This window comes from Kogia breviceps, chromosome 3 (genome assembly GCF_026419965.1).
Source record: "Kogia breviceps isolate mKogBre1 chromosome 3, mKogBre1 haplotype 1, whole genome shotgun sequence".
NCBI lineage: Eukaryota > Metazoa > Chordata > Mammalia > Artiodactyla > Physeteridae > Kogia > Kogia breviceps.
Window position 1 is genome coordinate 31,885,008 of NC_081312.1, and position 62,139 is coordinate 31,947,146.

General features: G+C 39.1%; 1 protein-coding gene across 3 annotated transcripts; it reads left to right on the forward strand.

The window, feature by feature from the left end:
• The first annotated feature begins 293 nt into the window (after positions 1-293).
• Positions 294-32,437, forward strand: COX16 (cytochrome c oxidase assembly factor COX16). Of its 3 annotated transcripts, none has more exons than XM_059056344.2 (4): positions 294-514; positions 7,537-7,608; positions 28,578-28,640; positions 31,851-32,437. In XM_059056344.2, the coding sequence occupies exons 1-4, from the start codon at positions 446-448 to the stop codon at positions 31,965-31,967; spliced, it is 321 nt and encodes a 106-aa protein (XP_058912327.1). In that variant the 5' UTR covers positions 294-445; the 3' UTR covers positions 31,968-32,437. The 3 variants fall into 3 exon arrangements, with proteins under 3 accessions (XP_058912327.1, XP_066884361.1, XP_066884362.1); XM_067028260.1 differs by having other exon boundaries at positions 347-523; XM_067028261.1 differs by lacking the exon at positions 28,578-28,640 and having other exon boundaries at positions 347-523.
• The last annotated feature ends 29,702 nt before the right edge of the window (positions 32,438-62,139 follow it).

Genomic DNA, 62,139 nt, shown 5'->3' on the forward strand with positions numbered 1-62,139 from the left:
GTGTCCCCTGCATCGGCAGGCGGATTCTCAACCACTGCGCCACCAGGGAAGCCCCCAAAGTAACTTTTTTAAAACAGATTTTATTGAGCTAATTTTATGTGCCAGGGAGTGTTCTAAGAAGAGACCCAGAACACAGGAGGTACAGGTTTGTATATCCTTTGACGATTACTACCAACACGACTTCAGTCCCTAAGTCCCGATTGCAAACCAGCTTGCCGGACCAAACCTCTGACGCTCGAATTTCCGGGGGGAAGCGTGAGTATGTTACTACGGATCGATTGCTTTTGCCTGGCGGAGACCTATCTGGAAGGGCACTGCACTGTGAGGCAAAGGAATGGAGGTTAGTAAGGGACGTACTCCGGGGGAGAGACCCTGAGCCACTTAGATTCGGAAGGCCACGCTGGCCTGTTTGGGTGGGCTCCCAAGCGGGTCGGAGAGTTCAGTCATGTTCGCCCACGCGGTGATGCGCGCCCTGCGCAAGAATAAGACCCTTCGCTACGGAGTTCCCATGTTGGTGAGCGCGGTGAGAAAAAAGTGGGGGAGGGATTCCGGAAGGGGTGGGACCACAAGTCTGGCTGGAAGGAGAGTTCTGTGAAACTGTAACGCGTGCGACCCGGAGCGGCAGTCTGGGCTAGGAAGGGGCTGGCGTTTAGGCAGTCCTAGTCTCCTAGTCTCTCACCGCGCTGGTAGTGGGATCTCGAGTCCCCCTCTTACCTCGTTGGTAGCTACCTGGATGTGCTTCTGAGAGTGATGTCAGAACCAGATTTTAACCCAAGTCTGGATGATTACTAAACTTCCATCCTCCTCCGCTCCGCGCCCGCCCCGCCCCCAGCTACAGCTTGAAAATACTCTGCATCATTGGAACTAGTTGTATTTACTTAATTTAACTATACATTTTCGGGCATCTTCAGGTTTCAGCTTCTTAGTTTGTGAACTGGCGTAATTCTTCCAGGGTTGTTATGAGTTAAATAAATCCTTGTGAGTTGAATGTAGCACATTGTAGCAGCCCTCAAAAGATGGTCACTGAATTATAGTTGATATATTTGAAGCACGTTGAAAGTAGTTTTGGTGTCTATTTCTTTGCATCCACTCCTACACTGAGTTCCCAGAAGGTCGCATTCGTCTTGAAAATTTAGATAGATGTTGGCTTAACACAACACCAACCTGAGTTGGAATCCAGCGAGTCCACTCATTTTCTTTTCAGTTTGACCTTGGCAAGTTACTTTGTTTCAGCAAGCCTTGATGTCATAGTAAGTGAAACAATTTAAATATAAAGCATGTGAACAAAGTCCACTTTCTTTTAAATAGTTTATTACTTTGGTATGGATTTGGTACAGGTGAAGTTACCAGCTTTTGCATTTAAGCAGGACTAAACGAAATAAGGGCCTTAGAAAAGTAATGAGTTTTTTACTCATCTTTGATGAATGTGGATTTCTTTCTAAACTTTGGAAACTCCTTTTTATCTATCTTTTTTAAAGTTTAAAGAAAACTGTTTATAAGACAGTGCAGTAATTATATTTGTGTAGCTGACGGGGAATGTGTAAAAACTATCCTCCCTGTAGATTCCCCTGCCACGAAATGGAGATCCATTCAGAAATACTGTGATTGTAGTCACTACCTTGAGGTCACCTGCATGTCCCACTGGAAGACAGTTTGATTTTGTTTCTTATCTTTCAAAATCATCAAAGCTAAACTCTTAAAACCAGTAGTATTAAAGTACCTTCTAAAGTTTACCTCATTTGTTTTATTTCATGGAATGGAGACTACCACAGTAGACTTCTTCCCAAGTATATTTCTCTATACTGGTCTCTGTGTCTGTATTGGACCTGTACTATACTGGACCTAGGTCTGTACTGTTTCAAAATATGGGTCCTAGACATATAACTACTTTTGTAGAGGAAAATGTTGAATTCAGTACTCTAAAATCCAACACTACTAGAAAGAACTCAAAGGATACATCGTCTTCATCATGTATCAGTCAAATATTCCATAATTACTCTAGTATACTACTATACTTCAAGTTGAAATTATTTCCTCTCTTAGATAAATGTTAATGCTTGCTTCATAAGAATCTTTATTCAGCAACCTAGAGAAGAGGACTTAGAGTACCATGTATAGGCCAATAATACTCTCCTTCCCTGCTCTCCCAAACCACTTGAAAAAGAGAATATATTTGTTGTCTCCCAAACCACTTGAAAAAGAGTATATTTGTTGTTTCAGTTTCCACACTGCGCATTTAGTCCCCAGAATTTACCTTTCTAATCTGAGCGGTGACTACTAGTTTCTACATTCTAAAAAATTAGCCCATTTAATGTTTTCTGTTCAGTTGTTTTTAGTTTATTCAGTGTTATGCAACTATCACCACAGTCTAATTTTAGAATATTTTCATCACCCTGAGAGAAACACCATACTCACTAGTAGCCACTTCCTGTTGTCCCCTACCCTTCTCCCATCCTAGTTAACCACTAATCTACTTTTGTCTATAGATTTCATAGACTAATACAACTTATGGTCTTTTGTGACTGACCTTGTTCACTTAGCATAATGTTTTCAAGGTTCATTCATGTAACATGTATCAAAACCTCATTCCTTTTAATGGCCAAATAATATTCCATCTGTTGGAATATTTATTTTTCATTGATGAACATTTAGGAGGTTGTTTTAATTTCTTGGCTATTATGAATAATGCTGCTATGAACATTCATGTACAGATTTTTGTATGGATGTGTTTTCATTTCTCTTGAGTAAATACCTAGTAGTAGAATTGCTGGGTCATATGGTAACTCCATGTTTAACATTTTGAGGAACTGTGAAGCTGTTTCCCCAAAACTACATCATTTTACATTCCCAGCAGCAATATATGAGGCTTCTGATTTCTCCATTCTTGCCAACAGTTGTCATTGTCCACTATAAAAAAAAAAAAAAAACCCTTACTAGTGGGTGTGAAGTGGTATCTCGCCGTGGTGTTGATTTGCATTTCCCTAATGACTAATAATGCAGGACATTTGTTCATACAATGGATTATTGGTTATCTGTATGTCTTCTTTGGGGAAATGTCTATTCAAGTCCTTTGCCCGTTTTTAAATGGGGCTGTTTTTCTTTTTATTGGGCAGAGGTTTTCTTAAACACCTGGAGCCTGTAAGTTTCCCAGTGTTTGTCAAGGGGCTCTGTGTGTTTGGGTATGCCTTCAGTACTCAGGCAGGTTACAAACTCTGCTTTAAGCTGTTACTTCTTGCTTGCTCAGAGCCTCAAGGTTAGCCATAGGTGAGTGTTTAGGGCCTTCTCAGATCTCTCCTGAGCTTACACACTCCTCTGGGCATGTGGACAGTTCTGCTCATGTGCATGTCCTTCCAGAGTGTCAGGAATATGTTTGAGCTTTTCAGAGTCCTCTATGGACACCTCATGCCTCATGTTTTCCTTTTGAGCTTTTTGGTTAGGCTATTCCTTGCCCTGTTATCTACCATCTCAGGCAGTATGATGTTAAATAATGGCCTCTGAATTTTTTGAGCAAATACTTCCAGGGAGAAGTCTGTTTGCACTAGTTGAGCTGCAAGTCAGGAAAACTAAAGACAGCCTTGCGAGTGGGTCTTCCAGGGAACCACCAGACTGGTCAAATAATGAAACTTCTCAGGGAATAAGACTTCAAGGAGGTCCACCCCATTATGCCCCTTCCAGTGGTTACTGCTTTATATCCTGATTTTAGACTGTTGGTTTTCATGTTTACCAAGGAGCTGGGGTTGAGACATGGGAATAGGTAGGCTAAAAATGCCACCAAGCTTTCTGCTTTAACCGAGATTCAGTCATTCTTCTTATGTAAATGTTCCCAACATTACTGCAGGCCTTTTTTAATTTCCAAAGTTCTGAAAAAGTAGATTTGACAACTTTTGCCAGTGTTCTCATTGCTTTAACGAAGAAGGTTTTGGAGATTCTTACTCTGCCATTTCACTGATGTCACTTATTTTTGTTTTTGTGGGGGCTTTGGTGAGATTTTTCTAAATTTTCATTTGTTTATTGCTCTTTGAGGCACTTTTATGATGGTTCCTTTAAAATCTTTGCTAATGTCACTTGATAGTCTTTCCTAATTCAAGCTGCTGTTTCTTGATTCTTCTTATGACAAGTGAAGTTTTATTTTATCTTGGACATTCTGTATAGTATGTTAGGAAACTGTATATTCTCTTTAGTTCTTCTACTTTAGCAGCAGTCACCATGCCAGCGTTAAGCTTGTGGGTAGAAGTTAATGTAGGTAGAGAAGACCAAACACTGTGCCCTGGGGGTACTCCCAAGTTCAGAGGGTTGGTGTGTACAGGAGGGACCAATACAGGAGACTAAGAAGGGTTCTCAGTGAGGTAAAAGGAAAACCAGGTTTAAGGGAAGAGAAGGAAAAAGTGATCAATGGTGTCAAATTTTGCTCATGAAATAAGATGAGAACAGAGAGTTAAACATTGCATTTAGTAACATGGATGTCAGTGATGGTTGGAATGGGTCTAAGAGAAAGTGGAAAGAGCAGCAAGCGTAGACAACTTGTTTGAGAAATTTTACTGTAGGTAAGAACAAAGAAATGGGATAATGACTGATGGGGAAGTAAGGTCTAGAGAAATTCGTTAATAAGATGGGAGAAATAATAGCATTTTTAATGATGAATCATGCAGTGTGGTGAGCAAGATTTTTGATGAATCACTGCCCTTCAGTATAAAAGATGATTGGGATCTAGTGCAGAAATGAAGATATTTAGCTAGGAGTGTAGATACCATGGTAATGAGTGGTCGGTAGTACAGTGCCATTTTGACACTAACTGTAGCATTAGTGCAGACTTCATAGATTAAGTGCACAATTCTCCATAAAACTCCCCTTATCAGACACCAGCTGAAAGCTCTTTGATATTAGGCCACCTGTGCTTCTCATCACCTGGTTACAAATTCAGTGGTTCCTGATAGCCCCTCAGGTTCAATAATTCAGTAGAATCACTCACAGAACTCAGGAAATCACTATACTTAGGATTAGTGTTTTATCATAAACGTTATGAATTAGGAACAGCTGAAAGAAGAGGCCCTCAGGGCAAGGTCTGGGGAGGGTCCCAAAGGCAGAGTTTCCCTGTTTTCTCCCTGTGGAATCAGGGTATGCCACCATCCCAGCACATTGATATGTTCACCAACCAGGAAGCTCATCAAGAGTTTTTTATTGGGATTCTCATCATCTATGGTTGATTGGATCATTGGCTGTGTGACTGAACTCAATCTCCAGCCCCCCCCTTTCCTCCTTGGAGGTCAGGAGGTCAGGTGGCTATCACCTGGCTCAAGGCCCCCACCCTCTAGTCACACAATTGATCATCCCAGCATGACCAGCCTCTATGCTGTGACTATCTAGGGACCCACGATGAGTCATCTCATTATCATAAACTCAGTTGTGGTCCCAATAAGAAAGATGCTCCTGTCACTCAGGAAATTCCAAGTGAGTAGCTCCCTCCCAAGAACCCAGGACCAAGACCAGACAAATTCTTTATTATGTTACATGTGGGCATTGTGATAGCAGTGGTCCAGAAGAGAGATGACGGTGGCCTGGACTAGAATATTAGAAGAAGATATAGTCAGAAATTGTCAGATTCAAGAAATACATTGACAGAACTCGGGGATGGATTAGACGTGAGATAGGAATTAGAGGAGCTAAAGATGACTCCAGAGAAGCTGGCTTCAGTAATTGGATGAAAGTATTGACCTTAATTGGGCTGTGGAAGATTGATGAGCAGCAGATTGGGGCAGAAAGAGTGTTGGGGTAAAAAATCAAGAATTTTTTTCATGTTAATTCATATATACCTGTTAAACTTTCAAGTGGAGATGTCAGGTAGGAGGGCAGGTCTTCACTTCGGTGGGATGTTTCCCACTGAAAATATACATTTGGAAGTTGTTAGGTTATAGGGGCTATTTAAATCCATGGAACTGGATGGCATCACCTAGGGACTCTTTTGGTTGTGAATAGGTAAAAAAGGTGTGAAGACTGAGCCTTTTGAGATATTCCAACAATTTGAGATGGGAAGGTGAGGAAGAGTGAATAAAGGGAGACTGAGAGGAGTTAGGAAAATCACAGGTGTGTCTTTTTGTTACCAACCGGGGTTCTTGGCCTTCCTTAATCAATACATATTGATAAGAGGCCAGACAAGAAATTCAGGCAAGACTTTACTAGCAGGGAGAGCGAAAACAGGTAACAGGTTCCCTCGCTCGCTGGAACCCCTAGAGTGGGGGCCAGCTGATTCCTTATATGGGGAGAGCGTATGGATGCGTCCATGGGTGGGGCTATAGGGGTGGCTTACGTGGTCTGCCCAACCCCTTTGTGGTGCTGAGCACGTGCAGTACCCTGCTTTTACTCCTGACACCCTGTTTTTGCTCCCGGCTCTTCAGAAGTGGCAGTTGGGTTTTTGGTCTTTTTGTAACTTGTTGTGCATAATTTGCCCCAACTGTGCATGCTTGCAGTAATTTTTAGTCCCTTATACTTTCTTTGCATTTTGTTGCTGGAGGAGAATTTTGTCCAGGTGTAAGCACTGCAGCAAAGGGTCCCAGGTCCCAGCGTGTCTCATTTTCATTGAGACCAAGAGACAAAATTTACTTTACTTATACAAAGACTGATTACATATTGACATTGGAAGTATTAGCTGGTTATATATAACAGATATTTTTCCTGGTTTGTTGTCTTTTGATTTGATGTCATTTTTATTTCATTTGTTTGCAGGTAAGAGACTAAATTTTTATGTGGTCAGATTTATTGGGTTTTTTAATTCATAGCCTCAAGGTTTTGTCGGTATTCCAACTTCAAAATTATAGAATTTTATATTTTACAGTGTTTTTATCTGTATTACTTTAATTGGTAATATTAATATATTGATGGTAGGGATCAAACTTAATTTTTTTCCAGATTTCTAGACTTTTACAGCTTTAGGATGAGAGTAAAGCCCATTAGACTATCGTAGGGGATGCTAAAGCAGCAATGGCAGTTCATGGGCTCTTTTAAGGTACACCACATACTGAGAAGGGGAACACATTTCATGAGATTGTTTTATCGCTTGGATAGAAAATGGAGAAAAATGCTCTCTAGTTGGCCTATTTTGCAAAATCATAAAATTGAAAGAATTCTAGTCTTGAAGAAGCAAGGCCAGGATTTTATTCCTGGATTTACCCATTGCAGTCATGGGCAAGTCATTTAGTTGGCTGTGCTTTTATTTCCTCATCTATTAAGTGTTTTTTTTCCCCTTAGCTCATAGGTCTTTGGTAAGAATCAACTAATATAATGCTTGTGATGGTGATATTTAAATCATAAGGTCAAGTACAGGTAGGGGGTAATGATTTTGGTATTTGCTCATGTGCTAAAATGTTTCCCAGTGATAGTGTGTACTATATCTACTGTGAAAAGATGAATGGTAACTCACCAGGGAAAATAATCTATAGGATTTTATATAATCTGCCACTGTTGGTGTTCAGATAAGTAAAGTATAGATAGACTGAATTCTGCCCTTCTATTTTGTTTAATTGTTTCCCTGTCTTGTTTCAGCTGCTGATTGTTGGAGGTTCTGTTGGTCTTCGTGAGTTTTCACAAATCCGTTATGATGCTGTAAAGATTAAAGTAAGAATTGTCGTTGGAGTTTGACGTGTGTACATGTATGTTCTGGTTTATGAGACACGAATATTCAGTAAACTAAGCTGTCTTGAGTTTTATCTTGCTTCTTATGACTGATACATGGGGACTTCACTGGCGGTCCAGTGGTTAAGACTCTGCGCTTCCAACGCAGGGGGCATGGGTTCGATCCCTGGTCAGGGAACTAAGATCCCACATGCTTCCCGGTGATGCCAAAAAATAAAATAACTAACTAAATAAATAAAATAAAAATAATACAAACAGCTGTTAAAAAAAAGACTGATATATGATCTTTGGACTCTTAAGAAAATTTTTTATACGATTTCTAAAGGTTACTTTCCATTTAGTTATTACAAAATATTGGCTATATTCCCCATGTCGTACATTATATCCTTAAGCCTGTCTTACACCCAACAGTGTGTACTGCCCACACCCTCACCCCTGTTGCCCCTCCCTGCTCCCCACTGGTAACCTCTAGTTTGTTTTTTATATTTGTGAATCTGCTTCTTTTTTTGTTGTATTTACTAGTTTGTGATATTTTTTAGAATTCACATATACGTGATATCATACAGTATTTATCTTTCTCTGTCTGATTTATTTCACTTAGCATAATGCCCTCCAAGTGCATCCATGTTACTGCAAATGGCAAAATGTCATTCTTTTTTTATCGCTAAGTCAAACATGTGTATATGTATATATATATATATATATATATATATATATATATATATATATATATATATATATATATACACATACACACAGAGACACACCACGTCTTTTTTTTGTTTTGCAAATTATGTTTGTTTTTTTTAACATTTTTATTGGAGTATAATTGCTTTACAATGGTGTGTTAGTTTCTGCTTTATAACAAAGTGAATCAGTTATACATATACCTATGTTCCCATATCTCTTCCCTATTGCTTCTCCCTCCCTCCCACCCTTCCTATCCCACCCCTCTAGGTGGTCACAGACCACCTAGCTGATCTCCCTGTGCTATGCGGCTGTTTCCCACTAGCTATCTATTTTACGTTTGGTAGTGTATATATGTCCATGCCACTCTCTCACTTTGTCACAGCTTACCCTTCCCCCTTCCCATATCTTCAAGTCCATGCTCTAGTAGGTCTGACACACATCTTCTTTATCCATTCATCTGTTGATGGACACTTAGGTTGCTCCCATATCTTGGCAATTGTAAATGATGCTGCTATGAACATTGTGGTGCATGTATCTTTTTGAATCAGTGTTTTTGGTGGTTTTTTTTTTGATATATACACAGGAGTGGAATTTCTGGGTCATATTGTAGTTCTATTCTTAGGTTTTTGAGAAACTTCCATACTGTTTTCCACAGTGGCTGCACCAATTTTCATTCCCACCAACAGTGTAGGAGGGTTCCGTTTTCTCCAAATCCTCACCAACATTTGTAATTTGTGTTCTTTTGATGATAGCCGTCCTGACAGGTGTGAGATGATACCATGTATACTCAATATACTAAGCAGTCTGAGTTTTATCTTATTTTTCAAGGCTGATATATGATCTTTGGGCTGTTTCTTACTCTTTAAAATAACATTAATGATCACATGGAAGTGAATCATGAAATGTAAAGAATTCAGTTATCTTTCTCCTCATTCACTAGAAACTTTTCAGTACTGTTAGCTTTTTCCCACAAAATATGCTCTGGTGTAGCCATTTTTAGTATCTAGAAGGGACTAAAGAACATGGGACAATAATTTCACTCCATTTTATTATTCTAATTGTAAATTAGCTATTTTGTATTAATACCAGTAAATTATAAGTTACTTTGATGTGTATCTTTAGTAACTAATACTAAAAGAAAGAAAAATTATCTTTCATTATAGTGATACCTGTCTTTTCATAGCGATCCTTTTTACAGGTATGCATCTGTGCTAGGACTCTGCTGGTTCCTGCATAAATATATTACTGTCTTTATTTTTACAGGTGAGGAATCTGAGGCTCAGAGCTTAAGTAACTTGCTTAAGGTCATGTGGCTATTTAGGGGTAGAACTAGGATTCCCACCTCTGTGATTACACAATTACTGTCAAATTCAGGTCTGTTGTTACAGAACAATTCTGGTTAATTCATTCAGAAGTATGTAGCTTTTGTTTGTGGCACACATCTGATATTTGAGAGTTTTTTCCCAAGTACAGGTGACCCTTGAACAACAGGGGTTTGAACTGTGCTGGTCCACTGATACCCAGAGTTTTTCAATAAATACTACAGTACTACACGATCTGCAGTTGTTTGAATCCATGGATGCAGAGCTCGCACATATGGCAGGCCAACTGTTATTTATTGAGGAAAATCCTTGTATAAGTGGACCCTCAAGGTTCGAACTCTTGTTTTCAAGGGTCAGCTGTATTTCGTTAGCAGACCTCAGTAATGTTGGTGGGAGAGTATTAAAGGCCTATTCAACTTTTTCAGTTAATTTTATGGTTTAAGAGAAATACCAACGCTAGCTAGTCTTAAACACAGTAGGTATTAGAAAAAATAGTAAATTTAAAAGGAATATATACTTTCTATGAGGTAATAGAGCAATTATAACTGAGTTTTAAAGTTTCTGTTAGCATTCCAATTATTTTATTAAGGAATTTTTTCCCTTTTGCTTTAAGATGAAAGCTATAATAATCTGACTTTTGGAAATGGGATGTCATGTACATATTTGAAGAATAATTGAATATTTGTCATGTGTTTATCATGTGTTAGATCCTATAGATAAAGATTGAAGAAACTGGTTCTTATAAAGCTTATCTCATCATCAAGGCTGGGAGACATCTAATATGAAAATGTATCCAAACACACAATATAACAATGCCCAGTGAAATGCTATATTGGAACTCTGTGTAAAACATTACTAGAACTTCAAGGAGAGGTATACGGTTTAGACTTGGGAAAGGGGTATCAGAGAAGGACTGCTGGAGGTATCAACCTTTGAATTAAGGTTAAGAATGAGTAAGAGTTAGCTAAATGATGGAACTGATTAGTATTATATAACACAGAGTGGCTAACATGGAAGGGAGATTGGGGGAGCAAGATAGGAGGGAAGAGGTTGTTTCAAGTGGAGATGCAGAGACCTGTTAAGACACTTTGGCAGTAGTATAGATGAACAATAATGGAATCTGAAATAAAACATTTGCAATGAAGATAGAAATGAACGGGTTCCAGAAAAATTTTTAGCAGCAAATTGATAGTGACATATATGATATTAAAACCTCAATAAATATCAGAGGACTTGAGGCTTTGGTTTTGAGGACTGGGTAAATTTTTGTAGCAAGAGAGAGTGAGGGAGATAGCAGTAACAGAAGAGGTCTAGACGAGGGGGTCGAAGTAAAGAGAATAAAGTTGGGAGAAGTGAGGTTGATTGAAGTTAAGAGTATGAGATTGGTCAAGGTCTATGGAAGGAAGCTGAGAGGACAAAGTTGAGGTGAGAAGGATCAGAGAACAAGCCCTACTGAGATTGAGATGTGCAGGTTGGTTGATGTTGAGAAGTCAGACTCAGGTGAAGTCAAGAGTCAGTGTTTAGGTGAGGTTGAGTTCAAATAAGGTTGAGAGGGTAAGGTGGATTAAATTTGAGAGGAATTGAGAAGGTAAGATTGGTTGAGGCTGACAGTTGGTACAAGGGTTGAGAGGTTGAGATTAAGGAGGAGTCGAGGGAAAGATTGCTGAGGTCAAGGGCTGGGGGTTAAGACTGTGGTTGAGAGGACAAATTCATTTAAGAAAGATCAAGGATAAGTACAGCTGAGAAGTTTTGAGGAGGTTAGAAAAAGACGGTATTGATTCAGAGTGACCGGCGGTTTTAGGTTGCCTGGAGCTGTCCTGATTTTAGGACTGAAAATCCAGTGTCCCAGGATGTAAAAATTCCTGCTTTTCAGTCAAGGGTATGGAAGGTTGAAAGGAAAGTACAGAACTCATGAGGTGGGCTTAAACAAATAAGCTGAAAGCAATAGCTTTCAATTTCTAGTGTGAAATAGATATGACATGGCTCATCTGCCTTCGTTATGGCTGTTGCTCTTTTTTTCTCCTGACTCCTAATGCTAACAACTGTGGATCCACCGTAGTAGATTATCTGCTTTTGCATCACTCCAAGTAATATGATTTAAGTGTACAATTAAGTGCATTGTAATCCTTGACTGTTGTAGTTTGTAAAGAAATAGTGCTTGTTTAATTTTTAACATTGTAAATATCATGACCTTGTTTTTTAGGATTCAGATAATGAAAATCAGAATAATTACAGTACCAACCACCAGTCTGTTCTTGTATATTTTTCTTGCTGCATGTGTGCAAAAAAGTAATTGCTGGATTATCACCTTTATTTGATAATCTCCAAACTGTTTTTCAGAGTGATTGAATCAATTGTAGGGGAGAAATAATTTTCCCTTTACCCTTCTACATTCTTGGCTGAGATCCTTCTGTAATAAAATACAGATTAATAAGAGAAAAACAAATAGAAGTTTAATAACATGTATACCTCTTGTATACGTGGGAGATAACCAGGAAACGTGAGTAAAGCTTTCCCCACTATCACCTTAAATACTATCTTAAGACAGAAGAAGGATGTTGGAGGGGGAGGGCAGTTATGAGAGGTTACTGGGAAAAACACAGCAAAAGGGTAAGGTTGTTACACAGATTTAAGTGGGTGCCTTCTCGATTGGTAGAAGTTTCTTGTGATTTAGAATCATCCTTCTCTTCCTGGTACTAAAAGGGAGACACTTATAAATGGGGATTTCCTTTATAAATGTATGTGTCCCTCACAAAAGGGAAACCTGTACTGGTTTTCAGAGCTTGCGTGTCTGGTGTTTCCTAAAGACAAGCAGCTCAAGATAATCCTTATGCCAAAGAGACATATTTTGGAGTGTCATATTCTGCTTCCCTTCACATTCTACACTGCTGCTTTAAAACAAAGAATGTCGTCCTCCATCCAGTTCCGTCGGTGATCTTGGGTGGCCCTGGATTGCAGTGGCTTGCACCAGGATTTCGGTTCCCCTGGCCAGAGACTGAACTCAGGCTGTGGCAGTGAGAGTGGTGAATCCTAGCCACTAGGCCAGTGGCCGGTCGGCTTTGTACAAGTGAATTTCCACAAAGAGATGGAAAGTAGTGAAACAAATAAAGTGTTTATTAGGAGGAAAAAGAGTATGTGTGAAAAAGCTTAACACAGGTGGACTCAGAGAAAGAGTCGCGCCCTTGTGGTAGTTTGAATCACTTACGTGGGGCATTTCTTCTGGGTTTCCTCTGGCCAGTCATCTTGCCGTTGCCTGGCTCTTAGTCCATATTTGTCTATCTCAGGTTCCTCCCCTGTGTGCACGCGCATCTCTTAGCCAAGATGGATTCTAGCATAGAGGGCTATGGGTAGGTTGACATCACTTACTATGGGGTGATGCCCCCTCCCTTTTTGACCCCTGAGGAGCGTTTCTGTGCATGCATAGTCGGGAAGGTCTCCTTGACCTCGAGAATGAGAAATATGTGGTCTCTTTATCTTTTATCTGGGCAGGGCTCAGCTCCTCCTTGCTTCTGTCCCCCAATGGGACAGTCTCAAGCTGCTCATCCTGGGGCCCATCTGTCTCCTGCCTCCTAGGGATCAAGTCATTAGCCACTACAATCACTGACTTTACAATACACCCTGAAAGGAATTCAGGACAAAGAACAGGATGAGACACTCTGCTTTGGCAAAACAGGCAAAACACGCCCTTAGTTAGATATATTTTGGAAAAAATTTTTTATGAACCTGGATTCTTGCATCTTCCCATACTCAGAGGAGCATTAAAATCATTAACTGAGATGTCTCTTCCTTATGACTAGCAATAACCTTCTACTGAGATGTATGCTTGATTGCACATATTCCTTAGCCATATATATACTATATATATATATACTAGCCTCTTCCCCTACCTCTTCAGAGCGGTTGTTCAGATCTATCTGGGAGGTTGTCTCCTGGGCTGTAGTCCTCAATGGGACACTGGATACTCAACCAAGAGCTCTTGTATTGTGCGTTTTTCTTTCAGTCAACAGTGCCAACAGTTGTTTGTTCCCCAGGCTCCAAATACTTGCTATTATAGGTTACGGTATTTTTCCTCATTTTGTTTTTTAAAGCTATTTTGGTGAGTGTGTTATGAATTGTAACCTAATTATGTGGTGAATTTGAATTTTTCGTGATGATGAAACTGAGTCCCCCTAAAAGTTCCTGTATTGAGTTTGATTAATCTCTCTATCCAGAACTCTATTCCCTTTCTTGTCCCATCTGACCTCAATCTTGAACTAACTGAACACTAATCAACCAGAGTCAGATGACTAAAAAATTGCTGTTGTTAGTAACATCATTAATGTACTAAAATTGCTATTATAGATATCATTATTAATGTAGAAACTCAGGTTGTTTCTCTAGGGCAAGATTAGCTCACAGACCCCTGAGCCATGGACTGCCTGAGCAGAGAATCATAAACCAAAGACATCCTGACTGTCGAAACTGCGATTAAGAAGATGATTAATTCCATCTTCTTTTGTCATATATGCTTGTAATGTGATGAATTTCCTTTTAAGCATGGCCATGGCTATGTCATGAAAGTTTTAATATGTAATATGTTCATAATCAATCAAATTAAATTGGTTTTTATTTATCCATGAGCTATTTAGGAGTGTTTTTCCTTAACTTATAAACATAGGGAATTTTCTAGTTTCTATGTTTTATTGATTTCTAACTTGAGTGTGTTGTAATCAAAGAAAATTTTCATTGAGTTCTTTCTTTTGATATTTGTTGAGACTGGCTTTATGACCTAACACATGATCAGTTTGTGTGAATGATGTATGCTTGTTGGGTACATACTTAATGTATGTTGTTGGGTACATACTAAAAGTTTATACATCCATTTGGTCAGGTTTGTTATTTGTGTTTTTTCAAATTTCTGTGTTTTTGACTTTTTATATCTGTTATCTTACCAAGAGAATTGTGTTAACATCTCTCATTATGACTGTTTGCCTATTTCACCGTGATATTAGGTACATATAATTTCAGAATTATTATGTCTTCTTGGTGAATTGAATTTTCATTGTAATGAAACTTTGTGTGGTAGTAATGCTTTTTCCCCTTACAGCCTATTTTGTTGGATATTAATATGGCTTCACCAGCTTTCTTTTTAATCTCAACCTTTCTGTAAACTTAAGTTTTAGATATATCTCTTATAAACAGAAAATATGTTTTAATAGTTTTTAATTGGCTCATTTTAATGTAATTTAAAAATATATTTGGGTTTAAATATGCCTTCTTTTTATGTGCTATTGTTATAATTATTTCTGTCCTGTTGTGTTCTCTTTTGGATTAATAACATTTTATTACTTTGCTGTTGTTCCATTAGTTTGGGAGCTGTAGTCTTACTCTTCCACTAGATGTTGCACTAGAGACTCTTGTGGTCTACAGATTTTTTTTTTTCCTTCTACTGTTTTGGTCTTGATGGGGAGCAGAATACACCCCAAAATGTGCCATTTTGGCATGTGGATTGTTTTAAGCTGAAGGCACTTATGGCCCAACAGACTCAGGAAAAGCTTTTTATCTCTTCCTTAACTGCCCAAAAGGATTGGTAGGAAGCCTATACCAGGAAGATAGCTATTATGAGAGAGAACTTTTTATATCAGAAGGACTTATCTTCATGGCATGGAAACATCTGTTTACCAAACATTTGGTCTTCTCATCTTCCTGTGGATTATCTGCTTCCTCTTTGAAGCCCCAGACCCCTACCCCCTTAGCTCAGGATGGCATATAAGTCTAAGTTGACTGCCTGTGAGTCTCATGTGTTTGTGGGGCTCCCATACATACATAATTAAACGTTTTTCTTCTGTTAAATCTGTTTTATATCAATTTAATTATTAAACTAGCCAACGACCCTAGAAGGGAAGAAGGGAAAATTGTTCCTCCCCAACAGTATGGTTTTGATATTGGAATAATGTTGACTTCATAACATGAGTTGGGAAGTGTTTCCTCTTTTTTATTTTCTGGAAGTGATTATGTAGAATTGGTGTTACTTCTTCCTTAAATATTTTATAGAATTTGCCAGTGAAACCATCTGGGCATCTTGTTTTCTTTTTCAAAATGTTTTTAGCTATGAATTTAATTTTCTAAATAGATGAGACTATTCTGGCTATGTATTCTTCTTTCTCTTACATTTTCTAATTGGTTTTTATTTGCATAAAGAAACTATATTGATTTTGTATGTGGATCCATAGCCTTTGACTTTTGGGTGTTGATCTAACTACCTTGTTGAATTCTCTTTAACAAGCAGTAATCATAGTAAGTATTCTTAATAGAGAAACATTAAGAGCATTCCTGTTAAAGCTAGGAACAATAAAGGAATATCCGTAACTGTAGCTATGTTTTAAGTAATATTTTGCATATCATAGCGTATAAAATTGGACAGCAAAATGAACTACATGTGTTTTTTTTAATTTTTATTTTATATTGGACTGTAGTTGATTAGCATTGTTGTGTTAGTTTCAAGTGTACAGCAAAGTGATTCAGTTATACATATACATGTATCTATTCTTTTTCAAATTCTTTTCCCTTTTAGGTTGTTATATAATATTGTGCTAAGTTCCCTGTGCTATACAGTAGGTCCTTGTTGGTTATCCATTTTACGTATAGCAGTGTGTACATGTCAGTCTCAAACTCCCTAACTATCCCTTCCACCACCCAGCCTTACCCCCACCCCCTGGTAGCCATAAATTCATTCTCTAAGTCTGTGAGTCTGTTTCTGTTTTGTAGATAAGTTCATTTGTATCATTTTTTTAAGATTCTGCATGTAAGCAGTATCATACAATATTTGTCTTCCTCTGTCTGACTTACTTCACTCAATATGATGATCTCTAGGTCCAACCCTGTTGTTGCAAATGGCATTATTTCATTCTTTTTAATGGCAGAGTAATATTCCATTGTATATATGTACCACATCTTCTTTATCCATTCATCTGTTGTTGGAGATTTAGGTTTCTTCCATGTTTTGGTTATTGTAAACAGTGCTGCAGTGAACATTGGGGTGCGTGTATCCTTTGGACCGTGTTTTTCTCCAGATATATACCCAGAAGTGGGATTGCAGGATCATATGGTAGCTCTATTTTTAGTCTTTTAAGGAATCTCCATACTGTTCTCCACAGTGGCTGTACCAATTTACATTCCAACAAACAGTGTAGGAGGGTTCCCTTCTCTCCACACCCTCTCTAGCATTTGTTGTTTGTGGGTTTTTTTTTTTTTTTTGCGGTATGCGGGCCTCTCACTGTTGTGGCCTCTCCCATTGCGGAGCACAGGCTCCGGACGCGCAGGCCTAGCGGCCATGGCTCACGGGCTTAGTTGCTCCGCGGCATGTGGGATCTTCCCGGACCAGGGCACGAACCCGTGTCTCCTGCATCGGCAGGCGGACTCCCAACCACTGCGCCACCAGGGAAGCCCCACTGTAGTTTTGATTTGCATTTGTCTAATAATCAGTGATGCTGAACATCTTTTCATGTGCCTCTTGCCATTTGTATGTCTTCTTTGGAGAAATGTCTATTTAGGTCTTCTGCCTATTTTTTGATTGGATTATTTGTGTTTATGATATTAAGCTGCATGTGATGTTCATATATTTTGGAGGCTAATTCTTTGTTGTTGCATTGTTTGCAAATATTTGCACCCATTCTATGGGTTGTCCATTTGTTTTGTTTATGGTTTCCTTTGCTGTGCAAAAGCTTTTAAATTTCATTAGGTCCCATTTGTTTATTTTTGTTTTTTTTTCCATTACTCTGGGAGATGAATTGAAAAGGATATTGCTGTGATTTAAGTCAGAGAGTGTTCTGCCTGTGTTTTCCTCTAATACGTTGATAGTGTCCAGTCTTATATTTAGGTCTTTAATCCATTTTGAGTTTATTTTTGTGTATGGTGTTAAAAAAACATTCTAATTTCATTTTTTTACAGGTAGCTGTCCAGTTTTCCCAGCACCATATCTTGAAGAGACTGTCTTTCCTTGATTGTATAGTCTTACCTCCTTTGTCATAGATTAATTGACCATAGGTGCGTGGGTTTATTTCTGGGCTTTCTATCCTGTTCCATTGATCTATATTTCTATTTTTGTACCAGTACCATACTGTTTTGATGACTGTCACTTTGTAGTTTAGTCTGAAGTCAGGGAGCCTGAATTTTCCAGCTCCAGTTTTCTTTCTCAAGATTGTTTTTACTATTCAGGGTCTTTTGTGTCTCCATACAAATTTTAAGATTTTTTGTTCTAGTTCTGTGAAAAATGCCATTGGTAATTTGATAGGGTTTGCACTGAATCTAGATTGCCTTGTTTAATATACTTATTTTGGCAACATTGATTCTTCCAATCCAAGTATATGGTATATCTTTCCCTCTATTGTGTCATTTTTGATTTCTTTCATCAGCGTCTTATAGTTTTCAGAGTACAGGTGTCTTGTCTCCTTAGGTAGGTTTATTCCTAGGTATTTTATTCTTCTTGATGTGGTGTTAAATGAGATTTTTTCTTTAATTTCTCTTTCTGATCTTTCGTTGTTAGTGTATAGAAATGCAACAGATTTTTGTTTATTAATTTTGTAACCTGCAACCTTACCAAGTTCATTGATGAGCTGTAGTAGTTTTCTGGTAGCGTTTTTAGGTTTTTCTATGTACAGTATCATGTCATCTGCTAACAGTGACAGTTTACTTGTTTTCTAATTTGTATTCCCTTTATTTATTTTTATTCTCTGATTGCCACAGCTAGGACTTCCAAATCCGTGTTGAATGAAAGTGGTGAGAGTGGACATCCTTGTCTTCTTCCTGATCTTAGACGAAATACTTTCAGCTCTTTTTGAAATATTTATTTATTTTTTAATTATTATTTTGGCTGCGCTGGGTCTTAGTTGCATCACGCGGGCTCTGCATTGCGGCATGCGGATTCTTAGTTGTGGCATGCATGCAGGATCTAGTTCCCTGACCAGGGATTGAACCCGGGCCCCCTGCATTGGGAGCGTGGAGTTTTACCCACTGGACCACCAAGGAAGTCCCTGCTTTTAGCTTTTGAACACTGAATATTATATTAGCTGTAGGTTAGTTGTATATGGCCTTTATTATGTTGAGGTATGGTTCCCTCTGTGCCCACTTTCTGGAGAGTTTTTTTTATAAATCGGTGCTGAATTTTGTCAAAAGCTTTTTCTGCATCTATGATGCAGAAAAAAAACCATATGATGATCATATGGTTTTTATTCTTCAATTTGTTGATGTGGTGTATCACACTGATTGATTTGTGAATACTGAAAAATCCTTCCATCCCTGTGATAAATCCCACTTGATCATGGTGTATGATCCTTTATGTATTTTTGGATTCAGCTTGCTAGTAGTTTGTTGAGGATTTTGTGTCTATGTTCATAAGTGATATTGGCCTGTAATTTTCTTTTTTTGTGGTATCTTTGTCTGCTTTTGGTATTAGGGTGATGGTGGACTCATAGAGTGAGTTTGGGAGTTTTCCTTCCTCTGCAACTTTTTTGGAGCAGTTTCAGAAGGATAGATTTTTAACTCTTCTCTAAATGTTTGATAGAATTCTCCTGTGAAGCCATCTGGTCCTGAGCTTTTGTTTGTTGGGAGTTTTTAAATCACAGTTTCAATTTCAGTACAGTAAGTCCCCTACACATGAACGGGTTTTGTTCCAAGAGTGCATCTGTAAGTTCAATTTGTTCGTTAAGTCCAACAAAGTTAGCCTAGGTACCCAACTAACACAGTCGGCTAAATAGTACGGTAGTGTAACAGGTTTATAATACTTTTCACACAAATGATACATAAAAAACAACACAAAAAATAAGACATTTTTAATCTTACAGTGCAGTACCTTGAAAAGTACAGTAGTACAGTACAACAGCTGATATTCAGGGGCTGGCATTGAGTGAACAGGCAAGAAGAGTTACTGACTGGAGGAGGGAGAGGAGGCGGGAGATGGTAGAGCAATAGGAGGAAGGATCGTCAGCAGTAGGAGATGGAGGGCAAGGTGCAGTTTCACTCACGCCTGATGTTGATGGCACAGGTTCTGGTTCCTTGCTGGATTCAGTTCTATCCACCCTCTTGAAAAAACGATCCATTGCTGTCTGGGTAGTAGTTCTTTTTTTCTCGTCATAGATGATATGGTAGCACTGGACTGAATTCTTTGAACGTCTGCTGCAACCTTTGTGCACCATTCTATGTTTGGGTCCTGTGCCTCAAAACCTAACAGTGCCTCTTCAAATAAAGAAAATCCCCTTGCTATTTCCTTTGTCATGAATCTCTTCATTTCTTCTGTTACTTCTTCCTCTTGTCTATCTTTGTCCTTTCTCTGGGCCTCCAATTCCATCAGGTCTTCATTAGTACTGTAACCTCCTTGTGTTGCACAGCAAGGAATTCAATGAAGCTGTCCTGTTGCAGATCTAGCTTCAGCTTCTTGCTTAGGGTCACTAAGTTGCTGAAGACCTCTTTGGGCTCCTCATCCACCTTCTGAAATCCACAAAAATCGTGAACTGCAGGCAAACGTTCTTCCAAACCCTATTCATGGTGATGGCCGTAAGCTCACGCCATGCAAAGTCAATGTTTTTATGGACTTGTTGATGTTATAGTCCTCCAAAATTTTCTCAGGATTGTTCCTGATTCCTGTCACTTGCCTTTACTGGCTGACAAATGTGTGATGTAAATAATATTTCTTGAAAGTCACTATAACTCCCTGGTCCATAGGTTGGATGAGCGATATAGTATTTGGTGACAGGTGCACTACTTTGGCATTGGGATGAAAGTCATCCATGAATGGGGGTGGCCCAAGCATTGTCAAACAGCAAAGGAATGTTGAATGGAATGTCTTTGTCCAAGCAATATTTCTCTACCTCCGGGACAAAGTGGTCAAAAAAACCAGTGCTGGAAAATTGCCTGTGTAAACCAGGGTTTGGGGTTACTCTTCCACACAACAGGAAGAGAACCTTTGGCATTGTTTTTAAGGGCTCTTGGGTTCTCTGAATGATAAACTAAGAGTCTTCGGCTTCATATTGCGGGAAGCACTGCCACCAAACAACAGAGTTAGTCTGCCCTTTGCTGCTTTATAGCCTGGCATTAACTTTTCCTCCTTACTGATGTAACTTTGGTTTGCCATCCTCTTCCAGTACAGTCCTATCTCATCCACATTAAAAACCTGCTCTGTTAAATACACACCTTCATCAGTAATTTCTCAAAGAGTTTCAGGAAATTTCCTGGGCAGCTACCGTATCTGCACTCACTGCCTTGCCATTTACTTTTACGTTGTGAAGTTTGGCTGTAAACTTGAACCAGTGAAACCAGCCATTGCTGACATTAAAAGATGTGCCTTCTGATTCTTTGCCGTGTTTCTTCTTCAAGTCTTTGTAAAGGCTTTTAGCTTTGTCTTGAATCAGCATAAAGCTGAGTGGGACTCAACACTGTTGCTGATCCTGCATCCATACACTGAGAAGTTTCTCCACCTCTTCATCATTCTTCTACAGTTCTTTGATATTGTCGACATCATCGGCACAGCACACTTCTCATATTCCATGATCTTGTCTTTGTTCTTTAGAATTGTGCCGATGGTTGAATGATTCATGTTATAAGAACAAGTGACGTCTACCATCTTTTCTCCTCCCTTCACTCTCAATTTTTTTCACTTTTGTTTCCATTGTTATCTCTTGGCATTTCTTAGCAGTGCCAGCTACATCACCCACTCCTTTTACACTTGCTTCCAGACATCCTGGGCTTGAAATAAAGATACTGTACTACTGTACTCTATACAGTACTGTATAGTAAGGTACACAAAAGCACAACCACTTGTAGAGGATGCATGCATGTAACAGTGTACACCAGACACGTGAAGTAACTTATGTGATTAGACGTGTGAACGTAAGTTTGCATCTTTGAAAGTTGGCAACTTGAAGGCTCATATGTAGAGTACTTACTGTACTTGTGATTGGGCTGTTCATGTTTCCTGTTTCTTTCTGGTTCAGTCTTGGAAGCTTGTACCTTTCTAAGAATTTATCTCTTTCTTCCAGGTTGTCCATTTTATTGTCATATAGTTGCTTGTAGTAGTCTCTTATGATCCTTATATTTCTGTGGTGTCCATCTTAACTTCTCCTTTTTCATTTCTAATTTTACTGATTGGAGTCCTCTCCATTTTTTTCTTGATGAGTGGCTAAAGTTTTATCAATTTTGTAATCTTGTCAAAGAACCAGTTTTTAGTTTCATTGATCTTTGTTATTGTTTTTTCATCTCTATTTCATTTATTTCTGCTCTGATGTTTATGATTTCTTTCCTTCTACTAACTTTAGGTTTTGTTTGTTCTTCTTTCTCTAGTTGCTCTAGCTGTAAGGTTAAGTTGTTTGAAATTTTTTTGTTTCCTGAGGTAAGATTATATTGCTCTAAACTGTCTAGGAGGCTTGTGCAGGCTTCCTGATGGGAGGGGCCAGTTCCCGTCCAGTAGTGGGTGGAGCTGGGTCTTGTCCTTCTGGTGGGCAGGGCTGTGCTCAGGGAGACTTTAAGCCACTTGGGTGCTGATGGGCGGGGCTGTGTTCCCACCCCGTTGGTTATTAGACTGCTATTGCTGCATCCCATAGGTTTTGATTCATTGTGCTTTTGTTTTCATTTGTTGCTAGGTATTATTTGATTTTCTCTTTCATTTCTTCAGTGATCCATTGGTGGTTTAGTAGCATATTGTTTAGCCTCCACGTGTTTGTGTTTTTTACAGTTTTTTTTCTTGTAGTTGATTTCTAATCTCATAGCGTTGTGGTTGGAAAAGATGCTTGATATGATTTCAGTTTTCTTAAATTTACCAAGGCTCGCTTTGTGGCCCAGCATGTGGTCAATCCTGGAGAATGTTCCATGTGCACATGAAAATAATGTGTATTCTGCTGCTTTTGAATGGAATTATCAATTAAGTCCATATGGTGTAATGTGTCATTTGAGGCCTGTGTTTTTTTTATTTTCTGTCTGGATGATCTGTCCATTGATATAAGTGGGGTGTTATAGTCCCCCACTATTGTGTTACTGTCAATTTCTCCCTTTATGGCTGTTAGTATTTGCCTTATGTATTGAGGTGCTCCTATCTTGGGTGCATATGTATTTACAGTTGTTATATCTTCTCGGATTGATCCCTTGATCATTATGTAGTGTCCTTTGTCTCTTGTAACAGTCTTTATTTTAAAGTCTATTTTGCCTTATATGAGTATTGCTACTTCAGCTTTCTTTCTTTTTTTTCAGCTTTCTTTTGATTTCCATTTGCATGGAATACCTTTTTGCATCCCCTCACTTTCAGTATGTATGTGTCCCTAGGTCTGAAGTGGGTTTCTTGTAAGCAGCATATATACAAGTCTTGTTTTTGTATCCATTCAGCCAGTGTATGTCTTTTGGTTGGAGCATTTAATCCGTTTACATTTAAGGTAATTATTGATATGTAAATTGCTATTGCCATTTTCTTAATTGTTTGGGGTTTGTTTTTGTAGGTCTTTTTTCTTCCCTTCCTCTTTTGTTCTTTTGTGATTTGATGGCCATCTTTATTGTTCTGTTTGGGTTGCTTTTTCTTTTTTGTGTGTGTATCTATTATAGTTTTGGGGTTTGCTGTTTCCATGAGGTTTTTTTTGTTTTTTTCTTTAATTAATTAATTAATTTTTGGCTGCATTGGTTCTTTTTTTTTTTTTTTTTTTTTTTTTTTGGTGGTATGCAGGCCTCTCACTGTTGTGGCCTCTCCCGTTGCGGAGCACAGGCTCTAGACGCACAGGCCTGGCGGTCATGGCTCACGGGCCCAGCCGCTCCGTGGCATGTGGGATCTTCCCGAACCGGGGCACGAACCCGTGTCCCCTGCATCCGCAGGCGGATTCTCAACCACTGTGCCACCAGGGAAGCCCTGGCTGCATTGGTTCTTTGCTGCTGTGCACAGGCTTTGTCTAGTTGTGGCCAGCGGGGGCTACTCTTCGTTGTGGTGTACAGGCTTTTCATTGCAGTGGCTTCTCTTGTTGCAGAGCACAAGCTCTAGGTGCACAGGCTTCAGTAGTTGTGGCTCATGGGCTCTAGAGCACAGGCTCAGTAATTGTGGCACATGGGCTTAGTTGCTCTGTGGCATGTAGGATCTTCCCAGACCGGGGTTTAAACCCATGTCCTCTGCATTGGCCGGTGGATTTTTAATCACTCTGCCACCAGGGCAATCCCTCCTGTGAGGTTTTGATATTAGCAGTCTATATAGGTACAAGGTTGTTTTAACTTTCTGGTTTCTTTCCTGTCTAGAGAAGTTCCTTTAGCATTTCTTGCAGAGCTGGTCTGGTGGTGCTGAATTCTCTTAGCTTTTGCTTGTCTGTAAAGTTTTTTTTTTTTTTAATTGGGATATAGTTGTTTTACAGTGTTGTGTTTCTTCTCTACAGCAAAGTGGAGTTTCCTGTGCTATACAACAGGTTCTCATTAGTTATCTATTTTATACATATTAGTGTATATATGTTAGTCCCAATCTTCCAATTCATCCACCTGCCCTTTCCCCTCTTGATGTCCATATGTTTGTTCTCTACCTCTGTGTCTCTATTTCTGCCTTGCAAACTGGTTCATCTGTAACATTTTTGTAGATTCCACAAATATGCATTAATTTACAATATTTGTTTTTCTCCTTCTGACTTACTTCACTCTGTATGACAGTGTCTAGGTCCATCCACGTCTCTACAGATGACCCAATTCCATTCATTTTTATGGCTGAGTAATATTCCATTGTATATATGTACCACATCTTCTTTATCCATTCATCTGTCAATGAATTGTAAATAGTGCTGCAGTGAACATTGGGGTGTGTAAAGCCTTTGATTTCTCCATCAAATCTGAATGAGAGGCTTGCTGGGTAGAGTATTCTTGGTCATAGGTTCTTCCCTTTCATCACTCTAAATACAGTATATTGTGCTACTCCCTTCTGGCCTGCAGAGTTTCTGCTGAGAAATCAGCTGATAACCTTATGGGAGTTCCCTTGTATGTTATTTTTTGTTTTTCTCTTGTTACTTTTAATATTTTTTCTTTGTCTTTAGTATTTGTCAGTTTGATTACTAGGAGCCTTGGCGTGTTCCTCCTTGTGTTTATGTGCCTGGGACTCAGGACTCTTTGTGCTTCCTGGACTTGGATGACTGTGTGAAGTTTTCAGCTATTATCTCTTCAAATATTTTCTCAGGTCCTTTCTCTCTTCTCCTTCTGGGACCCCTATAATGGGAATGTTGGTGCATTTAAAAGGTCTCTTAGACTGTCTACATTTCTTTTCATCCTATTTTCTTTATTCTGTTCCATGGCAATGATTTCCACCATTCTGTTTTCAGGTCACTTATCTGTTCTTCTGACTCACTTATTGTGCTATTGATTCCTTCTAATGTATTTTTCATTTCAGTTATCATATTGTTCATCTCTGTTTGTTCTTAATTCTTCTAGGTCTTTGTTAAACATTTCTTGCACCTTCTTAATCCTTGCCTCTATTCTTTTTCCAAGATCTTGGATCGTCTTCACTGTCATTATTCCAAATTCTTTTTCTAGTAGGTTGGCTATTTCCACTCCACTTAATTTTTCTTCTGGGGTTTCATTTTGTTTCTTCATCTGGAACATATTCCTCTGCCTTCTCGTTTTGACTAAATTTCTGTGAATGCAATTTCCATTCCACAGGCTGCAGGATTGTAGTTCTTGCTTCTGTTGTCTGCCCTCTGGTGGATGAGGCTGTCTAAGAGGCTTGTGCAGGGTTCCTGATGGGAGGGACTGGTTCCCAGTGTGGAGAGCTGGGTCTTGTCCCTCTGGTGGGCAGGGCTGTGCTCTGGGATACTTTAAGCCACTTGTGTGCTGATGGGCAGGGCTGTGTTCCCGTGCCATTGGTTATTTGGCCTGAGATGATCCAGCACGGGAGCCTGTTTGGTGGTAATGGTGGCCTTTGGGAGGGCTCATGCCAATGAGTAGTTCCCAGAACTGCTGCTGCTAGTGTCTTTGTCCCCGCATTGAGTCACAGACACCCCCTGCATCCCCAGGAGACCCTCCAATGCTAGCAGGTAGGTCTGGCCCAGTCTATTCTGGGGTCACTGCATTTTTCCTCTGGGTCGTGGTACCCTCAAGACTTAATGCGTGCCCTCCAAGAGTGGAGTTCCTGTTTTCCCCAGACCTGTGGAAGTCCTGTGATCAAACCCCATTGGCCTTCAAAGCCAGATTCTCTGGGAACTCCTTCTCCCATTGCCAGACGCCCAGGCTGGAAACTCTGACTTGGGGCTCAGAATTTTCATTCCTGTGGGATAACTTCTGTGGTATAATTATTTTTCAGTTTGTGGGTCACCCATCTGGTGGGTATCGGGTTTGATTTTATCATGATTACGCCCCCCCACCGTCTTGTTGTGGCTTCTTTGTCTTTGGATGTAGGGTATCATTTTTAGTAGGTTCCAGTTTTTTTGTCGATGGTTATTCTGCAGTAGTTGTGATTTTGGTATTTTTGTAAGAAGGGCGTGAGCTCATGTCCTTCCACTGTGCCATCCTGAGCTAATCTGAACTAAGTAGGTTTAGATAGAAAGGAATGAAAATGTCATTATGTGCAGATGAAATGTTCTCTACCAAGAAATTTTATACACAAGATTAAACCTATTAGAATGAAAAAGATCATGCAACAGATGGCTCTTCACTTGTAAATACTTTGTAATTTTCATTTTGATTTCTTCTCTAACATGTTAATGTATTCTAAAACGTTTTCAGCTTCCATATATATGGATTCTTTCTGCAGTTATCTTTTTGCTATTGATTTTAAATATTATCGATTGTAGTCATTGAATATGTTATATATGATGATTTTTTATATGTGAATTTGCCTAGTTTTCCATTATGCCCTATAATAAGTTTAATTTTTATTAATATTTTGTGTGTGTTTGAGGAGAAAATAGCAATCCAAATTTGCTGGGCTCAAAATTCTATATGTATATCTTAGAAAGAACTTGTTAATCATTTTACTTATCTTCAATAATCTTATTTATAATCTGCTTGATCAGTTAGTTTCTGGGAGAGGTATGTTAAGCTCCTTTAGGATGTTTTGTGTATATATTTCTTAAATTTTTATCCATTTTGCTGCATAAATTTCAAAGCAATATAGTCATATAATATTTAATAATTCTAACATTTTCTTTAAAAATTGTTCCATTTTCCAATATTGAATTTTTTTTTTTTTTTGGCCGTGCCTCATGCATGCAGGATCCTAGTTCCCCAGTCAGGGATCGAATCCGCGCATCGCGCAGAGTCCTAACCACTGGACCACCAGGGAAGTCCTAAATGTTTCTTTTTGATGCTGTTTGCCTTGAATTCTGTTTTGTCCATTAAAAGTATTGTTATGTATTGATCCTCCTGCCCCCACCAATTTTGTGTGTGTGTGTGTGTGTGTGTAGTGTATCATTTTTTGTAACCTCTGCCTTCAGCCTTGTGTTTTCATTCTTTTTTTTAAAGTGCATTTTTTGTAATAGATAACTGGATTTCTAAAAATGTCAGTCAGAAAATATTTATTAGTTAATAGACGAGTTCAGCAATTACTGAGATTGTTGATGTTTGTATGTATTTCCACCACTCAGAACACTGATTGAGAAAAACTCAATTATGTGGAAGCTGAGAAAGAAGGGAGAAAATAGTCAAAATAAAACTGAGGTTCAAAGTAATCCTTTTAATATCAACATTGTAGATATAATTTCATTTTATTTTAGCATTATAAGTTGCTGATGAACAGTCTTTTTTCTAATCCTCATCCCTTTTTTCTAATCCTCATCCCTTTGTCTTTTCACTCTTTTTACTTTTGAGATTTTCTTTTTATCCTTAATATCCGAAGGCTTTACTATTAGTTGATTAAGAGTGGGCTGTCTTTGTTTTGTTGTGGTTATTTTAAAATTTTATTTATTTACTTATTTTGGTTGCAGCTCATGGCTTGTAGGGTCTTAGGTCCCTGACCAGGGATCGAGCCTCAGCCCACAATAGTGAAATCAATGAATCTTAAGCACTGGATCACCAGGGAATTCCTGTTGTGGTTATTTTTTATTGTGCTCTTTCAGTCTGAGGAATCATGTATTTTTAATATATTATTCATTAATTATTGATTAGTTATTGCCCTTTCTCCATTCTCTTTATTCTGTAATTCTGAAACCCCTAATAGACCTATTTTGGATCTAGCTTTCATAATATGCCTTTTCTTTCATTTATCCCGCCTGTTTGTGCATCATTCTAGTGGAATCCTTAGGTTGTGTTTCTTGTGTACTACTTTGGTCTTAAGCTGTGTTTAGTCATTATTCAGCTATTCCACTGAATTTAATTTGGGTTTTGTTGATGGTGATGGTTGTTAATTAATTTCAGCAATCACATTCTTCTTTCCTAAAGACTTTGCTACACATAGGTAACATGGCATCAATTTCTGTTTACCACTGTGGAATCCTGTCTAATTTTTTCATAGCTAACTTCTTTATTTCTGGTGTATATAAAATGTTCTCTTTTGTTTTCAAGAGCAGTGTTACATTTATTAGTATTTTTGTAATGATTCTATGTAATAACATAATTTAGTGTGGTGGTTAATAGCATAGACTCTGGAGGGAGAGGGCCAAGGTTCAAAGCCAAGTTCTGCCTCTTTGACAAGTTATTAAAACTCCCTGTATTCCATTATCCTTACTTTGATCATAATACTAATACTTATGTCATAGGATTTTTTGAGGATTAAAGGAGGTAATAAATGTCAAAATACGTGGCATATACCAAGTCCTCAGTAAATATTAGCTGCTATTAGTTGTAGTAGTGGTGGTAGTACTATGTTAGTTATCATTATGCAGTCGTATGGTTTGTGGAGATTTTCCCATGTTTTTGTAATCTGCCATGCCATCCCAGCCATACCATCCCAGCCATGCCTTATATTACTTTTTTAAATTGAAAATGGGATCTAACAGACTTAAATAACTTATGGCTGCTCTTTCTTTTCTACAGATTGATCCTGAGTTAGAAAAAAAACTGAAAATGAATAAAGTGTCATTGGAATCAGAGTATGAGGTACAGTATGCTAATGTAGCAATCTTCCTAGTCAGTGACTGGTTCTATCTGCTTTAAGGTAAATTCAAATTATCAGTACAGGAAAAAAAATATTTACCTTAAATATATGTTATTGGAACAACTATGTAGTCATTTGAAAAGAAAATAAAGATGGATCTATATTTCATATACTGTTTCATATCCATATTCTAGATGGATCAAGAATTTAAAATTAAAAAACAAAAGTCTAAAAGTACTAGGAGTAAACAGTGAAGATTCTTTTTAGTGGTCTTGAGTTAGAAAAGCCTATTTAAATATGACAGAAAACCCAGAAGCTTTAAAAGTAAAGATTGCAGAACTCATACATAAAAATTTAAAAGTTCAAAAGTTCAACCTAAAAAAAATAGTGTATATAAAGTTAGTAGTTAAATGTGAAATTCTAAAAATATTATCTTAACACGATGAATTTATTTAAATATGATGAGCAAATCAGTATGGAAATTTTCAACAACTCAGTTGATCAGTAGGAGCATGGGCAGAGCATGTAATGAGTTCAGAGACAAGGAAATAAATATCATTTTTAAACAGATAAAGAGATGCTCAACCTATAATAGGAATGTTAATTAAAATTATAACAAGGTGTCATTCTCCACCTATCTTATTAATGAAATCAAAGAGCTTAATAGCATGCTTTATTATAAGATGTGGAGAGAGAGGATGTTCTCCATCTCTGATCATATTTTCCCATTTTCATGTTTGGTCATTTTTGATTGAAAGGTGGACATTGTGAATAATATACATTGAAGAGACGTGTGAAGAGTGTTGATTCTCATTTTAGCAGTTCAATCATTGGCTGATAATTTTGAGCTTGATTTTATGCTTAATAAGGGAGGATCTGTAGAAAGGTTTTGATGTTTCCTAAAACCCTCAAACTTTGTGGCATTCAGTCTCCAAATTGTTCACGCAGAGGATCTTGTCAGAGCTTAAGACTAGACTACTTTTTTGTTGTTGTTTGTTTTTGTTGTTTTTTAGTTTAGTTTGGGGCTGGACCACTTTTGCATGAAGTTGTTCTGCCAACCTTGCATCCCATTTAAGAATTATTCTCAAATTCTCTTGAGCGTATAGGTCTTATGTTATCTGAGTGAAGGCCATTATTCTTTCTTAAAACCTTTTTATAACTTTGTATCGTTTCATAACTATACTTGAAAATAATTTACTCTGTTCTTGAACACTGAATTAGTAGAATTTTGTTCATCTATGTAGATTTAGTAAACTCCTGGTAAAACTGTAAGTGAAATTTAGAGAATGGTTCATTTACTATTTCCCCATTATCTTGTTAAAACCTCTAATTTGCTGCTTCTCAGTATATAGCTATGGAGGGTTTGTCTGGGAGTGGATGTTCCTTAAAGTTCTTTTAGAAGCCATAGAGTTTGAGAGCTGAAGAAATCATATAGACCATTTGGTCTAGCCTTTTCATTATTACTTTTGAGAGAATTAGTGCCCAGATAGCTCAAATCACTAGCCCAGGGTTATATAGCTTGTTAGTAAAACAGTAATGCTTAGTATCTAAGTGTCAAGGTAAATTGATATCATTTTCCCTGTCTCTGAATAAAAGCTATCCTGTGTTCTCTGTGTTTCTTTTTCTATCTTTTTCACTTAATTATTCCAGAATAACCAAAGCAGATATATGAAGGTTACTGTCAGAGTGATGTCAGAAGGGTAAAGAAAGGTTTATGTTCTTCCCTTTTTTCCTATTTTCATTCCTGTGCTTGAGAGACACTTCACACTAACTAAAGGTATGGTGACACAAACTGTGGTGGAAGCTAGTTTTTATTGCCCCAAAAGAGCTTTGCTCATGGCAGCTATGGGGAATATCTTTTCATTCTTAAGCCCAGGCTCATTTCTTAGGTGCAGAACAAATCATCTTGGTTTCTATTCCTTCTAGCAGACTCTAGAGTCTCCACTTTTGTTCTCTTCATTTACTGCCATCACCCATGTTAACCCATGCTAGTCATTATTATGCTGGATTAGCGTTCGGACCTGGAGTTCTGTTTTCCCAGCTTCTTCCCTTTCTTTGTGCTCTCAAAAATAAAACATGTACATTAGTCAAGAAATGCAAATTAAAACTACAATGAGGTACCACCTCACAGAGGTCAGAATGGCCATCATTAAAAAAATCTACAAATAACAAATGCTGAAGAGGGTTTAGGGAAAAGATAACCCTTGTACACTGTTGGTGGAAATGTAAATTGGTGTAGCCTCTATGGAAGACAGTATGGAGGTTCCACAAAAAACTAAAAATAGAGTTGCCATATGATCCAGCATTCCAGAGCATATATCTGGAGAAAACTATAATTCTAAAAGATACATGCACCCCTATGTTCATAGCAGCAGTATTCACAATAGCCAAGACATGGAAACAACCTAAATGTCCATCAACAGATGAATAGATAAAGATGTGATGCATATTAATATATACAATGGAATACTACTCAATCATGAAAAAGAATGAAATAATGCCATTTGCAGCAACATGGATGGACCTAGAGATTATCATACTAAGTGAAGTAAATCAGAAAGAGGAAGACAAATACCATATGATATCATTTATTATAGTATCTAAAATATGATGCAAATGAACACATCTACAAAACAGAAACAGACTCACGGACATAGAGAACAGACTTGTGGTTGCCAAGGGGGAGCATGGGGGAGGGATGGATTGGGAGTTTTTGATTAGCAGATGCAAACATATATAGAATGGATAAACAACCAGGTCCTACTGTATAGCACAGGGAACTATATTTAGTATTTTGTGATAAATCATAATGGAAAAGAATATGAAAAAGAATGTATGTGTGTGTGTATATACATATATATGTATAACCGAATCACTTTGCTGTATAGCATAAATTAACACAACATTGTAAATCAACTATAATTTAATAAAATAAATTTTTTAAAAATATAGAGTTTTTCTGTTTTAATAGTTTAATTGTGATGAGGGGAAAGATAGGCAGTAACATCAACAGGAAGTAAGAAAAATTTTAAGTCCTAAGAAATATGACATTTCTTTAATTATTAAGCTTGATATGCAGTTATTTACTAGAATTATAAGTGAGGGCCTATTGAATTCTTTCTACTCATTGATTCATTCATTCACTGAGGTCGTAATCAAACCCACAGGGCTCCTATACTAATATTTATCCTCTAATATTTGTGGCTCTATAGAAAATAAAGGACTCCACTTTTGATGACTGGAAGAATATTCGAGGACCCAGGCCTTGGGAAGATCCTGACCTCCTCCAAGGACAAAATCCAGAAATCCGTAGCACTAAAACAACTTGACTATGCTGATTCTTTTTTTTTTTTTAATAAAAATGTTATCAACTGGAATTCCCACCACATACTCCTATCCATTGGAAAGAAAATTACAGACCTGCAGAAGCCTGGATGGCAGTAATTTGATGATAAGTACTCTTGATAAAAAGTTAAGTACATGGGCTTCCCTGGTGGCGCAGTGGTTGAGAGTCCGCCTGCCGATGCAGGGGACGCGGGTTCGTGCCCCGGTCTGGGAGGATCCCACATGCCGCGGAGCGGCTGAGCCCATGGGCCATGGCCGCTGAGCCTGCGTGTCCAGAGCCTGTGCTCCGCAACGGGAGAGCCACAACAGTGAGAGGCCCGCGTACTGCAAAAAATAAAATAAAAGTTAAGTACAGGTTTCTATACTTCCCAACTCTTATTAGCAAATGAAAGTAACAATGTTGACCACATATATTTTTTACTGCTCAATAAAAATGTGAATACTGCCACTTAAAGATTGTCATTTATTCTACTCCCAGGTACCCACCCATATTTCTTTTCCCCCAGCCAGTAGGGCAATCTGATTCCCAATGACAATAATAGGTCTGGATCCAAATTTTCACAGTAACATCAAGCAGGATTTTATGTCAGACCTATGTGGAAAATAATGTTGATCAGTCTGGTAAGAGCCTTGGTTTTATTTGTAATACCTCACATGTCAGGCTAATCAATCTGCAAAGCATCACCTGATGATGGTGTTGATACCATTAAAATGTGTTAAGAAAGTTTTATTGCTCCAAGTTAAAGCAAAAATCATGAGGTCATAACTTCCATCCTAATATACCAAAAAAAAAAAAAAAAGAAAGAAAGAAAAATGCTGAAAAACTGAAAATCAGTATGCTTTGATCAATGAGAGAACTGAGGTACAGGACAAAACCATCACCCTGAAAACTTGAGACACAGAGAAATATAAAGAATCACAGTTTACCTGGAGGAGAAAACACCTGGAAACCACTTCTGGACCCAGCATCACATAGGAATACCTAAAGGGTAATTCACTAATTATTAGAGACTGAGCATGGACTAGCCTGAGAGATAAAAGCTCCTGGAGACCAGGCCAGGGACACACTTTTACTTCCTGGAACCCCACTGAGTTCTCACAGTGAATGTCAGAGAAAAATCTTGTTCTTCTTACAAGGGGAGGGGAAGGTAACCATTTTGAAATGTGCCCTCCAAATTCTGTACTTAACAAAAGCCTGGTCTCAAAGGAAACTATTTTGTTAGAGCTTAATTATACTGGGTTTTACCAGAGCCTAACCAACTGGTGTAAGGGAAATACCCAACTCTGCCTCCCTCTAGCCTTTCTGTCTCACCTAAATGGAGGCAGAGGGGTGGGGAGTAAGACTGAGAAGCAGTTGTGCAGGTCACATACCAGGATCCCATGATCACTAAAAGACTAAGATCTAATCAAAAGAGTATAGAAGGTTCCCCTCACTTTCCACATTACTGCCACATTGCCAAAGGCCCACTCACTGGAGTTTCTTTTATGCTGTCCAACTGGTTATTGTGTCCAACTTTCCACAACAACAACAAAAAATACAAGGCATACGAAAAGACAAAAAGCACAGCTTGAAAATACAAACTAAGCAAGAGAATCAGATTCATATATGGCAGGGATTGGAATCATCATACTGAGAATTTAAGTATGGTTAGTATGCTTAGAGCTCTAATGAAAAAAGTACACAACATGCATGGACAGTTGGGTAATGTAAGCAGAGAGAAGGAAGTTCTAAGGGATCATAAGGATGTCAATATAACAGAAATGAAGAATGCTTTGATGTAGTCATCAGTAGAGTATATATGGTTGAGGGAGGGAGAAAAAGGGAGAAGGATACATATACCATGTTAACACTAATCAAAAGAAAGCTGGAGTAGCTATTTAATTCAGGTAAAGTAGGAAAATTAAAATTTAAAGCAAGGAAAATTATCAGGGATAAACAGGGAGCATTACATAGTGATAAATGAGTTAATTCTCTAAGAAGACAACAATCTTTAATGTGTTTGTACCTAATGACAGAGCAGCAAAATACATGAAGCAAAGACTGACAAAACTGCAAAGACTAATAGATGAATCCACTATTACTGTTGGAGATTTCAACTACCCTCTGTCAGAAATGGATATATCCAGCAGTCAGAAAATCAGTAAGAACATAGTTGAACTCAACAGTAGCATCAATCAGCTGGTCTAATTGAAATCTCTAGAATACCTCATCCTACAACAGAATACACTCTTCTCAAACTCACACATAACACTTATCAAGACAACATTCTTGGTCATAAAACACACCTTAACAAATTTAAAAGAACAGAAATTATACAAAGTATACTCTCAAACCACAATGAAATTAAATTAGAAATCAGTAACAGAAAGCTACTTGGAAATTCCCAAATGCTTGGAGATGAATCAGTACACTTCTAAATAACACATGTCAAAGAAGTCAATAGAGAAACTTAAAATATTTTGAGCTAAATGAAGTTGAAAATACAACTTATCAAAGTTTGTTGGGTGCAGCAAAAGCAGTGCTTTGAGGGAAATTAGATGCATTGAATATATGTATTAGGAGAAAACTCTAACATTATTAATCTAAGCTTCTAATTTAGGAAACAAGAAAAAGAAGCACCACTTAAATTCAAAGCAAGCAGAAGAAAAGAAATAATAAATTAGAGCTGAAATCTGTGGAGAAAACAAAACCAAAACCTGGTTCTTTAAAAAGATCAATACAATTGAAAAACCTCTAGCCAGACTAAGAAAAAAAAGAGAGAAGACACAAATTACTAATACCAGAAATAAAAGAGGGGCCATCACTATTGACTCTGTAACAACATTAAGGAATAATAAAGGAATATTATGAACAAATTTATGCCCACAAATTTGATAACCTAGATAAAATGTATCAATTCCATTACCTTTCAATTACTTGAAATTTCATTCCTTGAAAGACAATGTGCCAAAACACACAAGAAGAAATAGGTAATCTGAATAAGCCCATATCTTTTAAAGAAATTGAATCAATAATTAACCTTCCAAAACAGAAGGCACCAAACACAGATGAGTTCAGTGGGGAATTCTACCAAATATTTAAGAAAGAACTTATACCAGTTCTCTTCAACCTCTTCCAGGAAACACAAGCAGAGGAAATACTTCCTAACTCATTCTCTGAGGTCCGCATTATCATAATACCAAAAGCAAACAAAGACATTGCAAGAAAGTAAAACCATAGACCAATATCACTCATGAAGATAGATGCAGAAATCCTCAAGAAATTATTAGCAAGTCAAATCGAAAAATGTATAAAAACAATTATACACCACAACCAAGTGGGATTTATCCCACATATACCTGGAGTGGTATAGAAGGCTGGTTTAACATTCAAAAATCAATTTCTGTAATCCATCACATCAATGGGCTAAAGAAGAAAAATCATATGATCATATAAATACATGCAGAAAAAGCATTTGACAAACTCCAACAGCAATTCATGATAAAAGCTCTCAGCAAACTAAGAATGAAGGGGAGCTTCTTCAAACTGATAAAGAACATCTACAAAAAATCTACAGCTGACATTATATTTAATGGTGAAAAACTAGATGCTTTCTCAGTAAGATCAGGAACAATACACAATATCCCCTCTCATCACTCCTATTTAACATCATATGGAAAGTTCTAGCTAATATAATAAGACAAGAAAATAAAAGGTATGGGGCTTCCCTGGTGGCACAGTGGTGGAGAGTCTGCCTGCCGATGCAGGGGACACGGGTTCGTGCTCGGGTCTGGGAAGATCCGACATGCCGTGGAGTGGCTGGGCTGGTGAGCCATGGCCACTGAGCCTGCACGTCCGGAGCCTGTGCTCTGCAACCGGAGAGGGCACAACAGTGAGAGGCCCGCATACCGCAAAAAATAATAATAAATAAATAAAAGGTATGTAGATTAGAAGGGAAGAAGTAAATGTCTTTGTTAACACGTGACATGGAGAATATCTTGGAGAATCAACAAAAACAACCTGGAACAAATAAGAAATTAAAACAAGGATGCAGAATACATGGTTAATATACAAAAGTCAATCACTTTCCTATATGCCAGCAATGAACAACTGGAATTTGAAATTAAAAGCACAGTTTCATTTATTAGCATAAAAAAACCCTTTGGTATAACTAACAAAACATGTACGAGATCTAAATGAAGAAAACTACAAACCCTCTGATGAAAGAGATCCAGGAATATTTAAATAAATGGAGTGATATGCCATGTTCATGGTTAGGAGGACTCAATATTAAGATGCCAGTTCTTGGGACCTTCCTGGTGGTGCAGTGGTTAAGAATCCTCCTGCCAATGCAGGGGACACGAGTTCAATCCCTGGTCCAGGAAGATACCACATGCCGTGGAGCAACTAAGCTCATGCACCACAACTACTGAGCCTGCGCTCGAGAGCCCATGAGCCACAACTACTGAGCCCTCGTGCCACAACTACTGAAGCCCATGTGCCTAGAGCCTGTACTCGGCAACAAGAGAAGCCACCGCAGTGAGAAGCACGCACACCACAACGAAGAGTAGCCCCCACTCGCTGCAACTAGAGAAAGCCTGCGTGCAGCAATGAAGACCCAACGCAGCCATAAATAAATAAATAAATAAATAAATAAATAAAAAGTTGCCAGTTGTTCACAATCTGATATATAGGGTCAATGTAACCCCAGTCAAAATTCTAGTGAGTTATTTTGTGGATATAAACAAAGTTATTTTAAAGTTTCATGGAAAGAATAGATGAGAATGATTCATCAAATAGAGAACATTGATAAAGAATTAGAAATTACAAAATAGAAACAAATGGAAATTACGGAGTTGAAAAACTCAGCGACCAAGATGAAAAATTAACTAGAGAGGCAAAACAGTAGTTTTCAGTATAGAAGAAAGATTTGAGTAACATGAAGATGAATTGATTATGAAATCTGAAACACAGAAAGAAAATCTAGATAAGATATAACAACTATAAAACATATATACAACTAACAACATAGCCCAGTAATACAGGAAGCCAAAAAGGCAACTTAGGAAAAGGCAACTCTACAATAATAGTTGGAGACTTCAATACCCTACTTTCAATAATGGATAGAACAACTAAGCAGAAGATCAAGTAAACAGAAAACTTGAAGAACACTGTAAGCTAGCTAAACTTGACAGACATCTATGGCTAGCTGTACCTGACAACAGCAGAATCCATATTCTCAAGTGTACCTGCAACATTCTCCAGGATGGACCTTATGCCTGGCCATAAAACAAGCCTCAGTAAATTTAAAAGGATTTCAATCATACAACATCCTGGGAACTAAATTAGAAATCAACCACAAAGGAAATGTTGGAAATTTGCAAGTATCTGAAACTTAAATGTAATTAAATGTCCAACTGGCCATTTGAGAAGAAGTCACAAGGGAAATGAGAAATACTTTGAGATGAATTACAATAAAGACACAACATACCAAAACTATGGGATGCATCTAAACAGTACTTAGAAGGAAATGCATAGCTGTAAACACCCATATTACGAAAGAAAAAAAAAAGAGATCTCAAATTTAGTAACCTAACTTCCTACCTTAACATATTTGAAAAAGAAGAGCAACAAAACAAAAGCAAAAAGCTAAAACCAGAATAAAGTAAATAATAAGTGAAAGAGAATAGAAAAACAACAGAAACCAATGAAACCAAAAGTTTTGTTGTTTTAGTCTTTAGATTAAAAGAAGACTCAAATTGTTCACATCAAAAATGAAAAAGGGGACATTACTAGCAACCTTACAGAAATTCCTAAAAAAGAACTATAAGGGAATATGCTATAAACAATTCTATGCCAATAGGTTAAATAATTTAGACTAAATAAGTGAATTTTAGAAAGATGCAAATTATCAAAACTGACTCAAGAAGAAATATAAATCTGAATATACCTATACCAAATAAAGAAACTGAATTAGTATTTTTTAAATACCCACAAAGAAAAGCCCAGACCCAAATAGCTTCATTGGCGAATAATACCAAATATTCAAGAGAAGAATTAATACCAATTATTCACAAACTTTAGCTCCAAGAAAGAAGAGGACAGAACACTTCCCAACTCATTCTATGAAACTGGTATCATCCTGATACAAAAAGCAGGCAAAGGCATCATAAGAAATTTACACTCCAATATCTTTTATGAATTGTAGATGTAAAAATCCTCAAAAAAATACTAGCAAACTGAATCCAGTAATGTATAGAAAGGATTATACATCATGATCAAGTGAGGTTTATCTCAGGAATGCAATATTGATTTAATATTTTTAAATTATGTAAGAGACTATCAATAGAATTGACAAAAACCACATGATCATATCAAGATGCAGAAAAACACTTGACAGAATTCAACATCTCTTTATGATAAAAAATACTCAGCAAACTAGGAATAGAAAGAAACATCTTCAAACTCACAAATGGCATCTACAAAAAAACCAAATGAATAAAAACAAAACAAAGCAGAAAACCCCCTCACAGCTAACATGTTTAATAGCAAAGAATGAGTGCTTTCCCCCAAAGATCAGAAAGAAGACAAGAATGTATGCTGTCACCACTGCTATTCAACACTGAGCTGTAGGTTTTAGCCAGGACAATTAGGAGGGGAAAAAATAACGTAAAAAGCATCAAGATTGGAAAGGAAGAAGTAAAGCTATCTCTGTTTGCAGATGACATGATCTTGTATATAGAGCATTTGAAGGCAGTCACTAAAAATTATTGTAACTAATAAATGAGTTCAGCACTCATATGAGTATAGGACACTTCTAGGGTAGCATTAGGATTTGTTAAGACTGTAAACCTCAAGAGCAGAGAATATTTAAGTATCCTGCCCTATCTCTTCTTCTCTCTCCTCTCTCCGCCACAATACCAAAGACTGCTTTCAGAGCTGACCTGATGTGCAAGTTCTTTTTCCTTGTAAGGTCTTGCCAAGCTCTGGGTAACGAATGAATATACCAATTTAAGACAGTAAGCCTTTGAGAATCCATGGGAGCATTTCAATTTATAGTTGATTGGTTATGTTCTATCATCGTCTTCGAGTTCTCCACCCTAAAGAAGACTCAGCTTTCTGACACAATTAGTAACCAATGTAAAATTTATTGGATTTCATAAAGAAGAGAATGTTTACACTGCATACCATAAAATAAAGAGTAACAAAAGAGTAATAAAAGAGTAACAAAAAATACACTTACTAAATTTCTGGTTCCCACGGAGTCCGTCATGGGTACCGTATCCTCTTTTCACTTAGCTATTTCCCTCTGTAGAGCCCAGCCTTGATGGATCCTGTCTTTTCTCTTTCTGGATCTTTTGCTCTGCCTCCCAGCTCATTCCCTTCTCCCCATCCCACTTCAAACTCATTACTCTCATGCACACAGCAAGTTAGCTTTTCCCCAGCTCCTGTAAACCAGAACACCCATCCCCAGAAGTTCATTCTGCCACAGGGAACCAGTGAGGAATCATGGTGAGGAATGTTATATTCTATAAATTTAATACACAAGTATTATATTGGAAAGATTATCTACTTTGTGCTTCAGTTTCCTCATGTGGAAAATGGGAATAATAATCACAGTAGAGACATCATAGAGTTGATGGGAGCTAACTGATGTCAAGCTAATGATGCCAGTAATTATGCATAGAGAACGCTCTCTACAGATGTTAGCTATTATTAAATAGGAAGGAATTGTTAGTAGCAACAAAAACTCTTATCAAAACGTCACATCAAAGATAGTAATTTAATAGCATTGCTCAGTAGTCTATTAAATTAATAACAAACTATGTTTCTGTATTTTTTCTCAAATCTTGTTTTATATAATAAATGCTTTTTATATTAAAACTGATTGTTGAAATAAAGGTTTAGAAGGAAAATTTAAAAGAAAAAAAGGGGCTTCCCTGGTGGCGCAGTGGTTGAGAGTCCGCCTGCCGATGCAGGGGACACGGGTTCGTGCCCCGGTCTGGGAGGATCCCACATGCCGCGGAGCGGCTGGGCCCGTGAGCCATGGCCGCTGAGCCTGCGCGTCCGGAGCCTGTGCTCCGCAACGGGAGAGGCCACAACAGTGAGAGGCCCGTGTACCACAAAAAAAAAATAAATAAATAAAATAAAATTTAAAAAGGAAAGATCTATCTTAATAATCTTGTCACTTCTGTAGACAGCAAAGTTCAGTGGAAAAGCAAACTGATAGACCTGAACTGGAATCTTGGCTCTGTCAGTTTGCCAGATTACACACTGTGTACAAATCTTATACAGATTACATAACCCACTTGAGTCTCAACTACCTTGTCTGTGAATTGGAGTTTTGTAGTTGTCAATGTCAATTAACCTAAGTGAGGTATGTAAGGAACACAGGAAAGGGAACATAGGTGATAAAAGAATGGCTATTATTATTGACCAGTAGATGAAAAATAGTCTGTTTACAGATGATAGATATTCTGTCCTAAAACACTGCTTCCGGTAATTGTTTCTAAAATATTTCTCTGGTTTGTTTTCTGCCTTTTGACCCTTAAACAATATTTAACCGGCTGGAAGCATCACCAAATGATAGAAGGAAGGTGGACAAAAGGTTTCTGAAATGGGATTTTCGATTTCCTTTAGACTGGGAAAGTGGAGACTAGAATTTGGGGCAAAAGTGTTGAGAGGCATAAGTAGTCTTTGGTGTTCGCAACAGAAATCATCCTGGTGTGGGAAAGCTTTGGAGTCACTGCCATCGCCACTGGAGGGTGTGCGAAGCACAGCACTGAATTTGGGGGTCCACCTCTTAAGTAAAGTCCAGCTGTGGTGGAGGGTGCACTCTCCAGAGGGGTCCCATAGTCATCAATCCTGCCTTGTTCTCTCTCTCTGCATTGTCCCTTTACCTACTGTGAGACCAGGAGACTCCAGACTGGGTGAATTGCCTTGGCTACCTCAGCTACTGCATCCTCCTTGTGTAGAGCTGCCTCTCCAAAGAGTGGCTCATGCCTGCAGCCCAGGAGAGCCACATATACCCTGGATTCCACAATGAAACTACAGATGAGAACGTCTTCCACATCTGGTGCTTCTAGGAGGCGCCAACCACCTCTGTCTGAGCTGGGCTCTACTCTCTATCTTCATCTGTATCCTTCTGCCTTCACACTGCGTGCTCACCTTTCTGCTGTTCCTTCTTGGCTCCCCTCCCCTTGCCAAGGTGTAGTAGCCACAAGAAACCAGGGCTCCTTTGCATCAGATGCCTCTAGGGAATCATAGTCAAATCTTCCTGCTGGCCCTTGAACCTGCTGCTCCACAAGCCTACAGACACACATATAGACACATGCCTGCACACACAAGCGCACCAGCCAATCCCCCCCCGGTGGGTGCCTGGGTGGGAAGAGGGCATCTGGGGATACAGCTCTGGGAGTTAGCTCTGAGGCCCGCCCTCAGTATACGTTACCAGTCTGTATCGTATCCCCGGTACTGTGTTCACTCCTGTGCACTGGAGGGACAATGTCCTTGCATACAGCATTTCCCTTGACCTGAGGAATCTCTTTTGGGCAAATCAAAGTTTCCCTCAGGCACTGGGAGAACAAGATAAGAGACTCCAAACCCTACATTGGACACTGTCTGGGAGAAGACGCCCAACTGGCAGAAATTCCAGCACTTCGCTAGCCAAGGTTCAGCAGTGAGGTTCTGTGAGGCTTATCTGTGATTTTTTTATGGGAGGGGCCCTGAGTGAGCAGACTACTTATACTGGACTATGACACTTTTCAAACACACAGGAGGAAGTCTTGACAAAACCCTTGTAAAGGTGTCTCTACTCCTAACCAGTTCCTTGGATTTTACAGCACTGTGAAGGCCTCAAGGGCAGCCTTCACTCCCCTTCCTGCTGCCTCCCTCCTCCTTCCCCACCACAGTTGTCACCCCTTTCCCCTTCTTTCTTTGCTATGTTCTGTTAATTGCTTTTACCATGAACTTTCTCTGAAGTTGTAGTATGTGAAGACCAGAGAGGCCTGTACAGATAGCCACGCTATACCATCCCACGAGCTCAGGCCACTGTTTCTGGTGCAGCCTCAGAAAATACTATCTCCTACAGTCCACTAAAAAAAAAAAAAAAAAAATTCCGGGTTCTTCATCACTTTCCCCAGCTAATAACTTCAGCTTTTCTGACAACTGGTACAGGGCCTACATTTATTAAAGTGTCAGAGAGTTAGAGAAGATGAAATTGAGAAAGAAGCTTAAGATCACCCATCTTCGATGCAGATCCTTACAAAAGAGAGAGATGAGGCCACAGGAGAAAGGCGATGTGCCCAAGGTCCCACAGCTGGTTAGAGGGAGACTCTGGACTGAGATTCGGTTACCCCGACTACCAGGTGAAGGCGGTCCTGCTGTTCCCCCTCAGTTTAAAGGGTTGAGTGGGAAGCATTATGTTTCTCCCAAAGGTGATGAAATCTGCGCGTCTCTATTTGTGAATGTAGGTGAGGAAACAAGCCTCTGAGAGCTGGTACAGCGCTTTTGGCATTTGTAACAATGCTAGGTGAATATGTGCTAAGAATGTTTATCGAATGAAAGGATGTGTGTGAACAAGGAGAAAGGCAGTGGCCCTACGTACAATATTATCTATGACTCCACAAAAGCAGACAAGTCAGGGACACGTGAATGTTAGGGAGTGTGTTTGTCCCCTGGGTACAAAGCCTGGGTGAGGGAGAGCGTATCTGTGTATAAGGGATGTCTGCTAGCACCAGGTGTGCAGAGTCCAGTGTGTGATCCCAGAATTCGCCTTAGCCTCCCTGGGCTCCATTTCATTATCTTCCTGAACATTAAGTGACTGGGTTAGATTTCTAGGGATTCTCCCAGATCTGTGTCAGATCACAGACCTCAAGGAGGGAATGGATTTCATTTCACTGACATGTCTTGTGGTCTTGTGACACTGTGCTCTTTTGTGTGTGTGTGTTGGGGGGAGGGGGGTAGGTGGGTGTCTTGTTGGAACTTGTAATGGGTAGAAAATGAGCATTTACCTCTCAACCTCCAACGCATCTGGTTCCACTTCCAAATCCCAAGCCCCATTTACTTCATTTCATATCCCAGTCCATATCCAGTCAAATCAAAGTCCTGTGACTATTTATTCTTTTACCTGCTATGGAAAATGTACACACACACACCCCGCCAATGGAGCTGGTTTCTTAAACTACATTTCACACTGCCATTCCCAGACCACCCACCATCACTCATGGCTATATCTGCCCCAAAGCTCCAGTGCTGCCGCATCGGGTAGACAACGAGGCATAGGGGAAGGGACTAGAAAAAGAGTACCAGCGTAGAACGGGTCTTCTCTTTTGGAGACTAGTTCCTGGCACTTGACAAGTCAGTTAGAGGAGAGGAAGTCTCTGAAGGTTTGCTGGGCAAACTCTGCTGCCTGCCTCCAACATCCGAGAGCAGGCTTAGCTGTGATCCCTAGCACAAGGAACTGTAACACCATGACTGGAGGGCATCCCTGGTGCTGAGCCAAATTATAATTTGTTTCTCTAGAAATGAGAATTAGCCTGAGCTTAATTCCAATCTCTGCAACATAAAAATCAGATGAATCAAAAGGTTATACACCCTGACTCACCATGATTTTCATTGAATTTTTGCCGGGAATGGGCTCATTTAAGTTCACTTTGATCTCATCCACTAATGGATATCAGATTTAAATTCAGGTTCCAGCCTGTTTGCTCAAATCAGTTTTAGGGTACATTGCGATGCACAAAAGTACACCTGGGTGCTAGGGATTACATTCCTGATAGGCACAGTTGTTACAGTGTGAAAACAAGTTCTATGAAGAAAAAACATGCTAGGAATGGAAACATTTCATCAGAGGCTGGTCAGGATGAGGCTGACTTAAGTACGGTCCCCAACTGGGGAAATTTTGCAACGCAATTGCTGATCGGTTTTTCTTTGTATCACCGTATGAGGTTAAGGAAGGGCACAAAATGCTTTATTGGCAGCAAAAACATTAGAAATCCTAGACTGAATAAAATGTTAGCAAGTCACCAGTCAGGCAGATCGGGGGGCTTCTACTACAGACAAATTCCAGCAGAGAAGAGATGACCAGGATTAATTAATGTGACAACTGTTCATGTGACTACTATGAGCCAGGCAACATTTTAAATGTCTCCCATTTGGAATACAGCAATGTTAACAACAGAAGAAGATCCCTGCTCTCATGGGCCTGATATTCTAGCAGCCAGATGGAGGCATAATAAACATGTAAATAACTAAACTCTGTGGTATGTTAGAAACTGATGAGTGTTACGGGAAAAAAGTAAAGAAAGATGACAGAATTTGGGAATCTGTAAGGGGAGGGACCGCAGGTTAAAATTTTAAATAGGCTGCTCAGGGTAGGCCTCATTGAGAACATGACATTTGAATAAACATCTGAAGTAAGGAAGGAAATTGGTCATGTGCATATCTGGGTTAAGTGGATTCCAAGCAGAGGAAACAGCCAGTGCAAAGGTCCTGAACTGGGAGTGTGATTGGAGAAACATAGGAGGTAAGTAGTACTTGAAGCCAAGTGATTCAGAGGGAGAGGACCAGGAGAGGTGAAGTGAGAGGTAAAAGGAGGAGGAAGGGACAGATCATAGGCTTTCTGGCTATTTTAAAGTGTTTGGCTTTTCTCTAAAGGTAATGGTGAGCTGTTGGAGGGCTTTGAGCAGAAAAATGACATGATCTGACTTACATACAAGTATCTCTCTGCCTGCTGCATTGAGGCATGCATCTGATTGGAGCCAAAGCCTTCCTTCAGATGTTCTTATATTTCACATCTAAATTAAGAAACAGGCAGATGAAACGTAGAATGTGGCACATGGGCAGCAAAAGAAGTAAAATTAAAGGCAGCTAGGGAGTCAGCTACGAAGAGGATTGTTTTGCACAATCCTGTGCTCAAATTTCAGAAACATTTCCCAACATGTATTAAGCCTTTTTGCAGTGGCTGTCCATTTCTGTACCCTAGAGATCGTGCTTAGTCCAAGTGTGCAACTCCAAGGGTGCCAAACAGGCCCCACCTGGTATAGTTCAGGCTCTTCTAATGGGCAGTATAGAATCAGAGGCCATAAAACCTCAACTCACCTACTCTGGCTCATTCCAGCTGTGTTTTTTCCAAAACAGGAAAGAAGTTACCTTCAAACAAAGTGTGCCTCAAAGCTCCTTCACAGCACCCACTTGATCAAGGCACTGACATAGAAGACTTAATGAAATCAACTACATCATTATTCATTCAGTGAACATTTATTAAGCACGTGCCATATCCTAGGGACTTTCCTAGATGCTGGGGATTGAAACAGTAAGGCTCTTTCCTCTTTTCATGTTGCTTATATCAATGCATCATGAAGTCACCGACTTTATACATTAAAAATAAGCAGACTATGATATATGCCTTGTGATACATATGAGTCCAGGTTTCTGAGGAAGGATTAACTTACACCACCCGCAGAGAAGGGGAGGCTTCATGATCCTGCTTCCCTTGGAGCTGCATTTTGAAGTTGCGGAAGTTCATGGAATACTGAACTTAGTATTGGAATGGTGTCTCCTCCAGGATGGAGTTATGGAGTGAATGGGGGGGGGGGTGGTGGCAGGAAGTCGGGTCAAAGTCATATTACAAGAAGCCTGATATTCCCTGCTAAGAAAATCAGAATGAACACTGAAGGCAAAAAGCATTAGTATCGTATCATCATTTATATCTTTTAGGTAACTTGCAGCAGTGTCAAAGATAGACTTGAAAATCATAAGTTTCTTTTCTTTTTTTCCTCCATATTTGACATTGTAGTTCTGTTGACATGGCTATTATTAGATCAGTGTAAAGGCAGGAGGGAGATCAGGAGTTTCTTCTCTGGAGACCACTTAGGGACGACTTTAATTGGTGGAAAGATGATGAGGGATTAAGCCAGGAATGTTTCGGTTGCAATAGAGAGGCAGGAACAGATGGAACGATTTCAGGGATAGCATGGGAAATGTGAGCCTGTCTCCTGCACTCTATACTATTATGTCATCTCAAACAGCCCTTGATAGGTGAGGTTTTCTCTGACTCACCCTGGCAAATGGCACTCGTGGGGCTGTTTCCCAAGCTACGGATGTACCCCAGGCACACGTTCATTTGCATGACCATTCGATTGCCAGCCTCTTTAAGGCAGGGATCATCTTTTCTTCTCTGTGTTCCTCGAGCCTTCTAATGATCCACAGAAAAGTGTGCTGGGTGGTTGTTGAATGAACAGAAACTAGACATTCATAAATGACTGAAGATTACAGGCTATCTGGCAGTAAAAGCACTAGCATTAAAGGTTCACCGATACCAAGACATTACACCAATGACCATTCAACCTAAACTCTCATAGCACTTTAAAAAAAAAAAAATTAATCCGGTAAACTACCCATCCCACAAATAGTCATACAGGCTGTTAATATACTAGCTCCAAACCAGCTTTTTTTCTTGGCTGATTTTATCTAGCAGCTGTGTGCTAGGGAGTGTTTTGAGAAGAGGTTGGTCAAGACTTGGAACGTGGGAGTTACCAGTTTCCCTATCAGTTTGATGGCGAGGGCAAACCTAATATGAGCCTCTAAATCCCAACTGCAAGCCCACATGCTGGAACTGAACTGTGGACGCTGCAGTTTCAGGGCAGATGTATGAGTACGTGATGACGGACTGATTGCTTTTCCCTGATGGAGGCGTATCAGTTGAGGGCCACGAACAATGAGGCTTCCTTAAGGCCAGGAGTCTGTGATGTCCTTGTTGGGAGGGACTCTGAACTTCTGGGATTCGGGAGGCCTCGCAGGGCTTGTCTGGCAGGGCGTCATGTTCGCCCGTGTGGTGATGGGCGCCTTACTCAAGAACGAGACCCCTTCGCTTCAGAGCCCCCATGGTGGTGATGGAATTGAAGAGGTGAGAGTAACAGTCTGGAGGAAGAAGTGGGAAGGGGTGGGGCCTCCGGCTTGGCCGGATGGAGACTGCAGAGAATCTGCAATGCAAGAGGCCAGAAGACTGGGCCGCCAGAGGCAGTCCATGGATTGGGAGTTTTTAGGCAGTCCTTCTTTTCTAGGGTGAGAGGCTTGCCGGAGGCAACAAAATTAACATATCAGAGGCAGATTTTAACCGAAGTCTGGGTGATTACAAAGACTGTATTCTTCTACTTACTACACCATGACTCTTCTCAGGACCACTGGGAGTAAATCTAGTTACTTAATAATTGTACAATTTTCGGCATCTCCGTGAGTCAGTTTCCTAGCTTGTGAAATGGGCCTAGTTCGTATTTCACATCGTTGTTGTAAGGACATATACAGTGTTTAGCACCCTGTCTGCCAAATGGTAGGGACTCCCAAAGTGGTAGCTGTGTTGTCCTTTGTGTTTCTTTTCTTTTTTTTTTCCCAAAGGAATTCTGAGTTTTTAACGAGTGTTTATCCCATGCCCCACTTCTCTCAGGGATCTAGTTCCCCCTTCACTGCTCTCTGTGGCATTCCCATAGGAAAGTTTGAGAAGCACTGAAGTAGAGCAGTACGTCTCAAAGGGTGGTCCTTGGACCTGCATCAACGGCATCTCTTGCAAACTTGTTAAACGTGCAAATTTTAGGTCCTGCCTCATATCTTCTGAATACGCATCTCTGGGGAAAGGGGCCAGGAACCAGTATTTTAACAAGACCTTCAGATGATTCCTTTTTTTGAAAATTTAATTTTTGTTTTATATTAGAATATAGTTGATTTACAATGTTGTGTTAGTTTCAGGTGTACAGCACAGTGATTCAGTTATACATATATCCATTCTTTTTCAGATTCTTTTCCCATATAGGTTATTACAGAATACTGAGTAGAGTTCCCTGTGCTATATAGTAGGTCCTTGTTGATTATCTATTTTATATATAGTAGTGTATATATGTTAATCCCAAACTCGTAATTTATCCCTCCCCCAACCTTTCTGTTTGGTAAGACAGGTTTGTTTTCTAAGTCTGTAAGTCTGTTTCTGTTTTGTAAATAAGTTCATTTGTATCATTTTTTTTTAGATTCCACATGTAAGTGATGTCATATGATATTTGTCTTTCTCTCTGGCTTACTACACTTAGTATGATAATCTCTAGGTCCATCCATGTTGCTTCAGATGGCATTATTTCATTCTTTTTTATGGCTGAGTACTATTCCATTGTATATATATCTCATATCTTCTTTATCCATTCTTCTGTTGATGGACATTTATGTTGCTTCCATGTCTTGGCTATTGTAAATAGTGCTGCAGTGAACATTGGTGTGCATGTATGTTTTCAAATTATGGTTTTCTCCAGATATATGCCCAGGATTGGGATTGCTGGATCATATGGTAATTGTATTTTTAGTTTTTTGGTTTTTTTTTTTTTTTTTTTTTTTTGCGGTACGCGGGCCTCTCATTGCTGCAGCCTCTCCTGTTGGGGAGCACAGGCTCCGGACACACAGGCTCAGCGGCCATGTCTCACGGGCCCAGCTGCTCCGCGGCACGTGGGATCCTCCCTGACCGGGGCACGAACCCGTGTCCCCTGCATCGGCAGGCGGACTCGCAACCACTGCGCCACAAGGGAAGCCCTGTATTTTTAGTTTTTTAAGGAACCTCCAATACTGTTCTCCATAATAGTGTACCAATTTACATTCCCACCCACAGTGCAGGAGGGTTCCATTTTTTCCACACCCTCTCCAGCATTTATTGTTTGTAGACTTTTTAATGATGGTCATTCTGACTGGTGTGAGGTGATAAGAAACCATAAATAAAATGAAAAGACAACCCAGTGAATGGGAGAAAATATTTGCAAATGAAGTGACTGACAAGGGACTAATCTCCTAAATACACAAACAGTTCATGCAGCTCAATAAAAATAATTTTAAAAAGTCAAAAAAAAGGGCAGAAGATCTAAATAGATACTTCTCCAGAAAAGATGTACAGTTGGCCAAAAAGCACATGAAAAGATGCTCAACATCACTAATTATTAGAGAAATCCAAATCAAAACTACAATGAGTTATCTGTTGTGTTTCTACAGCTCTTTGTACGTACCCTTCATGTATCACTGCATATATGACATTCAATTGTGTTCCTTATGTATTTGTGCCCCGTTCTACACTGAGTGTCCTGAGTATGGGGTCTTGTTCCATTGCTCAAGGGAATGCAAGTAGACACTGGTATAACAGTGGAAGGATTAGGTCTTAGAATTAGTTATACCCCAGTTGGGGTATAACTAGTTAACCCCAACTATAATTAGTTAAACCCCAGTTTCTTTATTTGCTCTGTGACCTTGGGCACTTTTGTTTGCTTTTGCAATCCTCAGTCTTGTCCGTAAACAGCATAATTTGTATAAAGGTTTGGAACACAAGGTAGGCCTTCCAATCTGAGTTAATTATACTAATGAGGCCAAGGAGAAAGGCCACTTAATTTAAAACACAAAATAGTCTGTGTTTGGAAAGGGTTATAAGCCTTATCCCTGGTGGCCTGTCAAATATACTAATTGACCTGTTGGCACAGTTGGAGTCAAGTGGACAGAAAATATTGGATTCAATACTCTTAAACCCAACAAAACTACTGGAATGAACTTAAGTAAGTATTATACATTCTCTTTTCCTTGTAGGAATATTATGTAAAGAACAGCATATTATTGTATATTTCCCATAATTACTATAATAACTTCAAAGTGGACTGTATCCTCTGATAAATGTTAGTAATCTTTATGGAACAATATACAGAAAAGGGTTTTAAAGTACCAGGTATACACTAATAATTTTCTCTTTTCCTTCTCTTATGAACCTCTTGAAAAAAAATAATGAATTTGTTGCTTCAGCTTCTTCCTTACCCATTTACTGGTAACATCAGTGATCCACTAATTTCTAAATCCAATCTTTCTCAACTTTATCTACCCTCTTTTATATAGTATATGCTACCAATGCTGACTTCATGCTTTTTTGAAAAGCATTTGAAGTAGCAAACACCATTCTACTTGATTCTAATGATTCAACAGGTTAGAAATTAAAGGCTTTTCTTCTGTATTCCAGTAGGTGGCACTATAGCACAAGTTTTTGTTTTCTCTTACCTGAGCTGCCTCTGGTTAGAATTGAGAGTTGGCCCTTTATGCTCTCCACTGCCTCTCAGAGGTGTTGCCCTGAGCCCTTGTTATGGCTTCTTGTGCCTCTAGGGTCATTGGTGCTGTGCTACTGTCAGTATCACTGGTGTTGCTGCCTGGGGCACCAGGATGGTAGGCTCTTCTGCTGTGTGCAGGTTCCCCTGAGTGTCAGGCTCTGCTGCTGCAGGGAGAGAAGGAGGCTGGAAGATGGGAGCCAGGGTGCATGGGAGCCTCTGCTGTGTCTGGTGTTTCAAGCTCCATGGGCTCTGCTGCTGCAGGATTGGAGGAAAGGGGCTGGCATCGTGGGCACCTCAGTGGTTGGAGTGTTGGGGTCTCAGACCCCACTGCCACTGCTGCCCAGTTACCTGTGGCCACAGGTGCCACTGCGGCCAGGAGGCTGGAGTTGTATGCACCACCTCCCCTGCTACTACTGCGTTCTCTGGAATGCCAGGATTGCAGGCACCACCTCCAAGATTCCCCTGTTTCCACCTCCTCTGTGTGTTCCAGTTCACCCACCTTTAGATGAACAGGTGTGTAGAATTCATTGGCAACCTGGTATGTTGGGTAGAGGCACCTTTGTTGAGCTGTGTGTGTTTTATTGGTTGTAGATTGAAGGGGAGAGACTGTGTCACTCGGCCATGCTGCTGATGTCACAAGACTCCATCTCTTAATGGCAGAATGGCAAGGTCACCTAGCATAAGATAACGTGGGCTGGGAGATATCTTTGGAAAATATTATGTCAGATATATGTAATATATATTTATATATTTGTGTGTGTCTATGTGTATACACAAAGAGAGATAGGTTTTCCCTCCCAAAGAACAACATTAGTAAATTAGTCTCAACTCTTTTTCTGTTCTTTTGTAGGAATCAAGGTTTTTCCCCTATCAGTGTTACTTCCTTCTCCTCTCCCCATTATTTTTTAGTAGCACAGATGACTACTATACACAAAAGCATATCCTTAGATCAGGTAACTGCTTCAGGCAAAATGGCAAGTCTACCCACTTCCTTACCTTAGTAAGTGAACTTTTATAAAGAGGAGAGTAGTTTGCCTTCTCAACGTTCATAACTAATCAAAAAATAGAGAATAGGGTATCTTCCCTATAACTTAGATGTTATATGTGATCTCAGTTTACTGGGATTTTGCTAGAGCCCTTTAGCAAATTACCAATCCTTTTTATAGTGCCCTTTTTCGTGGACTGCAGCTAATAACTTTTTTCTTTTTTCTTGCGGTACGCGGGCCTCTCACTGTTGTGGCCTCTCAGGTTGCAGAGCACAGGCTCCGGACGCGCAGACTCAGCGGCCATGGCTCACGGGCCCAGCCGCTCCGCGGCATGTGGGATCTTCCCGGACCGGGGCACGAACCCACGTCCCCTGCATTGTCAGGCGGACTCTCAACCACTGAGCCACCAGGGAAGCCCAACTTTTTTTTTTTTTTTTTTTACCACTCCCATGTTGCTTTTTGCTATTGGAGGAACATCATGTTGCATGCTGGAAATTATATTAGTAGATAGCCAGGTGCAATTTTGAATGTAACACAAAGACTTTGGAATTGCCATGGTGGTTGTTCTCTTAATGTAGTCAAAGGCCAGAGAGAGAAGGTGCCTCCTATTGTGGTTAACCTCAGTTTTCTCTAATGTAGTTAGGTTAAGAGAAAGTTTCAGCCAAAGGGGGAAATTCCTGACAGGACAGACAGCACAAGCAGGAAGAACTACAATCCTGCAGCCTATGGAACAAAAACCACATTCACAGATAGATAGACAAGATGAAAAGGCAGAGAGCTATGTACCAGATGAAGGAACAAGTGAAAACCCCAGAAAAACAACTAAATGAAGTGGAGATAGGCAACCTTCCAGAAATAGAATTCAGAATAATGATAGTGAAGATGATCCAGGACCTCAGAAAAAGAATGGAGGCAAAGATCGAGAAGATGCAAGAAATGTTTAACAAAGACCTAGAAGATTTAAAGAACAAAAACTTAGAATAATTCAAGAACAAACAAAGAGAGATGAACAATGCAAAAACTGAAATGAAAAATACACTAGAAGGAATTTATAGCAGAATAACTGAGGCAGAAGAACGGTTAAGTGACCTGCAAGACAGAATGGTGGCATTCACTGCTGTGGAACAGAATAAAGAAAAAAGAATGAAAAGAAATGAAGGCAGCCTAAGAGACCTCTGGGACAACATTAAACAGAACAACACTTGCATTATAGGGCTCCCAGAAGGAGAAGAGAGAGAGAAAGGACCTGAGAAAATATTTGAAGAGATTATAGTCAAAAACTTCCCTAACATGGGAAAGGAAATAGCCACCCAAGTCCAGGAAGTGCAGAGAGTCCCAGGCAGGATAAACCCAAGGAGAAACATGCTGAGACACATAGTAATCAAATTGGAAAAATTAAAGGCAAAGAAAAATTACTGAAAGCAGCAAGGGAAAAATGACAAATAACATACAAGGGAACTAGCATAAGGTTAACAGCTGATTTCTCAGCAGAAACTCTACAAGCCAGGAGGGAGTGGCATGAAATATTTAAAGTGATGAAAGAGAAGGACCTACAACTAACATTACCCTACCCAGCAAGTGTCTCATGCGATTCGATGGAGAAGTCAAAAGCTTTACAGACAAGCAAAAGCTAAGAGAATTCAGCACCACCAAACCAGCTCTAAAACAAATACTAAAGGAACTTCTCTAAGTGGGACACACAGGAGAAGAAAAGGACCTACAAAAACAAACCCATAACAATTAAGAAAATGGTAATAAGAACATACATATCAATAATTACCTTAAACATGAGTGGATTAAATGCTCCAGCCAAAAGACACAGGCTTGCTGAATGCATACAAAAACAAGACCCATCTATATGCTGTCGACAAGAGACCCACTTCAGACCTCGGGACACATACTGACTGAAAGTGAGGGGATGGAGAAAGATATTCCATGCAAATGGAAATCAAAAGAAAGCTGGAGTAGCAATACTCATATCAGATAAAATAGACTTTAAAGAATGTTACAAGAGGCAAGGAAGGACACTACATAATGATCAAGGGATCAATCCAAGAAGATATAACAATTATAAATATATATATATACTCAACATAAGAGCACCTCAATGCATAAGGCAACTGCTAACAGCTCTAAAAGAAGAAATCAACAGTAACACAATAATAATGGGGGGTGGAATTTAACACCTCACTTATGCCATTGGACAGATTATCCAAACAGAAAATTAATAAGGAAACACAAGCTTTAAATGACACAATAGACCAGATAGATTTCATTGATATTTACAGGACATTCTATCAAAAACCAGCAGATTACACTTTCTTCTCAAGTGCGCACAGAACATTCTCCAGGATATATCACATCCTGCTTCACAAATCAAGCCTCAGTAAATTTAACAAAATTGAAATCATATCAAGCATCTTTTCTGACCACAGCACTGTGAGATTAGAAATCAATTACATGGAAAAAACCGTAAAAAACACAAACACATGGAGGCTAAACAATACTTTACAAAACAACCAATAGATCACTGAAGAAATCAAAGAGGAAATCAAAAAATACCTACAGACAAATGGCAATGAAAACAAGATGATCCAAAACTTATGGGATGCAGCAAAAGCAGTTCTAAGAAGGAAGTTTATAGCAATACAAGCCTGTCTAAAGAAACAAGAAAAATCTCAAATAAACAATCTAACATTACACCTAAAGGAACTAGAGAAAGGACAAACAAAACCGAAAGTTAACAGAAGGAAAGAAATCATAAAGATTAGAGCACAAATAAATGAAATAGAAACAAAGAAAACAATAGCAAAGATCAATAAAACCAAAAGCTGGTTCTTTGAGAAGATAAATAAAATTGATAAACCATTAGCCAGACTCATCAAGAAAAAGAGGGAGAGTACTCAAATCAACAAAATTAGAAATGAAAAAAAAGTTACAACCGACACGGCAGAAATACAAAGCGTCCTAAGAGACTACTACAAGCAACTCTATGCCAATAAAATGGACAACCTGGAAGAAATGGACAGATTCTTAGAAAGGTAAAACCTTGCAAGACTGAACGAGGAAGAAATAGACAACATGAACAGACCAATCACAAGTAATGAAATTGAAACTGTGATTAAAAATCTTCCAATAAACAAAAGTCCAGGACCAGATGGCTTCACAGGCGAATTCTATCAAACATTCAGAGAAGAGCTAACACCCATCCTTCTCAAACTTTTCCCAAAAATTGCAGAGGAAGGAACACTCCCAAACTTATTCTATGAGGCCACCATCACCCTGATACCAAAACCAGACAAAGACACTACAAAAAAAGAAAATTACAGTCCAATATCACTGAAGAATGTAGATGCAAAAATCCTCAACAAAATACTAGCAAACAGAATCCAACAACACATTAAAAGGATCATACACCATGATCAAGTGGGATTTATCCCAGGGATGCAAGGATTCTTCAATATATGCAAATGAATCAATGTGATACACCATATTAACAAATTGAAGAATAAAAACCATATGATCATCTCAATAGACGCATAAAAAGCTTTTGACAAAATTCAACACCGATTTATGATAAAAACATTCCAGATAGTGGGCATAGAGGGAACCTACCTCCACATAATAAAGGCCATATACAGCAAGCCCACAGCAAACATCATTCTCAATGGTGAAAAACTGAAAGCATTTCCTCTAAGGTCAGGTACAAAATAAGCATGTCCACTCTTGCCACTATTATTCAACATAGTTTTGGTAGGCCTAGCCATGGCAATCAGAGAAGAAAAAGAAATAAAAGGAATCCAAATTGGAAAAGAAGAAGTAAAACTGTCACTGTTTGCAGATGACATGATACTCTACATAGAGAATCTGTGGGCTTTCTAGCCTGTTCCATTGATCTATATTTCTGTTTTTGTGCCAGTACCATACTGTCTTGATTACTGTGGCCTTGTAGTATAGACTGAAGTCAGGGAGCCTGATTCCTCCAGCTCCATTTTTTGTTCTCAAGATTGCTTTGGCTATTCAGGGTCTTTTGTGTTTCCATACAAATTGTGAAATTCTTTGCTCTAGTTCTGTAAAAAATGCCAGTGGTAATTTGATACGGATTGCATTGAATCTGTAGATTGCTTTGGGTAATAGAGTCATTTTCACAATGTTGATTCTTCCAATCCAAGAACATGGTATATTTCTCCACCTATTTGTATCATCTTTAATTTCTTTCATCAGTGTCTTATAGTTTTCTGCATACAAGTCTTTTGTCTCCTTAGGTAGGTTTATTCCTAAGTATTTTATTCTTTTTGTTGCAATTGTAAATGGGAATGTTTCCTTAATTTCTTTTTCATATTTTTCATCATTAGTGTAGGGGAATGCAAGAGATTTATGTGCATCAATTTTGTATCCTGCTACTTTACCAAATTCATTGATTAGCTCTAGTAGTTTTCTGGTAACATCTTTAGGATTCTCTATGTATAGTATCATGTCATCTGCAAACAGTGACGGTTTTACTTCTTTTCCAATTTGAATTCCTTTTATTTCTTTTTCTTCTCTGATTGCTGTGGCTAAAACTTCCAAAAGTATGTTGAATAATAGTGCCGAGAGTGGGCAACCCTGTCTTGTTCCTGATCTTAGACGAAATGCTTTCAGTTTTTCACCATTGAGAATGATGTTGCCTGTGGGTTAGTCATATATGGCCTTTATTGTGTTGAGGTAGGTTCCCTCTATGCCTACTTTCTGGAGAGTTTTTATCATAAATGGGTGTTGAATTTTGTCAAAAGCTTGTTCTGCGTCTATTGAGATGATCATATGGTTTTATCCTTCAGTTTGTTAATATGGTGTATCACATTGATTTGCATATACTGAAGAATCCTTGCATCCCTGGGATAAACCCCATTTGATCATGGTATATGATACTTTTAATGTGCTGTTGGATTCTGTTTGCTAGTATTTTGTTGAGGATTTTTGCATCGATGTTCATCAGTGGTATTGGCCTGTAGTTTTCTTTTTTGTGACATCTTTGCGTAGTTTCAGTATCAGGGTGATGGTGGCCTCATAGAGTGAGTTTGGGAGTGTTCCTCCGTCTGCTATATTTTGGAAGAATTTGGGAAATACGGGTGTTAGCTCTTCTCTAAATGTTTGATAGAATTCTCCTGTGAAGCCATCTGGTCCTGGGCTTTTGTTTGTTGGAAGATTTTTAATCACAGTTTCAGTTTCAGTGCTTGTGATTGGTCTGTTTACATTTTCTATTTCTTCCTGGTTCAGTCTCGGAAGGTTGTCCTTTTCTAAGTATTTGTCCATTTTTTCCAGGTTGTCCATTTTATTATCATGTAATTGCTTGTAGTAATCTCACATGATCCTTTGTACTTCTGCAGTGTCAGTTGTTACTTCTCCTTTTTTATTTCTAATTCTATTGATTTGAGTCTTCTCCCATTTTTTCTTGATGAGTCTGGCTAATGGTTTATCAATTTTGTTTTTCTTCTGAACGAACCAGCTTTTAGTTTCATTGATCTTTGCTATTGTTTCCTTCATTTCTTTTTCATTTACTTCTGATCTGATATTTATGATTTATTTCCCTCTGCTAACTTTGGGATTTTTTTGTTCTTCTTTCTCTAATTGCTTTATGTGTAAGGTTAGGTTGTTCATTTGAGGTGTTTTTTGTTTCTTGAGGTAGGCTTGTATTGCTATAAAATTCCCTCTTAGAACTGCTTTTGCTGCATCCCACAGGTTTGAGGTTGTCGTGTTTTCATTGTCATTTGTTTCTAGATATTTTTTGATTTCCTCTTTGATTTCTTCAGTGATCTCTTGGTTATTCAATAGTGTATTGTTTAGCCTCCTTTTGTTTGTATTTTTTACAGGTTTTTTTTTTTCCTGTAATTGATATCTAGTCTCATAGCATTGTGGTCAGAAAAGATACTTGATATGATTTCACATTTCTTAAATGTACTAAGGGTTGATTTGTGACCCAAGATATGAACTATCCTGGAGAATGTTCCATGAGCTCTTGAGAAGAAAGTGTATTCTGTTGTTTTTGGATGGAATGTCCTATAAATGTCAATTAAGTCCATCTTGTTTAATGTGTCATTTAAAGCTTGTGTTGCCTTATTTCTTTTCATTTTGAATGATCTCTCCATTGGTGAAAGTGGTCTGTTAAAGTCCCCTACTATTATTGTGTTACTGTCAATTTCCCCTTTTATGGCTGTTAGCATTTGCCTTATGTGTTGAGGTGCTCCTATATTGGGTGCATAAATATTTACAATTGTTATATCTTCTTGGATTGATCCCTTGATCATTATGTAGTGTCCTTCTTTGTCTCTTGTAATAGTCTTTATTTTAAAGTCTATTTTTTTTCTGATATGAGAATTGCTACTCCACCCTTCTTTTGATTTCCATTTGCATGGAATATCTTTTTCCATCCCTTCACTTTCAGTCTGTATGTGTCCCTAGGTCTGAAGTGGGTCTCTTGTACACAGCATATATATGGGTCTTGTTTTTATATTCATTCAGCCAGTCTGTATCTTTTGATGGAGTATTTAATCCATTTACATTTAAGGTAATTATCAATATGTATGTTCCTATTACCATTTTCTTAATTGTTTTGGGTTGGTTATTGTGGGTCTTTTCCTTCTCTTTTGTTTCCTGCCTAGAGGTGTTCCTTTAGCGTTTGTTGTAAAGCTGGTTTGGTGGTGCTGAATTCTCTTAACTTTTCCTTGTCTGTAAAGATTTTAATTTCTCCATCAAATCTGAATGAGATCCTTGCTGGGTAGAGTAATCTGGGTTGTAGGTTTTTCCCTTTGATCACTTCAAATATATCCTGCTACTCCCTTCTAGCCTGCAGAGTGTCTGCTGAAAGATCAGCTGTTATCTTTATCAGGATTCCCTTGTTTGTTGTTTGTTGCTTTTCCCTTGATGCTTTTAATATTTTTTCTTTGTATCTAATTTTCAATAGTTTGATTAATATGTGTCTTGGCGTGTTTCTCCTTGGATTTATCCTGTAGGGGACTCTGTGCACTTCATGGATTTGGGTGGCCGTTTCCTTTCCCACGTTAGGGAAGTTTTCAACTATAATCTCTTCAAATATTTTCTCAGTCCCTTTTTTTCCCTCTTCTTCTACTGGAACCCCTATAATTCGAATGTTGGCACATTTAATGTTGTCCCAGAGGTCTCTGGACTGTCCTGGGTTCTTTTCATTCTTGTTTCTTTATTCTGCTCTATGGTAGTTATTTCCACTATTTTATCTTCCAGGTCACTTATCCATTCTTCTGCCTCAGTTATTCTGCTATTGATTCCTTCTAGAGAAGTTTTAATTTCATTTATTGTGTTGTTCATGATTGTTTGTTTGCTCTTTAGTTCTTCTAGGTTTTTGTTAAATGTTTCTTGTATTTTCTCCATTCTATTTCTGAGATTTTGGATCATCTTTGTTATCATTAGTCTTAATTCTTTTTCAGGTAGACTGCCTGTTTTCTCTTCATTTGTTTGGTCTGATGAATTTTTACCTTGCTCTTTCATCTGCTGCATATTTCTCTGTCTTCTCATTTTTTTAACTACTGTGTTTGGGGTCTCCTTTTCGCAGGCTACAAGTTCATAGTGCCTGTTGTTTTTGGTGTCTTCCCCCAGTGCTTTTGGTGGTTCATTGGCTTGTGTAGTCTTCCTGGTGGAGGGGACTGGTGCCTGTGTTCTGGTGGGTGGGACTGGATCTTGTCTTTCTGGTGGGCAGGGCCACATCAGTGGTGTGTTTTTGGGTGTCTGTGAACTTAATACGATTTTAGGCAGCCTCTCTGATGATGGGTGGGGTTGTGTTCCAGTCCTGCTAGTTGTTTGGCATGGGGTGTCCAGCACTAGAGCTTGCTGACCATTGTGTGGAGCTTGATCTTAGCGTTGAGACAGAGATTTCTGGGAGAGCTCTTGCTGATTGATGTTATGTGGGGCTGGGAGGTCTCTAGTATTCCAATGCCCTGAACTTGGCTCTCCTACCTGAGAGGCTCAGGCCTGACACCCAGCTGGGGCACGAAGACACTGTCAGTCACGTGGCTTAGAAGAAAAGGGGGAAAAAAAGAAAGAAAATAAATAAATAAAATTATTAAAATAAAAAATTTACCAATATTAATTTTAAAAAGAGAGCAACCAAACCAATAAAGAAATCCACCAATGATAACAAGCACTAAAAAGTATACTAAGACAAACATAAAAATTAGAAACAAATCAGTCACAGTCTGCAAACCCCAAGTCTACAGTTGCTCCCAAAGTCCACAACCTCAAATTTGGGATTATTCGTTGTCTATTCAGTTATTCCACAGATGCAGGTTATATCAAGTTCATTGTGGGGATTTAATCTGCTGCTCCTGAGGCTGCTGGGAGAGATTTCCCTTTCTCTTCTTTGTTCTCACAGCTCCTGGGGTTCAGCTTTGGTTTTGGCCCCACCTCTGTACGTCGCCCTCAGGCATCTGTTCCCACCCAGACAGGATGGGGTTAAAGCAGCATTGATTAGGGAGCCCTTGCTCACTCATGCCGAGGGGAGGGAGAGGTACGGTAGTTATAATTGCAATGTGGGGCGAGCCTGCAGCAGCAGAGGCTGGTGTGACCTTGCAACAGACTGAGGCACACTGTGTGTTCTCCCAGGGAAGTTGTCCGTGGGTCACGGGACCCTGGCAGTGGCATGCTGCACAGGGTCCCGGTGGGGTGTAGATAGTGACCTGTGCTTGCACAGAGGATTCTTGGTGGCTGCAGCATCAGCCTTAGCATCTCATGCCTGTCTCTAGTGTCTGTGCTGATAGCCACAGCTCACGCCCATCTCTGGAGCTCTTTTTGGTGGTGCACTGAATCCCCTCTCCTTATGCACCCCAAAACAATGGTCTCTTGCCTCTTAGGCAGGTCCAGACTTCTTCCCGGACTCCCTCCTGGCTAGCTGTGGCACACTAGCCCCCTTCAGGCTGTGTTCACGCAGCCAAGCCCAGTCCTCTACCTGGGGTTTGACCTCTGAAGCCCGAGCCTCAGCTCCCAGCCCCAACCTGTGACAGCGGGTGAGCAGAGAAGCTTCTCAGGCTGGTGAGTGCTGGGCAGCACTGATCCTCTGTGTGGTAATCTCTCCATTTTGCCCTCTGCACCCCTGTTGCTGTGTTCTCCTCTGTGGCTCTGAAGCTTCCCCCCTGCCCACCTCCCATCTCTGCCAGTGAAGGGGCTTCCCAGTGTGTGGAAACTTTTCCTTCCTCACAGCTCCCTCCCTGAGGTGCAGGTGCTGTCCCTATTCTTTTGTCTCTCTTTTTTCTTTTGCTCTCCCCAGATATGTGGGGATTTTCTTGCCTTTTGGGAAGTCTGAGGTCTCACCCTTATATAATACAACAATCAAATATAGGAAGACTCTAAAAAGTGGAAAGAAGGTGACAGACTGCTTAGAGACCTTATGTAAAAGAAGTGAGATGAAGTAGTCACCTGCTTCTGGATAATGGGTATTTCCTTCATTTTCCATTGCATCCAAATCTTTTAATAAGTAGTAACGTGTATTTAAAAACAAAACAAAGTCTTTTATGGCGAAGTCAGATTATCCCAGGGTTTTACAGAGTTACTTCTTAGTTTTGGAGTTGATATACTTGTGGGCAGGATGGCTGAAAACCAGATGATATTCCTTGAGGAGTCCCATGCTTCTGAAGAAACATTCTTATTATAAAAATTACATCTATGTAAGTGGGTGAGAAATATAATCATTTTTATTAAGAAGTCTCTTGTTCTACCTGAAAGACATTTACATAGAGGTTATTGGGACATGTGGATCACATAGCAGCTACTGAGGAAATCCTTTTGAAAAGCAATGGAATTTAAATGGCTTGGAGAATGATGACAGGGAAGGAATATGGGAATTTTAGAAAAGAAAAATATGTGGAATGGATCATAGTCTTCTCAAGCAGGGCATGCCAGGGCAAGGACAAAAGGGTGTGGTCCACAGTAGAATCTGTCTTCCTGGATCATTTTATTCACTTGTATCATCTACTTAATCCTTGGAAGTGTAATAAATCACTTTGGAATGACTCTGGGGTTTAAGAAACCTACTTTCTAGTTCTATAGGATATCTACTTCAATTTTTGAAATACTGAAAATAGATTGAATTCCCTTATTAGTTCCTTCACAAGATCAGGTTTCTCCAAAACTTATCATGCCCTTTCTTGCCCTCTCTTCCTCAGCATTCCCTGCTCTTCCCTATTCCATCCCTTTTCCTGTTGGTCTTCCTGTTTAGCAGTAGCAATAGCTCTACTTTGTCCAGGAGCATATCTAGCATCAGTGCCCAGGATCTAGCTTTGTTGGTATCAGTAATACAAGTGCAGTATGTGGGCCTGCTTTCTGTGGATCTAGGTTTGCTCTAGCTTCATAGTTACTGTGGTTGGCTCTCTGGCTTTCCCAGATTCTGTGAGCAGCTTTAATTACTTCGCATTAGTATCATACTTGAAAGTAAGAACTTAGACTTTCATAACATTTGTAAAACATCTACTAGGTGACAGGTTCTGGTGCTGCAGAAATGAACAAGACACAGTCCTTTTCCTTAAGGAATTCACAGTAGAGTTAGGGAAAACTGACAACTAAAGAAATAACCATAGGACTTCTACTATCAATAGTGATAGACTAGGTAATTCAGATCAAACTCTGAGAACGCTAGACCATCTAGATAAAATGTATAATAAGAAATCTACTTGAAGGCATAAAAGATGTAACAAGATAGAGAATAATTATCAGGTTGAGAACAGAGATAAGGAAGAAATCCAGAGAGTCAAGCATGGTATTTGGTGTTATTTTTCCCTTGGGAGTGTTTCTGCTATAGGCTTAATGTTTGCATCTCCCCTGAATTCATGTTGAAACCTAATCTCCATTGTTATGGTATTTGGAGGTGGCTTTGGGAGTTGATTGGTCATGAAGATAGAGCCCTCATGAATGGGATTAGTGCCTTTGTAAATGAGGCCCAAGAGAGCCCTCTTGCTTCTTCTTGCCATGTGAGGTTATAGCCAGAAGACTCGGTGAGCCAGGAATTGGGCTCTTACCAGACACTGAATCTGTTGGCACTGTGACCTTGAACTTCTTAGCCCAGAACTGTGAGAAATAAATTACT

Coding starts and splice junctions, on each gene's coding strand:
- COX16 (XM_067028260.1), top strand. CDS start 446: ATGTTCGCCCACGCGGTGATGCGCGCCCTGCGCAAGAATAAGACCCTT. Junction 524..7,536: donor TTCCCATGTTGGTGAGCGCG/GTGAGAAAAAAG, acceptor GTCTTGTTTCAG/CTGCTGATTGTTGGAGGTTC. Junction 7,609..28,577: donor ATGATGCTGTAAAGATTAAA/GTAAGAATTGTC, acceptor TCTTTTCTACAG/ATTGATCCTGAGTTAGAAAA.